The following is a 72,089-nucleotide window of genomic DNA, read 5'->3' as shown; positions in this document are numbered from 1 at the left end:
TGTTGTTGAAGCCAGACTCATTTAAGAAACGGAAAATATTTCATGCACATAGTTGAAAAGCTTTGGATTATCTGGAAGAAAGCTGCTCACATCAGATGCCCAGTCACTGACCTGCTCAATTTATGTGGCTGCTCCATTTAAATCACTGGTCGATAGTGAGCCGCAGATGGGGGATTCAACAAAGATAATGCTGTTGAAAGTCATGGATAGTTGGTTGGACTTCCTCTTGTTGGAAGATAATCATTGTCGAACATTTCAATAGCATGAATGTTGCTAGTCACTTATTAGCCATGCCTGAATATTGCCTGGGTTTTGCTTATGCAGTCATGGATTGCTTTAGGATCTGAGGAGATGTGAAATTCAACATTGCTCAATTAGCGGCAAACATCTCCATTTCTTGACCTTACAATGGAGGGAAGATCAATGTTGAAACAGCTGAAAATGGTAGGGCCTAGGACACTGCCCTGAGGGACTCTGCAGTGATCATTGACCTCTGGGATAATTGACCTCTTACAGCTAGAATCATGTTCCCCTTGACTTGCATGTACCAAGGCTTGATGATGTCATTATTCTCTCTTGAGGGTAATCATTCTATCCTTTTTCCTGGAATTCGGCTCATTTGTCCAAGTAAAGACAAACGGTTTATTGAGGTCTTGAGTCAAATGTGTTTGGCAAAACATAAGGTTATTGTGAATAGGTGCACTTAACATTGATATCAACAGCTTCCATCAGTTTGCTGATGATTCAGAGGAGAGTGATGGGCCAGTAGTTGGCCAGATTGGATTTGTCCTGTTTCTTTGTGAACAGAACATTCCTGGGTAATTTTCCACTTTGTTGTGTAGATGCCAATATTATGATTGTACTAGAATAGCTTGGCTAAAGACAAGTTAATTGTGAAGCTCAAGCCTTTTTCAATACATCTGGATTGTTAATTGGTAATCGTTTCTTTTAGCTGTTTCTTGGTGTTACATGCTGTGAATTGGACTGGCTGAAGTCTGGCCTCTGTGAAGGCTGGTGGACCTCAAAGGAATCAGGAATTAACCATCTACTTGGCACTTCTGGTTGAAGACATTTGCAGGTCCTTTTGCCTTCTCTCTTTGGCATTCACCTGCTGGGCTTTTCCAGTATTGGAGGGTGACCATGTTTTTGGAAACTCTTCCTCCAGTTAGCTGTTTAATTATCAACCGCCAATCGTGAATGAACGTGGTAGGACTACAGCAGCTTGATCTGAGCTGTTGAAGTCATGCTTGGATCTGTCTGTCTATTGCAGGCAATTTTGCCAATAGTCAAGCATATTGTCTTATGTTCCAATTTTGTCAGGTTAGCACCTTATTTTTAGGTACAACTACTGTCTCCCCGGCACGTCTTTCTTTATTCTTCATTGAAACAGGGTTGACCTTATGGTGCGATGGGAATCAAGGAAATGTTGGGTCATGAGGTTATAAAGGTTGATAAGATTGCTGCTGATAGTCCATAATGCCTCATGGATGCCCAGTTTTGAACTGCTTGATGTACATGTAATGTTTGCCACACAATATAATGGTCTGAAGATGAAACTTAGTCTCTACAAGCACTGTGTGGTGGTTACTCCAACCTATACTGCCGTGGGTAGATGTGTCTATAACAGTCTTCTTGATGAAGACAGGATCAAATTTTTTGCATGTTGGTTTGCTCACCGCCTACAGTAGACCAGGTTTTTCTGTCCGGTCATTAAGGCCCACTCATCCTGTGATATTGCTACTAAGGCACTCCAAAAGAAACCTCTTCACCCTCAACCCAGGAAACACTCTGTACCCCTGCCACTGTCAGTTCTTCTTCCAAGTGTTGGTAGTCGCGGAGATATACTCACTCATCCAGCAGCTGAGGGAGGGAAGTAGGTTTGACTCAATGCCACCAAAATTCATGGCGTCAGGAGTCAATGTTGAAGACTTCAAGGGGCATTTTCTGCCTCCCATAAACACAGTTCTACCACCTGTGGTGGAGGAGTCTGAGACATTGGCTGTAAAGTATGTTGGATGTTGCTTGGCTTAGAGTGTGAGACAATGCTCCCAATTTAGACAGCAGTCTCCAGATGTTAATTAGGAGGACAGAAATGTGCTAGGAACAACACTTCTTTTTCTGATTCCAGTGCTTAATTTGATGCTGGGTTGCCCAGTTACTTATATTCTTATCTTATGGCAGTTTTGATACTACTGAATGTCTTGAATCTTACCTGCCCATTTCAGAGGACATTCAAGAGTCAACCATATTACTGTGGGTCTGGAATTGAATACAGACCAGAGTAAGAGCAGGAGATTACCTTCCATAAAAGATGTTGGTGAATCAGCTGGGTTTTTAAGATAATCTAACTTTGCTTCAAAACTCATCCAGATAATTTAATTAGCCGAATTTAAATTCCTCAATGCCAGGGTGAGAGTAGAACTCATATCTGCAGATCATCACTGGTTTGGATTGCCCACACTACTTACACTTTACATTATGCTGACAACACCGATATATATATTTTATTGCAATTCTTGCATTTGTCTACTTCCTGTTCAACTTTTGTTGTGCTAATTAAGATTTGGTATAGTTGATATATGTCAACAGCCAGCATAATCTAAAATACCACTCACCCTGGACATTCTCTCTTCTCCCCTTTCCCATCAGGCAGAAGATACAAAAGCATGTACCACCATCTCAGGACAGCTTCTATCCCACTGTTATAAGACTATTGAACGGTTCCCTAGTATGATAAAATGGACTCTTGATCTCACAATCTACCTCGTTATGACCTTGCACCTTATTATCTACCTGCACTGCACTTTCTCTGTAACTGTTACACTTTATTCTGCATTCTGCTATTCTTTTACCTTGTGCTACCTCAATGCACTGTGTAATGAATTGATCTGTATGAACAGTATGCAAGACAAGTTTTTCACTGTACCTCAGTATATGTGATAATAATAATAATAAACCAATTCCAATATGGTTAGGAGCTGTGGGCATGTTATGTTGGCACCAGAAGCCTGGCGACACTTGCAGTCTGCCCCCAGAACACTCTACGCAAAAGATGTATTTCACTGTGTGTTTCGATGTACATGTGACTACTAAAGATATCTTATCTAATGGAAAAGTCCAATGTTAACACATACTCGACACAAATTCTCCATCTTTTGTCATCTAGTTATCAAGTGATTTTTCATTTCTACAACAGTGCCTACTCTCAAAAAGTAGTTGATTGGCTGTAAACTACTTTGGGATTCCTGGGATTGAGGAGCAGTTATAGCAATGCAGATCTCTTTATCATGTTAGCCTCAGTGGGAACCTGATGGGTGGACTATTTACTTGGGTTCAAATGGTAGTTAACTTGAGATAAACCTCATGAGAAAAATAATAATGAGAATGAAAATTTAGTTTTTTAAGACCATGGACTCTAGTCACCTGGTATGTGAATCCACTTCCCAAGCACCATACTATCTGTTTACAAAATGAAGATCAGTCAGTTTTCTAGAGTAATGGACAAGGTATCAGAATTTGACCTCCAAAGTCAAAGTTATAAAATCTCGCCTTGCTTGGTAATAAAAATATTTACATAATCAATTGCCATACATCAGTAGTCCTCATTTTATGAAAGAGCATTTATTTATATAACTCCTTTGAAATCTCAATATAATCCCAATGTGGCCCACAGTTATTGATGATCTCATTGAAGCACAATTATTTGTAAAATGCACATGAAGATCCCACAAAATGGGAACTATAGACCAGTAAGCCTAACATCTGTATCAGATAAGTTACTAGAGAGGATTCAGTGGGAGAAGATATACAAGCATTTGGAAAGACGGGGGTTGATTAGGGAGAGTTAGCACGGCTTTATGCGTGGGAGATCATGTGTCACGAATTTGATTGAGCTTTTTGAAGGAGCAACCAAGAAGATTGATGAGGGTAGGGCAGTAGATGTGGTCTATATGGACTTCAGTAAGGCCTTTCATAAGGTTCCACATGGTAAACTGCTATGGAAAATCAGATCGTATGGGATCCAGGGAAGGCCCATGAGTAGTGATCTTCCCCAGGGTTGGTTCTAGGCCCATTGCTATTTATCATCTATACCAATAATTTGGATGAGAATGTACAAGGCCTGGTTAGTAAGTTTGCAGATGACACTAAAATAGGTGGTGTCATTGACGCTGAAGATGGTTATCAGGATTTAGAGAGGGATCTTGACCAGCTGGGTAAGTGGGCCGAGGAATGGCAAATGGAATTTAATTTGGATAAGTGCAAGGTGTTGCATTTTGGGAAGACAAATGAGGGTAGAACTTTCACAGTGAACAGCAGGGCCCTGGGGAGTGTTGTAGAACAGAGGGACCTAGGAGTACAAGTACATGGTTCCCTGAAAGTGACGTTGCAGGTAGACAGGGTGGTGAAGAAGGCGTGTGGCGCACTGGCCATCTCATTCTCATCCAAATCATTGGTATAGATGACAAATAGCAACAGAACTAGCAAAACTGAACACAATGTTCCAAATACTGCTTCACCAACGTCATGTGTAACTGCAACATTACATCCCAACTTCTATACTCGATGCCCTGACAGATGAAGGCCACAGGAAAGATGCCATTAAGTTGGAAAGAGTGCAGAGGAGATTTATGAGGATAGTACTGGGACTCGAGGGACTGAGGTGTAGAGAGAGGTTGAACAGGTTGGGACTTTTTTCATTGGAGTGTAGGAGAATGACTAGTGATCTTATGGAGCTGTATAAAATTGTGAGGGCATAGATTGGGTGAATGCACACTGTCTTTTTCCCAGGGTTGGGAATTGAGAACTAGGGGGCATAGGTTTAAGGTGAGAAGGGAAAGATTTAATAAGAAGCTGAGGCAACTTTTTATCACCCAGAGTGGTGTCAGTCTACGGAATGAGCTGCCAGAGGAAGCAGTTGAGACAGGTACATTAACAGCATTTAGAATGTACTTGGACAGGTACAGGGATAGGAAGGGTTTAGAGGGATATGGGCCAAATGCGGGCAAATGGGACAAGCTTAGATGGGCACCTTGGTCGGCATGGACCAATTGGGCTGAAGGGCTTGTTTCCATGCTGCTTGTCGCTATGACTCTATGACTATGACTACTGGGCAGTTAGTTTGTTTTAGTTCTTCTTTACTTCTTTCTCTCTCTACCTGTATTACTGACTGAGGGATAAATGTTAGCAAGATAGAAGGGAGTGAGGGATGGGAAGAAAATAAAGAAGTGGACAAAGTGCTAGGTAGAGGGAAAAAGTAAAGTAGGAGAGGGTATGACATGAGGGAGAACAGGAGGGAGAGGAAGAGGGACGGGGAGAGGGGCACGGGGAAGGAGGGGTCAGGCAGAGAGAGTGGGAAACAAAACATAAAATTGAAATCATTGGTGGTGGATTTTTTTCTGTTGTGACTTGACAATAGAACCATGCAAATCTCAAAAGTTACAATGGCCAGTGTGTGATTAGAATTCATGTCAATTATTCTGTTTCTGTATTTGCCCCTGAGATAACCAGCCTAGTTCAATGGTGAAACCTATAAACTTAGGAATTCCTGCTGCAAATCCATTTTACAAAAGAACAAAATATTTTCTTGGCATAATGAAAATATAAAACAAAAGAGGTTGTATTGTAGCCCTTGAAGTTGTGTTCTTTTTATGGAAATTCAATATTTACACAGTCTTTTATGCTTTGACTGAAGTAAAGAACTTGCTAGGTTATTTGCATAGCTATAAATCCTTGTGGTGAAATTGTATGACGTGCATTACCTGATTGTGCTCCTGATCAATTATGAAGGAAAAGAATTTTCAAGGTCAAATTTAAACAACAGTTTCATGAATTCATATTGATAACAGGAAGCTGTTAAAGTTGGTGAAATTTATAATGTACAGACCTTTACTACACAATTCAAACCCTAGTCAGACTCATTATTTTGCTAAACAAAGAGACTTATTCTACTGGTAAAAGGATACCTTTTGCATAATCTTTTTGATATCAGTTGGCTGAGTGAACTAGAAGTCTTGTTTTAGAACCACCATTATCCATTACTTCCAAGTTTTACATCTGGTCTTTGGAAGAGATAACAGGAAATACGTATGTTTAAAATTAACCTGTTACTGAAAATGTCTGCAGAAGTGTCTGGAGCCTAAGATTGTGTGTGTATTTGGGAGGTGAACTCAACAACTCTTAATCCAGGAGTAGAGGCCATCCAGAAATCTGACCTTTACTTCATGTATGGGGGTGCCGAACTCTACCTGAAAAACCAATCTAACTGACAAGATAATATAAATTATGCCTTTACAATATTAAAGACTGTCTTCTTACACTTAGTGATGTGGATCTGCTTAAATGCCCAAATGTTGCACTTTTTTCATTTATTCATTTTCAGGATATGATGGTCATTGGCAAGACCAGCATTTATTGTCCATCCCTAATTGCCCTTGAAATGTTGGTTATGAGCTGCCTTCTCGGATATATTCCTTATGGTGAATCTATTCTCACAGCACTGTTGAGTTGAGGGTTCCAGGTTTTAGACCCAGTGATGATGAAGGACAAGTGATATACTTAGATCAGGATGGTGTGTGCAACTTGGAGGGTAACCGGCACATGGTTCCCTTGTGTCTACTGTTCTTGTCCCTCTTGGTGGTAGGTGATGTGGATTTGGGAGGTGCTGTCAGAAGACCCCAGATTCCTGTGTAGACATGACACACTGTAGCCACTGTGCACTCGTAGAGGTGACAATGAACATTTAGGGTGATTGATGTGATGCCAGTCAAGCTTCTTGAGAGTTGTTGAGTTGCATTCGTTCAGGCAAGTGAGGAGTATCATTTTCAGCACCAAAACAGGTGATGTATATTAACGTGTTAATAACTTCTTGTTTTTTTTACTTTTTCTGTTTAAGGAATATTTCAGGTTATTTGAGTAAAATTTAAAGAATTTTTCCAGCTTTATATTCTGTTAATTTATGAAAGAGACCAAGGAAAAGCTATTCCCTTTAGATATCTCAAATGCCTTCTGATCCTTCCAGTTCCCTACTAAATTGTCCCCAAGTTCACCTCATGGATTTCACCACCGTGACATTTACAAGTTCATTGTCTACTTCAAGCCTACTCATGTTCTCTTAATTCCATTAAATACCTGACAATTCAGATTCTCTTGCTTAATCATGTTTTAATGAGTAGCAAGTTACTTTGTGTTCTCTTTCAAGATTACCACTGCATGCTCAAAAAAAACCGTGTCCCTGCCATCCTGCTCCCACTGACTTTTTCTTTTATTCCCCCTTCCTCCACAGTCCTTGATAATGTAGTTGTGTCTCATGATAAGCATTTCCACCCCACAACCCACACTGTCACACCCTAGGCATGTGAAACATGTTAACTGAGAATTAGCGGTGCCACTTCTTCCTTCAAGACTAATGAAGGGGGAACTTCAGCTAAAGCTGAGTGGTAAAGAAACTATTCTGAGCATATAATGAAATACTTCTTATCAGGACCCAACAGACCACAATAAACTTTTTCAAAGAACCATACTAGAAAAAGATAGATGAAAAGGAAGAACGAAAGTGAGTTAAGTGGAGCTTTATTATTCAATTTTGTTAAACAAAATCAATTAGTTAAGTATAGCTTTATTACTATTTAATTTTATTAAACATAATCTACTCTATTCCTCATGACGAATTATAATTAGGAACACACCGTCAAAGACAATGTTATTGAGTAAACAGGTGAGTAGGAAGGTGTCGGCTGGCCTCATGGTTAATGCTGCAAGAAGATATTTGACAAGTTGCCTGACCAAAGGTTAAGTCACAAGATGGTGTTGGAGGTAACATTTTGACATAGATAGAGCATTGGCCAATGTCCGGAAGCAGTGCGTAAGGATAAGGGAAAATCGAAAAAATCTGTAGGTGCTGTTAATCTCCAGCAGTTTATTTTGCTCCAGATTCCAGCATATGCAGTCTCTTGTGTCTCCATTAAACCTAAAATGTTTTACAGTGAGAATAGCTTGGGCTCGGTATGCTTGGACAATGTTTCAGTGAGTTCTGTTTGACAAAAATCCATCAATTTCATTGGTGCAACCAGGCTTTAGAGGACCAAACTCTGTAGGGTTCAAGATACTGAGCATTATATTTACCTTTTTCTCATCAGGAATACAGTTGCCACTAACCACTGCTCAAAAGGGCCACTCCTTAGATGCGAATGATCTAAATACTAAACTATACAACTGTTGTTGCTTAAAATGGCAGTGCAATTTAAGCAGTCAGTCTTTGAGTTAATAACCTTGTTTATTCTTGAGTTCCAAAAACCATTGCATTATAAAAGAGTAATCTAGCTGATAATATATGGTATTGCACCAAATTCATGAGAGTTGTTGCAATACAGAAGGATGCCATTTGGCCCATTAAGTCAAGGCCACTTCCTTATGATTCAATCCTGTTAGCCCATTCCATTAATTTTTTTGTAGCCCTGTAAATGAGTCTGTCTCATGTCTATTTAATTCTGTTTTGAAGGCACTTATTGATTCTGCTTCCACCACCCCTTCGGGCAATAAGCTCCAGATCAGAATTACTCTGTGCAAACGTTTTTTCCTTTAAATCTCCCTGTATTTTTTTGCCCAAACATTTAAATTAGAGTCTCTTGGTCCTTTTGTCATTTGTTGTTAGGCACATTTTTCCATTATATTATGGGAGCTTGTTCATATGTAAGGGTGTCTGTTAGCTGGGCATTTGTAACCCAGGAATGGCTTGTAAATGTTGAGCACATCTTGAATTCTGTTACATTTAAGAGTTCCTGGATGTAAGAGTTTCCTTTACATATTCCTTCTTGCTTCAATACTGAGAGCTACCTGAGAGCTACCTGACCAAGGGTCTCCAACCTGACACGTTAATTCTGCTTCTCTTTCCACAGATGCTGCCTGATCAGTCGAGCGTTTCCCCCTTTAGTTTTTATTTCAGATTTCCAGCAGCTGCAGTTTTCTTGTATTTTCATTTACTATGATCCTTTTGTGCTTTCATTTAATTTATAGGTACACTAGTCTCACTGCAAAACAGACAAAATTTCACAGTCGGCATCCCATCCCCGTTGTCAGTCTAGTGACCTGAAGTACAACAAACTCACTTGGACTAAACTTTGAGGGAACACACTCTGTTGTGGCAGTTTCTGCAAATTGAACTGAAGCATGGTACACTTTTTAATTTTGTTGTGATATGGGACACCATTCGACCCAGAATCTCTACAGAGTAATTGCTTCACCTCAACTTATTTCCCTGCAACATACTCCCTTGCACATCCCCAGCAACTCCCCCAGTTCACCTTATGCCCACCTACACTAGCCAATTAACCTACCAAACAGACATAGTGGGATGTGGGAGGAAACTCCTGGAGTCACAGTGAAAATGCAAAATTCCACAGATAGTACTGGAGGTCAAGATTGATCCTGAACAGCTGGAGGCACAAGGCAGCAGCACTAACTGCTAAGTTAACTTAAGGTAACAGTCACACAGCAGCTAGCACAGAAGCCACAAGCACATAACCCATCTCAAAGATTTACTGGAGATTTCTAAGGGCTAAATTATTCTACTTGACAATTAAATTTCTTAGATAAATTGTGAATGGCCAAAGCTACCCCAAGGGCAAAATGAAAGATTGTAAATGAAAAGCATGGATTTATGTCACAATTAACCGCAAAATGCCTCTTTGGCTGTGTCATTTGGGCTTAGAAGCATAGAAACATAGAAAACCTACGGCACAATACAGGCCCTTTGGCCCACAAAGTTGTGCCGAACATGTCTCTACCTTAGAAATTACTAGGCTTACCCATAGCCCTCTATTTTTCTCAGCTCCATGTACCTATCCAAAGTCTTTTAAAAGACCCTATCGTATCCGCCTCCACCACCGTTGCCGGCAGCCCACTCCATGCACTCATCACTCTCTGAGTAAAAAACTTACCCCTGACATCTCCTCTGTACCTACCACGCAGCACCTTAAACCTGTGTCCTCTTGTGGCAACCATTCCAGCCCTGGGAAAAAGCCTCTGACTATCCACATGATCAATGCCTCTTATCATCTTATACACCTCTATCAGGTCACCTCGCATCCTCCGTCACTCCAAGGAGAAAAGGCCGAGTTCACTCAACCTGTTTTCATAAGGCATGCTCCACAATCCAGGCAGCATCCTTGTAAATCTCTTCTGCACCCTTTCTATGGCTTCCACATCCTTCCTGTAGTGAGGTGACCAGAACTGAGCACAGTACTCCAAGTGGGGTCTGACCGGGGTCCTATATAGCTGCAACATTAGCTTCGGCCCCTAAATTCAATTCCCCGATTGATGAAGGACAATACACCACATGCCTTCTTAACCACAGAGTCAAACTGTGCAGCTGCTTTGAGCGTCCTATGGACTTGGACCCCAAGATCCCTCTGATCCTCCACACTGCCAAGAGTTGGCTTATCTGCTCATTCACTTTTTTTGTATATTTTCTCCCTGTATTTAAAATAGAACTGTAAATCGGATTTGTATCTTTAATTCAAAGAGATCAGGAGGCATCAAAAGGGCATAGTCTCTTTGGTGTATACCTCACCCTTAGACTGTCATTGTTTATTTGTTGAGCAATCCCAGATAACCAACTTTTTAAAAAAAAAATCAAAGCTGTAGCTGTCGGAAATGTGAAATAAAACCAGAAAGTGTTGAAAATGCTTGGGTCAGGCAGCATCTGCAGAAAGAAAAATAGAGTTCGCATTTCAGGTCAAGGACTTCGTCAGAAGGGCTTTAACCAAAATGTTGAGTTACTTCTATAGATGCTGCCTAGCCTGCTGAGTATTCCCAGATTCCTTAAGTTTGGGTTCATGTGAACTGCTGGTTCACCCATCATTTATCCATCAAGTAAACAGTTGGCAACATTTTAAATGAAGCTGAATTAATACTTCCTTTTTATTGAAAAAAAACCTGCTTAAAGGATGCAGAGGACACAAAATTACACTTTTCTGAAGCATTGATCGTGTGGATAGTCAGAGGCTTTTTCCCAGGGCTGAGATGGTTGCCACAAGAGGACACAGGTTTAAGGTGCTGGGGAGTAGGTACAGAGGAGATGTCAGGTAAGTTTTTTTACTCAGAGAGTGGTGAGTGCGTGGAATGGGCTGCCAGCAACGGTGGTGGAGGTGGATACGATAGGGTCTTTCAAGAGACTGTTAGATAGGTATATGGAGCTGAGTAAAATAGAGGGCTATGGGTAAGCCTAGTAATTTCTAGGGTAGGGACATGTTTGGCACAACTTTGTGGGCTGAAGGGCCTCTATTGTGCTGTAGGTTTTCTATGTTTCTAGGAAGCAATGTTTTCAGAAAACATGCAATGACTAATTAACACTCAAATGTAACTTTATAATGAGGACCCTTTTAAGGTTTATTGCTGGTCATAAGGTTTAATTTCATTTATTTACAGGTCCTTCTCAGTTTGTAATGTCCTGCCAGTCCAATTTTACAGGACTTAATTAGTATTTCAAATTTGGCACCAGTTTGATTCATATTCAGATAGCAGAATTTAGAAATAGGTTTCATTCCCTAAAATTCAGGGATTGTTTCTGTAATACAGCTGACTATTGACAAGTCATTTAAATGAAAGCCAAAATCATTTGTTATCAAGCCAGCTGCTATTATGATTTTTTGTAGACCTTTGAAAGAGTCTATTAATAAAGGTCTATTGTTATATTGTGGAGGAATGATTACCTTTTGCTGGTCAGAACTTGTCCCACAAATATGGTTTCAAGGAAGAATTCTATTTTATGCAAATATTGCCATTACAACTCAGAGTCATAGATTGGGCAAGCCCAGCCTTAATGTTGTTCTCACCTAATTGTGGGTGAAAATGCTGCAATGGAGTTGAAAACTATCTAGGTGCACCGAAGGAGTTGCAGTGCTGGAGGTTCTGCAACAGTTCTAGCACAGGTTTAAATTCAATATTGATCCCCCCAAAACAACTAAAAGATGAGCTAATCACCTTACTGCATTGCAAGTTAGCTTCTATATCTACAATACATCACAACATTAAAGTGCTCTGAATTACACAAGACCAGATGATAATCAAATAGATGGTATTGTGGACAGTGAAGTTATCAAAAAACCTTACAGGGTGATCTTGATCAGCTAGGTAAGTGGGTTGAAGAATAGCATTCAATTCTGATAAATATGAGGTGTTGTATTTTGGGAAGTCTAACCAGGGTAAGGCCCTGGTGAGTGTTGTAGAACAGAGGGACCTAGGGAGTACAAGCACATAGTTCCCCAAAAGTAGTGTCACAGATAGACAGGGTGTTGAAGGTGGTGTTTGGCACACTGGCCACTGTTAGGGCCCCGAGTATCAGAGTTGGGATGTTACATTGCAGTTGTACAAGATGTTGGTGAGGCTGCACCTTGAGTATTGTGTACAATTTTGGTTACCGTTTATAGGAAAAGCATTAAGCCAGAAAGAGTGCAAAGAAGATTGACGAGAATTGCCAGGACTTAAGGGCCTGAGTTATAGGGAGAATTGGACAGACTAGGATTTTATTCCTTGGACTGTAGGAAACTGAGGGGTGAACTTGAAGGTGTACAAAATCATGAGGGGCATAGATCTGGTGAATGCATAATCTTTCTCTTCCTTCTCCCCACAAAAGGGAATCAAGAACTACAAGGTATAGGTCTAAGGAGAAAGGATTTAAAAAGTGACAGCTTCACACAAAGGGTAGTGTGTACATGGAATGAGCTGCCAGAGTAAGTGGTTGAGGCAAGTACAGTAACATTTGGACAGGTATATGGATAGGAAAAAGTTTAGAAGGTCATGGACCAAATGGGACTAGCTTAAATGGCAATATGGTTGACATGGACAAGTTGGGCTACTTAAACATAGCAGATAGTGCAGAAGTCACTTGTTACCCACAATAAATCAACTTCAGACCTTTCATTGCCATCACTTCATTAGTATTAGTTTCCAGCCTCCTAGTTAGTATGCAACATTTCTTAGCAACATAGCCCCAAATAGTCCCAATATCCCATATGTTATTGTTTGAAACAAATTAGACTTTATTAGTTTATAATTTATTAAAAGATTTCCAAGTACCATGATTTATACAAAATCAACTTCATTGAAAGTTATGCTAAGGTCATAATTATGAATACAAAGACTGATTATCTGATGTTCTATACAAAGCAGAGGCTTTATCCTTTAGAGGATCAATCATCCAGTTCAATAGACAACAAAAGACTAATAGACATTGTCAAGACTATGCACACAACATATTCAAGTTGTAGTCTTGCCCTACCTACAAATTAGGTAGGGCAATAAAAAGAGACAAGTTTACACTGCTGAATACAAATTACCTTTCAGAAAAGTGTATAAAAAATTTCCACGATACTATTTGCAGTTTGTAAAGTGCTGATGTGAATAAGTGTATCAAAATGTGGGCAAAATTAAAAGATTTTAGCCCTTGGTACAGAGGTCAGAAACTTGACTTGGGTATAGCCCATGGTTGCAGCATAAAGGAAAACTACTAATCCTCTCCCTTGCCCTACTAAATCTAAACATGGCAGCCACTGTTTAAATCAAACTGACAAATTCCAAAAGTACAAAAAATTAAAACATTTGTATTCATACCTCATTTCCAGTTCAGAGAAACTTAAGTTATGGGAAAACTGAGGTACTTTCACTTAGTGCAATAAGACAAATGCAATTAATACATTCATGTCAGCAAGGAATATTTTGCCTCTGAAAGGTTCCTGCACATCCATTGTGAACAGATGCTTGGAGGTTGATAAGAATTTACTAGGTGCCAATACAAAGTGCTAAGCTAAGTGTCTGAAGACATTCAACTCCAAGTACCATCAAACAATTGTGCTAGCTTTCATAAATCTGAAGTTTCATCACACTCCCCAGACAACTTAAGGTAGAAATTTGCAATATGTTGGCTCTCATCCGTAAGACTTTCCATCAATCTTGCAGTACAGATACATTGACACTGCCATTGCAGCAATCTGAAAAGAAAAACAGCCCAGCAATAGTTAAGAATGAAAACAGTAAATACAACATCCACCCTCTAAAACTAAACAAGTTCCAGTGCACAAGTTCAAAACCAAGAGGCCAAAAGTTCAAAATGCTTGCTGCTGCAACTTAGATAAAATGGTAGTTACTCCATTCTGCCATACACATTCGTTTGGATCATTGATTATGGAGGTTATAATCTGACAATAGCAACAGTTAGATATTGAGTCCCTGGCATCTCAAATCTCAGCTAATTCTACAGAAAAAAGTGGAGATGTTGATATTTCTTTGTGATTTTGATAAATGACTTGGATGAGGATGTGGAAGTGTGGGTTAGTAAGTTTGCCGATGATACAAAAGGTTGGTGGTGTTGTGGATAGTGTAGAAGGTTGCTGTAGATTACAAAAGGATATTGATAGAATGCAAACCTGGGCTGACAAGTGGCAGATGGAGTTCAACCCAGATAAGTGTGAAGTGATACACTTCGGGAGATTGAATTTGAAGGCAGAATACAAGGTTAAATGGCAGGACTCTTAGCAGTGGGGAGGAACAGAGGGATCTTGGGGTCCACATCCATAGATCCCTCAAGGTTGTCATGCAGATCGATAGGGTGTTAAGGCAGCATATGGTGTGTTGGCCTTCATTAGTTGGGGTACCGAGTTCAACAGCTGCAAGGTGATGTTGCAGCTCTATTGAACTCTGGTTAGACCACACTTGGAGTATTGTGTTCAGTTCTGGTCACCTCATTCTAGGAAGGATGTGGAAGCTTTAGAGAGGGTGCAGAGGAGATTTACCAGGATGCTGCCTGGATTGGAGAGCATGGCTTTGAGGATAGGTTGAGCGAGGTAGGGATTTTCTCTTTGGAGAGAAAGAGGATGAGAGGTGACTTGATAGAGGTGTCCAAGAGGCATAGATCGAGTGGACGGTCAGGAACTTTTTCCCCCAGGGTGACAATGGCTAACATGAGGGGGACATAATTTTAAGGTGATTGGAGGAAGGTATAAGGGGGATGTCAGAGGAAAGTTTTTTTTTTAAACTACACAGAGTGGTGGCTGCATGGAACACACTGTCAGCAGAAGTTGTGCGGGCAGATACATTAGGGACATTTAAGAGACTCTTGGATAGACACACGAATGATAGAGAAATGGGGACTATGTGGGAGGGAAGGGTTAGATAGATATTAGAGCAGGATAAAATGTTGGCACAACATTGTGGGCCAAAGGGCCTGTACTGTGCTGTTATGTTCTATGTTCTTAGAAATTATTCCACAAGGTCAACTCTGTCTAATAGCTTGCTTTGGCAAGACTGAGGTATCAAATCAATTTAGAACAAAAACTCACCTCTAGTGCACAAATTCCTGCAGCAATCCCACCAACAATGTTAGCATTTTCTTTCAGAATGTCGAAGAGTTGTTGGAAACATCCCTACGATGAAAAGATTGGGTATTATAGCTACAGTGAATCAGTGCAGGTTAGAAGATATATTCAGGAATGAAAACAAAGACATACCTGTACTTTGCTGCTAGATGCTGCAGCTTCATTACAAACAGTTGTTGCATTGCAACAGAACTGTGGGTAGGTAGCATTGTTCTTACTGAAGTAATAGGAATCAGAAAAATCTGTGTAGTTGGTAAAGCCACAACACTTCAGCTGCAAAAGTTGGAGGAGGAAGTGTTAAATATTGGAGGTACATTATTCATATCAAGCCTAGTACAGGTGTGAGAAATATTTCAGGGAAATGAGTTATTTGAAATTCAAGTAAGTGGTTTGGGAGTTACTGTTTTCCCTAATCAGTTGGATTTTGGTTACATGACAGCTGTAAGTCAACTCAAACCCATGGAAACAAACAATATTCAAAAATAATTTGCATCAGGACTTGGACATCCCTTGCTCAATTCTTACAAGATCTTCAAATCTATCAACCTCATTTCCAGTGCACTCTTGCTCTTCATAACACCAGGCTCTCCCTCTATCCAAGGAACTAGAGTACTTTCACCATCTACTGTGGTTCCCAGAAACCCAATTCCTCAGCCTCAAGTTCAGTATCTTCTATACTATTTGGTGTTTTGCTATCTTCAAGAGGGAAAGGAAAAGAATTTGATTTTACATTGTAATGGAGTTATGCAATCCAGTAATTCAGGTAATACTACAAATGACTTTGTTCAAATGTCAAAATTTAAGATCAAATTAATGATATGCAGCAAGGTGCCTCAGCAACAGAAATATTCCATGTCACTGAAATGTAGCTCCTGCTACAATTGCAAGATAACCAAAGTACACTGGAGATTTAGCCAACAAACATTCAGGGGTGCTGAAATATTCCAAGGCAATCATTCTACTACTATTGAAATAATGGCCATTCTACCACTTGGTTTTCTCCACACATGCTGCCTGGCCTGCTGAGTTCCTCCAGCATCAGTGTTTTTCATCTAGATTCCAGCATCTGCAGTCCTCTGTTTCTCTATTCTACAGTATTAGTTCAGCTTTGATAGTAGCAAGGTTTTTTTGTCCCCAATTTAGTTACTTAAACAAAAGTGAAAGAATTACTTCACTCATTGTAGTGTTCCAGATTCCAGTCACATCTTTTTGTTTTCCATAGTCATTCTTCAGTATTGGAGTAACCCAGGCACGGAGAAGACTTTCTGCCTACAAAAGTAGAAAATTGTAGGATTAAAATTCAGCTCCCATTTAAAAGTGAATAAAACAATATTTGTAGCAGATAACCACAGAAGTGCAGTGAGGAGCAAGACTTGTTTTTCATAATAGTGCAGACTAAGAAATCCAGGAGTCAGAATTCAATATTCAGGCTCAAGTTGACAAGTCATTTTGTACTTTGCAAAAAATCTAAGAGCTTCAGCTCCTCCCATTACATTCAAGAATGTTGTCATCAAATACCCCAAAATCCCAAGAGTCACTTGATTGGACAAACCACAAATTGATTAAAGTAGAAGATGGGTTTGTAGCAAGCAAACATCTCAATTCTCTGAAGGCTTTACACTATTCACAAAGCACTTGCCTGGATGAGCATCTCCAATACTCAGGCAACTGAAGTTTGTAACAGCATGATCAATGAACTGGGACTGCAGCATGTACCATCTACAAGGGTTCTGTTCTATTACTGCTACCCCTGAAAAGGGAAGCTGAGCAAGTGCATCAAATATTGCTGCTCTGAAACTTGCTCTTCAACAGCATTTTGGGAGTACAAGTAATAAGGTTGCTGTTCTCTGCCACAACGTCTGTGGTGTTGGGGGTGGGCGGGAGGAAATTTAAACCAAAATGGAGAGAAACACTGCAAGTGAATTTTAAAAATCTTACAAATATTAAATGTCCCATTTCCAACACTCTCAAGATGAAAGCATTACTGGTGACACTTCTCAAAAATGCTAGGCAGAATAATTAAGGCAAGTAAAAAACTTCTGTCAGATGACATTTCATAAATGGAAACAAACTTTTACTTACGAAGGAAGAATACACCAGAGCCACAACAGCAGCAGCAACCTCAGCAATAAAGATTATAAGAACAATGACGAAGAACTAGAAAGATGAAAACAAAAACAAACTGTCACTTAGCTCTGATGAGAAAGTTATTGATAAACAATTATTGCCATGTTGACATTTAATGATGGCATGTACTGTCAGAACACAAGTGCCCTCGTGCAAATTTGCTAACCTGTGCAACAATTGGATTTTACTCTATTAGTGGAGAGATAATGGAGATCACAAGCTGCTATGCTAATACAAACCCCCAAAAAAGTTTACGTTAATAGTTCATTTAAAATAACTCAAATTAATGTTGTGTTGTTTAGTGAGAAGGGAAGTCTGTCAATTGTTCAAGGGTTTGGTTTTTCCAGAGCAAGAAGCTGCCAGCAACATTTAAGTGGGTCCAGGAGGACATATTGAAACTTGGTACAGCCACCACAAAAGGCTTTACAAAATAGCTTGGAGCACAAGGCTCTACTTCCATTGCACACCAAGGGACTGAAAATCATGCAAAACCCCCTTTACCCAAAAAAAAGGGAAGTCATGCCAATGGTGCAAATCTTGTGTGAATGGAAAATTCCACAGATGGATAGAGCTTGTTCTGACATTCAACTGGATAGAATGTTGATCTGTAGCATGCAGTCACTATGGTACAAGTCCATATTGCATCTACTCCAAGCTTGAGGGACTGGGTTCCAAGTTTATGAAACCTGATTAAACTTCCAGCATCATTTTGTCAAGGCACACAAACCCAATCCAAGTCCAGCATCATAGATGCTACAAGCAAAATGCTGAAAAACTTCACTTTTGAATTCCAGCCATTTTAGGACTCAGCCAATGCAGAGTTAATTTTTGCTCAACAATTCCTTGTTTTCCACGCCCACAGCTTCCCAGCTCACCAAGCTAGAAATCCTTTATCCAAATTTAGTTTTTCCTCCCCACAAATCATTTCTGCCTACATTATACCTACCAGCATTAACAGGCATTTACTTTCTTTCTGTGCTCCACAACATCCCAGAAATCCAAGGATAACTAAGATAGCACCAACTACGATGCAGAAGTAACCAATGTTGACAAATTGCATTGCTTGAGAAGATATGGAGCCAATTACTTTTACGAAAGAGGTTCCATCCACACTAACCCATATTCCAACACCCAACAAGGCTCCTCCTGCAAGCTGAAAAGGAATGAGAAAACAGCAACTTCAGATATTAGAGATAACTTACAGATGGAGTTCCCCTCCCCCACTCAATCAAAAAGCATACAATTTAATCTGACAAGTCAAATCTGTAAAGATGGAAGATGCTTTAAGAATTGTTAATCACTTTAATAGAACAAAAATATTCAATAACCCTATTTTATTATAACAAGATTGATCTTGAATTCAGCCAGATAAACATCCTTTGTATTCTTTGTCAAATGTTCATTAATCCTCAATGCCTCTAATGCCATTACTATAGTACAGGGGCATCAATTTGGACAGCGCCAGATTTTTTTTCATGATCTGGAGAATTCCCTACTCTTGAGCAACTCTGCAGGATGTTTGCTTCTTGAAGAAAAGCAGATGGAACTTAAACTTAACCAAGCAGTAGAAATGCAAATAAGTGTTCAAACAGCGATAAACCAAATAGTAAAAGCAAAACAAGTGTATGCAATGTGTTGAATGAGTAACAAGTATACTAGGTCACATCCAAAAGCCCACTGTGCTTTAAGCGGTGGGAAGGAAAGATATTGACTGTTTTTACACAGGAACCAAAGAAATACCACTGGATTGAGTGAAATATTTAGGGAAGAGTGACAAGATCAGGATAAGGGGAAAAGGAACAGGACAGGTAACAGAAGTCAAGGAGTGCGATGAATGATTGAATAGCAGGAATAAAAAACTCAGCCAATTATTTCAGAATGTTTCAGGCAAAGAAATTCAAATTAAGCAGGTTGGTTTGCTACGAGGAGAGCAAGTGAAAAATCTGATAGCTCAGAATACAAAGGCTTATCCAGTTGGATGTACACACATTAAACTACTGTCATACACAAAAAACATTCTCCCCTGCTTTGCAAATAACCACTCCATTTCAAACCTACCTTTCCATGCATGTTTCTGCCTCCCAAACTCATGCTCTTTCCGGAAGAGATAAAGATTCTTCCAAATCGGGTTTCTGCCACAAAAGCCAATGCCTTTATCTTTAATCTTGGAGTTAGTTGACTACATCTTACCATTTCTTCATTGTCTGGCTGGGGTTGAATTTTGTTCTTTTTTGCCAAAATTGAATCACCAGCAGTGGGATCTCCAACTTAAGTATTCTATTTTTAAGCCCCCTTATTTCCCCACCACTTGGTAATTTTGAAAGTAGGTTTCCATTGATGATTTACACATCAAAAAGAGTTCTACCGTCTCATTTGTCTAAACTTGTCATACCTTAATCTTTTGCCTTCACTAAAAGTGAAGTAAGGCACCAACCTACTCATTTCCCTACCATCTGTTCAAAACTGGACCAGGTTGTGAACTTTTGTAAGACACCCATTTCCAATTTTAACCTCACCCAGCTTTACCCCTAATTTCGCTCCAAAACTTGCCTTTCTCTTAGCTATTCCCATGGTGTCCATGTTCTCTTAGCTTATTCACCCAGCCCTGCTGTCCATGTTCTAATTTTCAAACTCTGATAATCATTATGTTTGACTTACACCGGTTCCTGACCCAGTACTGTTTCCATCTTAATTCTAATTTACCTTTTCAAATCCTTCTTTGACTCACTTTACTATATCTGCATTCTGCAATTTCTCTTCTCTCAAATCAGAGAGAAAGAAGATTGGGGGGCTATGCCTTTACTGAAGTTCCTTCCATAACCTTTCTTTAAACCCAACCAAGTTCTTGCAGACTGTTGGTTCCACGAGGCCATGATGTCTGATGGTGCTTGGCTTTAGAGTGACTCAATTCTCCCTTTAAAAACCTGGTTCTTGTAAGTTTTAAGAACAAATTCACTGCAGAGATGCTGGGTATGACCATTGTTTTATTAACTCATTACAGCATTATTAAAAGTTGGTAAAGTGTCTGGAGACATTTTGCTACATTAAGGTGGTTGCTAGAAGTTGCTGATATTCAAGACCATCACTTACATACAAAACAGCCTCAATTACCTTATTACTATAGAAAAACCTAGAGCACAGACTTGGAACACTCAAGCTGAGGCAGTTGCCAAGTGTCCATGCATATAGGTCAATATTCATTTAATCATGTTGTATAGCAGCAGTTACTGAAAAGCTTATATACTTACAAAGATGAAGAGGTTGAAAAGAATCATCATAACCTTCACAAATGTAAAGCACCCCATTTTCACTTGAAAAGAGATCTGCAAAACAAATAATCAGGTTAAAACTTGGCATTTGTGAAATAGCATCCAATGAAATTTATAATGCAAGTTTTTCTGGTTGGCTGAATAAGATGACATGCTCTATGGCTTTGTGAAAAGCATCTTAGAATTTAATGATCATCTCCAAGATACTCTTGAGATTTATGGAAGATTCTCAGTTTCTGTTATCTCAGTTGTCACTACAAGAACAGATCAATGCCACAGTTCTGCATGGTTTTCAGTGTTTAAACATTTTGGTGGCATGAATGTTCAACTAAAAGTACCTATTCAGGACTTTCAACTGTTTCAAACTTCATTCTCAGTGGAAAGTTGATAAGTGCCATTCATTCCAAGTGGAAAAAGCATGACATTTTCATTAGCCCAACTGCACTCCCAAATTGCCTCCAATGTTAGTGTTATTTAGGTATGAATATGATTCTGCAAATGTTAAATTTCATGAAGTTTCCAAACAAGTGTTTCTAGACTCCAAGACAAAAGAAGCTTCCTGCTCACCCAGTATGTTATTTAATATTCTCAGTTTAAATTTTAATCCAATTCCTCCTTGACAAGTGCAACAACTTTTTAAGGAATGTGAAATAGGATCAGTAGGCAGCCATCTGGCTCTGCTCCACCATTCATCAAGATCATGTTTGATCTTTTGTCTCCGCACCATTCTCTAGGACTATACCCACGCATTTTGAATTAACTTGATGGCCAAGCCTCAGGGGTAGAGAATTCCACAGGTTCACCATCCTGAATGAAGTAAGTTTGGTCTTAAACAGCTTGCATCTTATTCTGAAACTGTGCCTATTCCATACTCAGCCAGGAGGAGAACTTTGACAAACTCAAGAATACAGTCCTAGTCTAGTCATTCTCTCCACATGAGAAATCACCATCCCTGGAACCAGTCTAGTGAATCTTTGCTGCACGCCCCCTGTAGCCTTTCCTTGGACAAGGAAACCAAAACTGTACATGAAGCTCTGGGTGTGGTCTTATCAAGCCCCCATATGGGGGAGTAAGGCATCTGTGCTTAAATCTTCTCAAAAGGCCAATATACCATTTGCCACCTTAATCATTTGCAGTACATTCATGATAGCCTTTACTGATTTCTTTGCACAAGCATATTTGAACACTATCCATTCTCATTTCTCCCCCAACCAAATGGAAGATATAGATTGTGTAAAGCCACTTCCTCCACCCTTGCAGCATCTAACTAGTCAGCCTGCCAATGATCCATTTCCATGATGCTGTCCAATTACAAATTCTCAAATAAGTTTCATATGTTCTGTTCTTGATCATGTGTAGGGCCTTAGTGAAGCCTTATCCACTTAGGTTCACCTGTTACCAGAGGGCATAGGTTTAAAGGGTTGGAGATTTAGAGGGAAGATTTTTCACCTAAAGGGTGGTTGAAATTTAGATATACTACATGTACTGGTTTACCCCTTGTCAATTCCACTAGCCACAGCCTCAGAGCTCCAGCAGATTAGTCAAACAATTTTCCCTCCATTATTCTGAAGGTGTTTTGTGATGGCATTCTTTAAAGTAGATTCCAGTATTTTACTTACTACTGGTCCAGTTTTCTCCTTTCACTAAATTGCACAAAGTAGACCAAGCTTCTTAACAAGTACAACTCAAACTATTTCTGCCAAGTAATTTGTACAGACAGAAAAATAGTCTTATACCTGGCAATCAATGCAATAAATATTTTGTGGGGTTTTCTGGCAAACACTACCCAGTCCAATGCATTTTGCTTCCATGTTTGAGGTTTTATTTTGCCTAGTTTTAGTTACAAAGATCTTTGAAGTATTACATTATAATATTCAGGTATTAAACAGGAGATACCAATGTTTGGCCTATTGGTAAAGGACTAATGGTAGGCAATCAGGCTGCTCTGGCCACAGGCAAGGTTGCCATATGACTGAAGGAATAACTTAAGTCCAACGTCAGTGGCAGGGAAATCATTGGGACAAAAAAGTCTAAACACAGATTAAATCAGTGATAGCAGGACTTTCAAAGGGCAAATCCTGTCTAATTTGAATTTTTGAGGCAACAATGTGTTAATGAAGATAGTGGTTGATGATATCTACATTAAAGGCTTTGCTGACATCTACAACATCCACATGAGACACTGGTCCAAAAGGGAAGAGCCTGTGAGAAAGTGCAATTTGGATCCCAAATTGGCTTGTTGTAGGAGGCAGAGAGTGATGGCTGAGGATCATTTTTGTGACTGGAAGCTTGTGACCAGTAATGTAGCACAGGGACTGGTGCTAGGACTTGTGTACATCACAAAGATGTAGGAGCTACAAGTTTATGGATAACATGCATGTAGGCATTGTTTTGATAGCAAGGGTAATCTTTGGCTACAGTACAATATTGATTAGATGGCAAGATGGGCTGATGGATTCATAGAGCAATATAGCACATACATGCCCTTCAGCCCAAGGGCATGCTGACCATATTGCCCACCCAGCTAGTCCCAATTTCCTGCATTCAGCCCATATCTAAGCCCCATCATGTACTTATCCAACTGCTTCTTAAATGATACTATTGTATCTGCCTCAACTACTTCCTCTGGCAGCTTATTCCATACACTCACCACCCTGTGTGAAAAAGTTGCTCCTGAGGGGCCTTTTAAAATCTTTCACTTCTCACCCCAAATCTATGCTCCCTAAGTTTTGAACTCCCCTACCCTGGGAATGGACTTGCCATCCACCTTATCTATGCCTCCCAATTTTAAACATTTCTATAAGGTCACCTCCATTCTCCTATGTTCCATGGAATAGAGACCTAGCCTAGCCAACCTCTCCATATAACTCAGCCCCTCTAGTCCTGGCAACATTCTTGCCAATCTTTTCTGCACACTTTTCAGTTTAACTGCATCTTTCCCATCACAGGGTGACCAAAACTGTACAGTTTAAGTGCAGCCTCAAACTACTTGTACAGCTACAATAGGGCAGGTGTAGTAGCATAGTGGTTAGCATAATGCTTTACAGCACCAGTGACCCAGGTTCAAATACGGCCACTGTCTGTAAGGAGTTTGTATGTTCTCCCCATGTCTGTGGGTTTCCTCTGGGTACTCTGGTTTCCTCCCACATTCCAAAGACATGGAGGTTAGGAAGTTATGGGCATACTATGTTGGAACCAGAAGCGTGGTGACACTTGCAGGCTGTCCCCCAAAATCACTACACAAAAGATGTATTTCACTGATTTTGATGTACATGTGACTAATAAAGATCTTATCTAATGTACTAACTCCTATACTCAATGCCCAGACTGATAAAGGCCAGTGTACAAAACACATTTTTCACCATCCCATCTACCAGTGATGCCACTTTCAATGGACTATGCACTTTTACTTCTAGGTCCTTCTGTTCCATTACACTCCCGAGTGCCCTACCATTCATAGTACAACTCCTACGCTGGTTTGGCTTTCCAAAAGTCATCACCTCACTTTACTGTATTGAAATCCATTTGCCACTCCTCAGCCCACTTCCCTAACTGATCAAGATCCCCATTATCTACAATAATCTTCTTCACTATCAACACCTAATTTTGCATCATCCACAAATTTACTGATCAAGCCTTGTGCATTCACATCCAAATCACTTAAATAATGAACAACGAGAGTCCAAACACCAACCCCTGCAGCACACCATTAGTCACAAGCCTCTATGCCAAGAAACAACCTTCAGCCACCACCCTCTGAGCAAACTTTGAATCCACCCAACCCAGATGGAATACAATTCTGAAAAATGTTAGGCAATGCATTTTGGGAGTACTAATATGGGTAGGATATACACAATGAATGGTAGACCCTCAGGAAGTACTAAGGAACTTTGGTGCATGTGTCCAAGGATCCCTGAAGGCAGCAGCACAAGCAGGCAAGATGTAACTGCACTGGAGAGTGTACAGAAGAGATTCACTAGGACATTGATGGAGCATTTCAGTTACTAGAAGACTAGATAGGCTTGGCTCATTTTCCTTGGAGACAGGGGAGGCATACTGAGGTATGAGGGGCAAAGAGGGTAGATAGCAAGAAGTTTTAGGGATGTGCATGTTACCGGAGCACATAGACAATGGGTTGGCGATTCAGAGGGGATTTGAGGAAGAATTTTCACCCAGAGGAAGGTTGAAATCTGCAACACAGCCTGCAGGGTTGATGGCGATGAAACTAAATGCAATAGCCTCGAAAGCTACAAGTCTAGTGCTGAGAAAGTGGAATAGTATAGCTAGATACTTGATGGCCAGGTGGATACTGCGCAGAAGGCATTGTTTCTGCAATGACCGTTGCAGAAAGAACTTTTTTGGTAAACATCCTGATGAGTCACAAGGGCCAGTGTTGATAACCAGGTACTAATTAGTGGGGGAGGGAAGTTCTAGCAGATCGCTTTGATCCGTAAATCATCATCCCATCGGCACAGAATTCAGAAGGAAACAGAGGACTTAATTCGATCTAGTGGGATTGACCACTAGATGTGGTCTCATTTTAAAACACGGGAACCGAAAAAAAACTACCTGTTGGAAATCTGAAAACAAAAGCCAGAAAACGCAAGAGGTCAGGTAGCAGTGTTAAAAAGAGAGGCTGAAGGACCGTTCATCGGAACTTCAAAGAAAGACAATTAAAAATACGAACTCTTGAATACGTCAATAGTGAGAACTCCCCCTCCGTCTCAACCAGAAACCAGTCATTTACATTTCACCCCGGGCAGAAAAGTTGCATTTTCATGACGAAGGAAACCATTTGAAGGACAAGTCGGAGCCAAAAGATTTCCTAAAAATTGGAAGCGACAGATCATTTTTAATTACTCGGAGGGGCTAACGTGTACAGATTCAATTCGTGATGGACTTTGGTTCGTAATATCGAAGCACGTCTCCAAAAGAACACTTTTCCGTTGGCAACAACGCCTCAACTCGGTTTTAAGACAACTCGATTTCACCAAAACAACCAATATGCTGGAGAAGTCTCATCTGCTACAGATGTGGTGATTGTTCTTCCCAAAGAGAGATGTTTCCCCAACCAAAAAATTCAATCCGCGACCCAAGAAGAAATCAAGGATCGTTTACGGAGGAAAAAACCCCAGGCAAGGTTAAATGTAAAAAGAAAATCAGTGGAGTCAAAGTAGCCCACCGAGTTATGCTTGAATTAAAACAGTTTAGTGGATTGCCGGATCAGTTACACACAAATTTAGGGTACCTGCATTTTAAAGGAATTTAAATAAGAGGGTCACAAACGATTGCATCGCATATCCTGAAAATTGAATCTACCATTTAGAACAACCAAGATGCGACTTGTAAACTCAAGAAGAAACAAAACTTTGCAAGAGAAGGTCAGAAAAAAAGTTGTATTTCAGGTCGGAAAAGAGCCACGATAAACAATTTTCGCGCATTTGAAACATACCTTTCAATTGTACAAAAGTTCTTTGGTACTTTATTCCACTTTTTTAAAACAAGGAAATAACTCCTTGGTGATACCTGGTCGAGTGTCTCACCTGTTGCCCGACACTACATTTAAAGGAGGGGTTATGGGGGCCGTGGTTTAGATTGACATCGTGTTTAACCAATCACTCTGGGAGGTGGGTTGGCGTTTATTGCCAGCTTTAGTCACAGACCGAGCCGGGTGCGATGGCGTTTGCGCCCTCTTGCGAGGGAGTGGGCAGAAACATTTTAAACAACAACACCCCCACACTAAACTGACGTTGCATCTTTTGTATGAGTCAGGGAAGAATGTTTAAATGTAGAATCCATTTATTCATCACAACGAACCGTCCAAGTATTGCAGAATTCCTCAAGATTGAGGTCACAGTTTTATCGCTTTTCCCTTGAAGTACAAGCCTCGGGTTGTAGGGTCATCCGCACCACATCCATTGAGCTGGACTTAGTCACTGATGCAAATCACAGGAGGGGAAGCTCCCATTCAAAAGTCTTTTGATACGTAACCCACACAAGTAGCCGTTATGCAACCAATTAACAAGGTTCACCACTTCCTCTTGTGAGAGAGGGTGAGAGATAATTCTAGGATAACTTTATGTCTTACATCGTGCCTGGGAGAGTAGTTCTCTTTCTTCATGTAGTGCTTCCAAAGTCCAAGAAGGCCAGCAATCTTCATTAAATCCATCCCTTTCAAATAGGATGTCTCTATTTGTAGTTATCCATCTAACCCACAATCCTTTTTCCTTACTGAGGCATCCTTTCTCTTTATTAAAAAAAAAGTGTGTTAATTGACTATTAACAGCTTCACCTGGGTGCAAGAATAGAGAGGATTTATTACTGATACCATCACAAAGTTAATGAGGATATGTTCAGAGAGGGGGAGACTATTTGGTTGTTTAGTTTATCCTACCACTTTGAATATTGTAATAGGATAACCTAAGCAGTCAAAGTTTTCTCTAGCTTTAAACTTTTAGATTTTGCCCTCTATTGGACCACTGTTAACATCAACTACAGAAGGGGCCATGTGGTCTACCACAGGATCATGGAATCAGAAAAAAAACTTACTGCAGAGAAAGAGGTCATCATCTCTTTGTGTCTGTGCTGGTTGGTAAAGGTCTACCCAGCCTAATCCCATCCTCACCCTGCAGGTCATCACTTCTTAAAAACTTTTTAATTGTGATAACTGTTTCTGCCTTTACCTGTTTTTCAGCCAGACCTTACCACCCTCTGGGTGATAGTTTATGCCTTCCTCTATTATCTTATGCATTTTAAGATTTAAGGTCCCCTAATTTTTGACTCCCTTGTTAAGGAGAATAGGTGTTCCCATTTACACAAGCAAAGCTCCTTGTAGTTTTGTGTCCTCCAGTTAATTCTCCCTTCAGCTATTTCTGTTCCAAAGAAGACAACCCTAGTTTTTTTCAAACTTTCCCTATAACTACACTTTTCCAGTCCTAGCAATAAACTAGAAAATTCCTTCTATGCCCTCACTTCTTTCCTGTAACATGATGATCAGGACCATAAGCAGTGCTGAAGCTAGGGTCTACCTGCTGTTATGTACGTTTCTAGTACAACCTTCCCTCTCCTACATTCTGTGCTTTGGCTAATGAAGGAAAATATACCAGAACTAAATGCACCTCCAGCTGAATCTCTACAGTTACAACACTGATATCCACTCAGGAATGTGAAAAATTACTCAGGTATATCCTATTCACAAAAAGCATGATAAATCTATCAACCGGATGACATTATCAGCAGTTTATCGCCACAACATATCTGGCTCCACTCTACCAGAAATATTCCCTTTGTCCTATCCATCACTCTGCACCTTAAAAATAAATTGCTTTCTCTCCTTCCCAGTTCCGATGAAAGGTCTTTGACTTGAAACCCTAACTCTGTGTCTCCTCTCTACCTGACCTGCTGAGTGTTTCCAGCACCTTTTGTTTTTATTGTGATAGAATATATGATTATTTTCTCTGTATGTCTGGCGCAGGTCAGTGACATGGTTATTTAGACCCCAAAGTGTTTTAAACTTTTTTTTGTCCAAAGTGGATGACCTCACATATATCCAGACTGATACTAATTGCCTTCGGCTTTATAAGATATCTTTATTAGTCACATGTACATCGAAACACAAGTGAAATGCACCTTTTTGCGTAGAGTGTTCTGGGGGAAGCCCGCAAATGTCGCCATGCTTCCGGCGCCAACATAACATGCCCACAACTTCCTAACCCGTATGTCTTTGGAATGTGGGAGGAAACTGCAACACCTGGAGGAAACCCACGTAGACACGGGGAGAACGTACAGACTCCTTACAGACAGTGGCCGGAATTGAACCCGGGTCGCCGGCGCTGTAATAGCATTACGCTAACCGCTACACATTTGTATAGTCATTTATTATTATCATCATATCATATTTATTATCACCTTATAATTTAATGCTTTCGTCTGCACGCTGCCTTTCTTTGTAAATTTGGATATGTAGCTCTTTACAACTTCTATTCACTTTGCATTAATCTAAAATTAATTTCATCTGCTTTTTGCCTAATTACAATATCATTTCATGCCTTTGTGAAACTCCTTGGCTGAGCAGTCAAAAGTGGTTAACTGCACTTTTGATTCTCTTGACTCTTTTCATTTGTATCAGAATCAAAATTAGACCTGAAACCATGTCATTTATGCAGATAAAAGTCCATGCACACGCCCAGTCTGACATAGTTCCCCAATCTCCTTGCGCACTTTGGCTAAGTTCTCAGTACTTCCTAGCTCTATGTCTAAACATCTGTAGTTGCATTTTATGTTTTTTATGTGCTCAAGCTAAACCTTGAATACAATTAAACATTGAGTGATGCTTTCCCCTCAAAAAATACACCTTACTGCAGGGAACCACAAAGTTATAAAATAACACAATTGCTTCACAGCTGTCATATTATTCTGGCACTGATCACATTTGATCTCTAATGTGAAGTTCGTTACTGTCTCATGGTGCTTACCCCCAGCCTCAGCTGGTCAGGCAGCATCTGTGAAGCCAGAGGGATAATTGACATTTTGGGTTGAGACCCTGCATCAGGACTGACTGTGTAGAGGGGAGATAACCACTATGAAGAGGTGAAAGGGAGGGGTAGGGCAGGAGCTGGCAGGCAATGGGTGGAACCAGGTGAGGAGGAGGATGATGAACTGATGGATCCGGGGAGGGGAGGGTGAAAGTAGAGACAGAAAATATAGAGGCTGGAAAATGATGTGGAATCAGATAAGGGAAGGGTAATGGGCAGTTGGAACCAGTGGGGGAAGGGACAGGAGACCCAATGGGTAAAGTGTGTCAGTGATGGGCAGTTGGAACCATGTAGGGGAAGAGGAAAGAAATGAGGTGATGGGGGCCGGGGGATTTGGAAAGGGGTGGAGTGGGAGAACCTGGTGGTTCATAAGGAGAACACAGGGAAGAACACAAGCTTTATATGACCATTCTCTAGGATCCCCCTTTATGTGAGAGATTGACATAGACTGAAATACATGAGAAAAACGTTTTTGTGAAGCTACTGCTTTTGCAGGAAAGTGAAAGTGTGACGATACAAATGGCAATTGTGAGCTCAGTGAAACATTGTGCTTCAACTGCTAAAAGTTCATCAGTGGAACACCTATATGTACCTTGAAATGATCATTTGGTGCAATGGCTTAAGGAGGTCTTCATAAAGAGTATGATGAAATATCTCTCATTGGTCAATGATTGTGTACTTTATTGTCTTGAAATGTTATATCTTACTGAATCTCACTACCCAGTGAATGCCAATCTGTTCAATGTGTTATGTGCATTACTCCCAGCTACTGCAGTTATAATGCTGACTAACCATAGTGGGAAACAATCCAGAGGGTTCAAGATTTTGTAAATGTTTAGATCTACAGAGTGGAACTGATCTGTGGAAGGTGTATTTTGTGCAGAAGTTGAGTTTCTTTAAAGTGGATGCCACTCATTGGGAAAGACCAAGATTTTGTGGCCTTTCATTTAAATTATAACAACAGAGAATCATTGATTGACGTGTTACACTCAGCATGGATGTGAGGGGATTTTATGCATCATCTTGTCTCTTTTGGCTAATTATTGGCATACCATGTTGTTAAGGATTGTACGGTGCAGAGGGTCACTCGGTTAACCTTGTGGATTGAGACAACAGGCTCCTTATGAAAGCTCTCTGTAGGGGAGCTTCTAATAACTGAGGGACAATACTTCCCTTTTCCTCTCTATTGGGAGATGAGGCTGTTGATGTTCTCCTGGGACATTTCCTGCTGGCCTTCCTTTTACCATTTTTTTGTCTTGCTCCTGCTACTCTTCAGACTGAGCTTCACAGGCTGTAGATCAACATGTTCCTCCTGTTGGTGGTGCTTCTGAACTTAGCTAAATTGTGCAGCATGGAGCACACCACAGTGAAATCTCGGCACTTGGTTAGTGTACTCTGCAGGACATCCCTGCACTGATGCAGGCAATGCAATCTCATTTTTAAAAGATGATAATGTCTGGCACTTGTGCGGTTCTCATTGTATTGAACTAGGTTGCTGTGGTAAGAGTGTGACCTTGTGCAAAGAATCAGGAGAGGTAGAAGCTCACCTTCTCCCTCAGGATGCATCCCTCCAGGCAGTGCAAACCTCCTGAAGATGAAGGAATGGGCTCCTGGGTGCAGTCATTAGCAGTTGGCACTGGTGGGGAATCAGCCATGCTGGTAATCCCAGTGCCCAAAATGCCACCTCACTAAAATCAAATGGGTGAAATAATTCCATTGTGTACATAGTACCTTGACCTCTCTGAAGTAGAAATGAATTGGGAGATCTGGCAGAGGCTTACTACAACCACTTGGATAGATCCTGTGGTGAAGAATTTGAGAATCATTATGATCTTGATCTCTACAGGGAGAAAAGTTTTAGAAAAGATAGAGAGGGAGGTAAAAGGGGGTGGGGAGTCGCACTACTAATCAGGGACAATATCACAGCTGCACTCAGAGGGGATATAATGGCGGGCTCGTCCACTGAGTCTATATGGGTAAAACTCAAAAATAAGAAAGGTGCAATCACTCTGATGGGATTATAGTACAGAGCCCCCAGTAGCCACCAGGACATTGAGGAACAGATGTGCAGGCAGATTAGGGAAAGGTGTAAAACCAGTAGGGTTGTTGTCGTGGGGGACATCAACTTCCCTAATATAAACTGGGACCTCCTTAGTGCAAGAGGTTTAGATGGGGCAGGCTTTGTTAGGTGCATCCAGGAGGGCTTCTGAAATCAATATGTAGATAGTTCAATGAGAGGAGGGGCTGTACTGGACCTGGTGTTGGATAATGAGCCTGGTCAGGAGACTAACCTTTCAGTGGGAGAACAGGTAGGAAACAGCGATCACAACTCCTTGAGTTTTAAGATAGCTATAGATAAGGAAAAGCATGGATCTTGTGGGAGAGTATTAAATTGGAGCAGGACAAATTACGAGAGCATTAGGCAGGAACTGGGGAGAGTTAATTGAGAACAGCTGTTTTTGGGCAAGTGCACACCTGACATGTGGAGGGTGTTTAAAGGCCAACTGCACGGAATGCAGGACAGGTACGTTCCAGTAAGAAGGAAGGACCAGGATAGCAAGGTAAGGGAACCTTGGATGTCAAGAGCCATGGTGAATTTAGTCAAGAAGGAAAAGGAAATGTATGTAAAGCTTAGGAAGCTATGATCAAACAGAGCACTTCAGGATTATAAAGAAGCCAGAGAACAACTCAAGAAGGGAATTAGGAAAGCCAGGAGGGGCTATGAAAAGTCCTTGGCAAGTAGGATTAAAGAGAATCCCAAGGCATTCTATACATACATCAAGAGCAAGAAGATAACTTGGATGAGGGTAGGAACACTCAAGGATGAAGGAGGGAACATGAGCTTGGAAGCAGAAGATGTGGGTGAGGTCCTAAATGAGTCCTTTGTGTCAGTATTTACCAAGAAGAAGGACATGGAGGATAGGGAGATCAGTGTGGAGCGTGCTAGTATGCTAGGGCATTTTGAGATAAAGGAGGAGGTAGTGTTGGGTCTCTTATAGAACACTAAGGTGGATAAGTCCCCAGGGCCCGATGGGATATACCCCAGGTTATTGAGACAAGCAAGAGATGAGATTGCTGGGGCCTTGACCAATATCTTCGTGTCCTCTCTAGCCACAGGCAATGTCCCAGAGGACTGGTGAGTAGCTATTGTTGTCCCATTATTCGAGAAGGGAAACAGGGATAATCCTGGTGACTATAGACCGGTGAGTCTCACATCAGTGGTAGGGAAGCTGCTGGAGAGGATTCTTTGGGATAGGATTTATGAGCATTTGGAAAACCATAGCCTAATTAGGGATAGTCAGCATGGCTTTGTGCGGGGCAAGTTGTGTCTTACTAACTTGATTGAGTTTTTTGAGGAGGTAATGAGGGTGATTGATGAAGGTAGATCTGTGGATGTTGTCTACATGGATTTTAGCATGGCGTTTGACAAGGTCCCTCATGGGAGGTTCATCCGGAAGATTAAGATGCATGGGATCCACGGTGACTTGGCCGTTGGATTCAGAATTGGCTTGCCCATAGAAGACAGAGGGTAGTGGCCAATGGGACTTATTCTGGCTGGAGATCTGTGACTAGTGGCGTTCCTCAGGGATCTGTACTGGGACCTCTGCTGTTTGTGAAGTATATAAATGACCTGGGTGAACATGTAGATGGTTGGGTTAGTAAGTTTGCAGATGATACAAAGGTTGGTGGTGTTGTGGATAGTGTAGAAGACTGGCAGAGGATACAGCTGCATGTGGATCAGTTGCAGATATGGGCAGGGAAATGGCAGATGGAGTTCAACCCAGCCATATGTGAAGTGCTGCACCTTGGGAGATCAAATGTAAAGAGACAGTAGACTGTTAATGGCAAGTGTTGATTAACTTAACAGTGTTGATTTTCTGAGGGATCTTGGGGTCCAAGTTCATAGCTCCCTGAAAATGGCTACACAGGTTGATAGGGTGGTAAAGAAGTTATATTTATATGGCATGCTTGCCTTTATTAGTCGAGACATTGAGTTCAGGAGTCAGGAAGTTATGCTGCAGCTTTATGAAACTCTGGTTAGACCACATCTATACTATTGCATTCAGTTCTGGTCGCCCCATTATAGGAAGAATGTGAAAGCTTTGGAGAGGGTGCAGAAGAGATTTACCAGGATGCTGCCTGGATTAGAGGGCATGTGTTATAAGGAGAAGTTGGACAAACTTGGGTTGTTTTCTCTGGAGCGGCAGAGGCTGAGAGGAGATTTGATAGAGGTTTATATGATTACGAAAGGCATAGATGGAGTAGACAGCCAGTATCTTTTTCCCAGGGTTGAATGTCTGATACCAGAGGACATGCATTTAAGGTGATAAAGGGTAAGTTCAAAGGAAATGTGCGGGGCAAGTTCTTTACACTGAAAGTGGTGGGTCCCTGGAATATGCTGCCTGGGGTGGTGATGGAGGCACATATGATAGAGGTGTTCAAGAGACCCTTAGATAGGCACATGAATATGCAGTAAATATAAGGATATGGATATTTAGGCGGAAGGGATTAGTTTAGTTGGGCATTTGATTACTAATTTAGTTAGATTGGCACAACATTGTGGGCCGAAGGGCCTGTTCCATGCTGTACTGATCTGCGTTCTATGTTAACAACTCAGGCATGAGAGCCTGGCAAAGATTGACCCACACCATTACAAATGCCTGCCTTAGAAAAGCTGAAGACATGAGTACATTGTTCATCGGACAGATCCCGGTAACAGATGGTGCTTCTGAAGACTCTCTGGGAGTAGGCATGAGTCACTTCCTGCATGGAGGACCCCTATCTACTGAGGCATTGCCATAATGACACTTTCAATATTGGAGTGTTTCCAGAATGAAATGAGTTTCATAGTAGCCAAATTCTAGAGAAGATTTATATCTTTAGCATAATAACGTGAAGGTGTTTGGGAAAACTGCATTCAATTGTGAACCTTCCCAGTCGGATCTTGCAATGGTAGCAGAGATTCTCCTTAAAATGAAAGGAACACAATAAATTAATGTAATGTTCTCCTAGACTGTTCCATGATGACTCCTTCCATTAAGTCAATTTTGTATCCAACTGCCTAGCTCACCCTGGATCCCATGTGATTCACCTTCTAGACCAGTCTACCACGTTAGGTTCACTGGCCTGTAGTTTCCTGGCTTGTCCTTGCAGTCCTTCTTAAATAAAGGCACAGCATTAGCCATCTTCCAGTCTTCCAGGACCTCACATACAAAACTCATACAAAAATCTCTGCCAGGACCCCAGCAATTTCTTGTTTTCCACAGTGTTCGAGGACACACTTGGTCAGGTCCTGGGGATTTATTCCCAGTAGTTTTCACCCACTAATAGAGAATGTGAGCTGGGTTTAGACCGTCATGAGACAGGTTAGTTTTACCCTACTGATGATGTGTTGTTGCATAGTAATTCTGCTCAATACGAGAGGAACCTGCTCAATACGAGAGGAACTGGTGTATGTGCTTGGCTGAGGAGCCAATGGTGTGAAGCTACCATCCATGGGATTGTGTCTGAACCTCTCTAAATCAGAATCCTGCCTAAATGGAATGATACCCTAGTGCCACGGCTTGCTGGTTGGCCTGGGATAACCAGCCACCACCGAAGTGGCGGTTGGCGTGAAGTACCACTGCTACTGGCCAGGAGTGCAGACAGGTGGGCGGCCCCTTGGAACCTGTTTAGCACACCGTATGTTCGTGGGGCACCCAGTGCTGAAATATTCGCAGACGACCTAATTCTGGCTCAGGGTTTCGTAAGTAGCAGAGCAGCTACCTCGCTGCGATCTACTGAAAGCCATTTTTTTTTAACAAAATATACTTTATTCATAATAAAGGAAACTATATACAATAATAAAACAGTTCAAACCTTTACATTCGTGTACAGTTCCATTCTTAGTGTTACCTTTTTATATTAAAAAAAAACACAGCACCAATGCCACACGTGTGGCTCCCAGGGGTGATACCCTAATCCCATATTTACAATATTTGAGGGGCTTCCTCGCCTGACCCCGCCCCTCCCCCTCCTGTGGCAGAAGAATCCTAAACTGTCATCCTTCCCCACCGAGCCCTTGCTCTGGCTGCGCCCAGTTTCAGTGCGTCCCTCAGCACGTACTCCTGCAGCCTGGAATGTGCCAGTCGGCAGCATTCCCCTACGGACATCTCGCAGTGCTGGGAGACTAACAATTTTCCGGCAGACCAAAGGGCGTCTTTCACCGAGTTGATGACCTACCAGCAGCAGTTGATGTCCGTCTGTGTGTGTGTCCCCGGGAACAGCCCGTAGATCAGAGAATCCTCTGTTATGCAGCTACTGGGGATGAAACATGACAAGGACCCCTGCATCTTTCGCCACACCCTCCTCGCAAACCCACAGCCCGCAAAGAGGTGGGCGACCGTCTCGTCCCCAGCGCAGTCCTCCTGGGGGCAGCGCATGCTGGGGGTGATGCCCCAACCATGCAGGACGGATCTGACTGGGAGGGCCCCTCTCACCGCCAGCCAAGATAGGTCTTGGTGCTTGTTGGTGAGTTCTGGCGATGAGGCATTCTGCCAGATGGTCTGGACAGTCTGCTCCAGGAACTACCCCACAGTGTCCATCGAGTCCTTCTCCTGCAGTGTCTGCAGGATGTTCCGTGCTGACCGCTTCCTGATGGACTTATGGTCCAAGGGATTGGTCCGGAAGAACTTTCCACGAAGGACAGGTAGTGCAGCAACGTCCAGCTAACTGGGACGCCATGTGGCCACGGGCCCAGGCCCATCCTTTGCAACAGCCGGGACAGGTAGAACCTCGGCACGTAGTGACACTTGGTGTCCACGTACTTGGGTTCCATGCATAGCCTGATGCAACCACAGACGAAGGTGGTCATCAGAATGAGGGCGACATTGAGGACACCTTTACCCCCGTTGTCCAGGGTCTTGTGCATGGTTGCCCGTCGGACCCGCTCCATCTTGGATCCCCAGATGAACCGGAAAATGGCACAGGTGATTTCCAAGCCGGCAGAGCGTGGGACGGGCCACACCTGTGCCAAGTACAGCAGCCCTGAGAGCACCTCACACCTGATGAGCAAGTTCTTCCCAGTTATCGATAGGGAGCACCGTTCCCACAGTCCCAGTTTCTGCTTCACCTTCCCAATCCGCTCCTGCCAATTTTTGTTGCACGGCCTGGCCCCCCTGAACCAGATCCTCAGCACCTTCAGATAGTCAGGTCTGACAGTGAAGGGGACGTTGGATCGGTCGGGCCACTTGCCAAAGAGCATGGCCTCGGTCTTCGTGCGGTTAACTCTGGCCCCTGATGCCAACTCAAACTGGTTGCAGATGCTGATCAATCTGTGAACTGACCTCGGGTCTGAGCAGAAGATGGCGACGTCGTCCATGTACAGGGAGGTTTTCACTTGGGTGACCTCACTGCCTGGCAACATCACCCCTCTGATGCTCTCGTCCTTCCTGATGGACTCGGCAAAGGGTTCTATACAGCACACGAACAAGACAGGGGAGAGAGGGCAGCCCTGCCTGACTCCAGACATGATGGGGAAGCTGTCTGTTTCCCACCCCTTGATTTGGACTACGCTACGGATATCTGCGTAGAGCAGTTGGATCCAATTCCTGATTCCCTCCCCAAAGCCCATTTTGGAGAGCACATCCAACATGTACGTGTGTGATATCCCTTCGAAGGCCTTCTCCTGGTCCAAGCTGACCAGGCAGGTGTCCACCCCTCTGTCCTGCATGTAGGCGATCGTATCTCTGAGCAGCACAAGGCTGTCAAAGATCTTCCTGCCAGGTGCAGCACAGGTTTGGTCCGGGTGGATCACCAGTCCCAGAGCAGACTTGACCCTGTTGGCAATGGCCTTGGACAGGATCTTATAATCCACATTCAACAGTGAGATGGATCTCCAATTTCTGATGCCCTCCCTCTCCCCCTTCTGCTTGTAGATGAGGGTAATGGTACCCTTACTCATGGATTCTGCCATGCTGCCAGCCCGAAGAATAGCGTTGTACACTTCCAGCAGGTCCGGGCCCATCCAGTCCCACAGAGCCGAGTACAACTCCACTGGTAAGCCGTTGCTTCCGGGAGTTTTATTCGACTCAAGGGAACGGATGGAGCCAGTCAGCTCCTCCAGGGTCAGTGGTTGGTCCAGACTCTCCTGCTTGCTGTCACCTAAGACCTTAGTGATAGAGGACAGGAAGTTCTGGGAGGCTGTGCTGTCTGTGGCCTTTGTGTCATACAGACCGGCACAGAAGGATCTACAGATCCTTGATATGTCTGTCTGCGAGGATGTTACTGAGCCGTCCTCTTCTTTAAGGCTGTGGATCACAGAGCTCCCTCTCTGCACCTTTTGGAAGAAGAAACGTGAGCACATCTCATCCTGCTCCACGGACCGGAGCCTGGATTGGAAGGTAATCTTGGAGGATTCAGAGGCGTGGAGCTTGGCTTGCCGGATCTTCGTCTCTCAGAGTTCCTCCCTCACATCCACCCCCCTTGACTGTAGAAGGAGGAGTTGCTGCAAGCCTGTCTGGAGTTGGCACAGTTCCCTCTGACTCTGTCTTGCTTTCTGGACCCTCCTGCGGATGAAGAACCTCTTGATGTTCTCCTTTGTCACTTCCCACCAGTGCACAGGAGAGTCAGAGAAGGGTTTCACAGTTCTCCAACCTGCGTAATCCCTCGTTAGTTCCTCAACGCTCAAGCCAAACTTCTGTAAAAAAATAGGGGCAGGCTCGGTAGTGCAGGGGCAGGCCCGGTAGTGTAGTGGTTAGCGTAACGCCATTACAGCGCCAGTGACCCAGGTTCAATTCCGGCAATTGTCTGTAAGGAGTTTGTACGTCCTCCCTGTGTCTGCGTGGGTTTCCTCCGGGTGCTCCGGTTTCCTCCCACATTCCAAAGACGTACAGGTTAGGAAGTTGCGGGCATGCTATGTTGGCGCCGGAAATGTGGCGACACTCGTGGGCTGCCCCCAGAACACTCTACGCAAAAAGATGCATTTCACTGTGTGTTTCGATGTACACGTGACTAATAAAGATATCTTATGCACCTCAAGACAGACAACACTTCCTTCCATAATGTTGATGTGTTTCAGGACATCACTGTTTTCTTCCCTGAATTCTGTACAGAAGAGAAGTATTCATTTAAGACTTCACCCATCTCTCATGGCTCAGAAACAGACAACCACACTGATCCTTAAGGAGACCTATTCTCACCTTAGTTACCCATTTGCTCTTAATATACGTGTAGAATCTCTTCAGATTCTCCTTTATCTGCCAAGGCTATCTCATGTCCACTTTTTGCCCTCCTGATTTCCTCAAGTGTACTCCTACATCCCTTATGCTTCTTAAGGGACTTACTTGATCCCAGCTGCTTAAACCTGACATATGCCTCCTTCTTTTTCCTGACTACCGCCTCAAAATCTCTCGTCAGCCAGGTTTCCCTAATCCTGCCTGCCTTACCCTTCACTTTAAGAGGAACATATTGACCCTGAATTCTCCCTGGCAGATGTCCATTTTACCTGCAAGCAGCGTCTCCCAAACAAACTTTGCAAGTTCTTGTCAAATGCTATCAAAATTAGCCTTGTCCCTAGTTAGGGCTTTAACTTGTGGAGCAGTTCTAGCTCTTTCCATAACTATTTAAAATCTTATAGAATTATGGTTACTGAGTTGAAAGTGATCCACTTCAGCCACTTACCCAGCATCATTTCCCAAGGGGAGGTCAAGTGTTGCCCCCTCTATGGTGGGGCCATCTACATTTTGCTTAAGAATACTTTCCTGAACAAACTTAGCAAATTCTGCCCCATCTAATCCCTTAGCACTGTGGCAGTGCCAGTCAGTACTGGGGAAGTTAAAATCACCTGCCAATTCAACTCTATTTTTCCTCTAATTCCTGCTGACTGTTGGGGGGCCTGTAGTATAAACCCATCAAAGTGGTCACCCTCTTCTTATTGAAAAACACTATGAATCTGGAGGAACTCTGCAGGCCAGACAGCATCCATGGAGAAAAGCAGGCGGTCAATGTTTCGCACCAGGACCCTACTTCGCGACCCGCACCATCACTGACCTCATCACGTCGGGACGTCTCCTCCCCACAGCTACCAGCATCATAGTGTTTTTCATCTAGATTCCAGCATCTGCAGTCCTTTGTTTCTCTAGTAATACCCTCTTCTTATTCCTAAATTCTGTTCTACTCATATAGCCTCACTGGACGTTCTCCCAGGAATATCCTCTCTATGTATTGCTGTGTTGTTCTCCCTAACCAAAAAAAACCCCTCCTCCTCTCTTACCTCCACCTCTATCATTCCTGTAGCATCTGTACCTCAGAACATTGAGTTGCCAGTCCTGCCCATCCTCAATAATGTTTCTGTAAATAGCTGTAATATCACCCCCTCTACTTTTCCTGGTGGTCACCCAACTACCAGATGCCTATACCTTCGGCACGACTCCTTCGCTGCTCCTTAGTGAAATGTCCAGAAGTAGCATCAGACTGGAAAATGCATCATTTTCACATGGATTTTTAGATTAACATCAAGGTTTAAGCATTTACTCATAACTGAGGTTAGAGTAACATCATTCATAGAAAACCTGAAGAGAAATTAAACAATTGACAGCATTGAAGCTGTTTGCTTGTAATGAAGTTCAACATCTCCTTGAAAGCCGAGCTGTAGTTGTTTTCTCAACGACTATAATACTTTAGTTCCTCTCTACTGATGTGTAGTTAATTTAACCTGAAATGCTAAACCAGTTGCACGGGAATGATGGGTCATGTTTCATTCCTCTTGATTGTTACAATGCCTCATGCTATGCTTCTCTGCACTTCACTTAGATTTCTGCTCTGAAGCCAAATGACATTTTAACTCGTCAATCTGTCCAAGCAGATACGCAGAAACAGTTTCCAATAAATGACTGCAAAAGCTGTTGATTGCATCTAGACAGATATTACCCTGGCTTCAACCACCTCACCTTTAAGCTCTGGAATTCTCTCCTTAAACTTCTCTACCTCTGCATTTCACTTTCCTGTTTTAAGATGCCCCTCAAAATTTACCTCTTTGGCTGTCCTGATGTAAAATTTTGCTTGAAAATGCCCACGTAAAGTGCTGTGGAGATTTTCCTTTGTTAAAAGTACTATATGAATGTAAATTGGAACTGAATGTAGTTGGAATACAGAGAAGAGGAAATTACCCTTTGCTTTGGTAAACCCAGTCAAGATTATAATCTTCTGCTGAGGACACCACACTCTTTGAAGGATATTTTGGTGCTGAAGGAAGTAAAATTACCCTTGAGCTTAAAGTATTACGTGGACAGTACAGTGACACAGCTAGTAGAGCTGCTTGATTTGATCCTAACCCCCAGTACTGTCTTGGCGGAATTCACCCTGTGACTGTGTAGGTTTCCACCAAGCTCTCTGGATTCCTCCCGCAATCCAAAGACATGAAGGTTGGTAGGGTAATTGGCCACTGTAAATTGCCCCGAGTGTGCAGTTGAGTGGTAGAATCTGGGGCGAGTTGATGGGAATGTGGGGGAATAAAATGGGATGGGTGAAAATGGGTGCTTGATGGTTGGCACAGAATTGGTGTGCCAAAGGACCTACTTCCATGCTGCATGACTCTATAATTATGCAAATATTCCTTCAACATCACGGTAGTGTAGCAGTTAGCAGAATGCTACTACAGCGCCAGCAACACAGGTTCAATTCTGCCGCTGTATGTAAGGAGTTTGTACGTTCTCCCCATGTCTGTGTGGGTTTCCTCCGGGTGCTCCGGTTTCCTCCCACATTCCAAAGACCTGCAGGTTAGGGAATTGTGGGCATGCTATGTTGGCACCGGAAGTGTGGTGACACTTGCGGGCTGCCCCCCAGGACACTCGAAGCAAAAGATGCATTTCACTGTGTGTTTTGATGTACACATGACTAATAAAGATATCTTGTCTTATCTTATCTAAGTTTCCCCCTGTAACTCTGGCAGGAAGGATCCATCAGAGGTGGCTGCACAGTGTGATACAGGCAGAATTGGAATTGGAATTGGTTTAATATTGTCACATATACCGAGGTACAGCAAAAAAATACCATTCATACAGATCAATTCATTACACAGTGCATTGAGGTAGCACAAGGTAAAACAATAACAGAATGCAGAATAAAGTGTAATAGCTACAGAGAAAGCGCAGTGCAGGTAGACAATAAGGTGCAAGGTCATAACAAGGTAGATTGTGAGGTCAAGAGTCCATTTTATTGTACTAGGGAACCATTCAATAGTCTTATAACAGTGAGGTAGAAACTGCCCTTGAGCCTGGTGGTATGTGCTTTTAGGACTTTGTATCTTCTGCCCAAAGGGAAAGGGGACAAGAAAAAATGTCCAGGGTGGGTGGGGTCTTTGATTGTGCTGGCTGCTTTACCGAGGCAGCAAGAAGAATAGACAGAGTCCATGGAGGGGAGGCTGGTTTCTGTGATGTGCTGAGCTGTGTTCTCAACTCTCTGCAGTTTCTTGCAGTCACGGACAGAGCAGTTGTCATACCAAGCCATGATGCATCCGTGTAGGATACTTTCTATGGGCATCGATAACAATTGGTGAGGGTTGATGGGGACATGCCGAATTTCTTTAGCTTCCTGAGGAAGTAGAGGCACTGGTGAGCTTTCTTGGCTGTGGTGTCTACATGGTTGGACCAGGACAGACTATTGGTGATGTTCATTCCTGGGAATTTGAAGTTCTCAACCCTCTTGACCTCAGCGGTTGATGTAGACAAGTGCATGTACACCGCCCCCCTTCCTGGAGTCAATGACCAGCTCTTTTGCTGACATTGAGGGAAAGGTTGTTGTCATGATACATGTTACTAAGCTCTCTATCTCCTTCCTATACTCTGATACATTGTTATTTGAGATACGGTCCACTACGGTGGTATCATCTGCAAACTTGTAGATAGAGTTAGAGCAGAATCTGGCCACGCAGTCATGATTGTATAGGGAGTAGAGTAGAGGGCTGAAGGTGCATCTTTATGGGGCATCAGTGTTGAGAATAATTGTGGTGGGGGTGCTGCTGCCTATCCTCATTGATTGTGGTCTGTTGGTCAGGAAGTTAAGGATCCAATTGCAAAGGGAGGTGTTGAGTCCCAGGTTTAGGAGTTTGGTGATGAGTTTGCTTAGAATTATAGTACTGAAGGCGGAGCTGTAGCCAATAAACAATAGTCTAACGTAGGTGTCCTTACTGTCCAGGTGCTCCAGAGATGAGTGTAGGGCCAGGGAGATGGCATCCACGTAGACTTGATTAGGCGGTAGGTGAATTGCATTGGGTCCAGGTTGTCTGGGAGAATGGAGTTGATGTGTGCCATGATCAGCCTCTCGAAGCCCTTCATGATGGTGGATGTCAGAGCCACCGGCCAGTGGTCATTAAGGCATGTTACTTTGTTTTTCTCAGGTACCGGGATGATAGTGGTCTTCTTAAAACAGGTGAGAACCTCACATTGAAGCAGGGAGAGGTTAAAAATGTCTGCAAATACCCCTGCCAGCTGATCTACACCAGGGACACCATCCAGGCCAGAGGCATTCCGTGGGTTCACTCTCTGGAAGACTGATCTTACCGTGATTATGGGTTCAGGTGCATTGGAGGCTGTCAGAGTGGCTGGTGAAGTACCGATCCCCTTCTGTTCAAAACATGCATAGAATGCGTTAAGCTCATCGGGAAGGGATGCGCTGTTGTCGGCGATGCTGCCCGACTTCGTTTTGTAGCCCGTTATAGCACGTAAGCCCTGCCACAACTGATGGCTGGTCTGGGACAGGTATTGCCTCTTGGCATCTCTGATAGCTTTACGAAGGTTGTACCTCAATTTCTTGTACAGGTCAGGGTCACCTGATTTGAATGCTGCAGTCCTGGACTTCAGTAGGGAGTGGATCTCCCGGTTCATCCATGGTTTCTGGTTTGGGGACACCCAATTATCCTCTCTGGTATACAGTCCTCAACACACTTGCCGATAAAGTCCATGATAGTGATGACATACTCAACCAGGCTGGCAGCTGAGTCTTTGAACATGGACCAGTCCACCGACTCAAAGCTGTCACGTAGAAGCTCATCTATTTCCTCAGACTAGAACTACACGACTTTCTGTACTGGCTCCTCTCATTTCAGCTTCTGTTTATATGCAGGGAGAAGGTGCACAGCCTGCTGGTCTGATTTACCAAAGTGAAGGTAGGGGGTGCCTCAGAAGGCATCTTTGGTGATTGTATAGCAATGGTCAAGGGTGTTTGGGCCCCTGGACAGACTGGAGATGTGCTTGTAGTATTTTGGTAACACTCTTGAAGTTGGCCTGGTTGAAGTTACCTGCAATGATGAAGAGGGTCTCAGGGTAACTGGTTTCAAGGCTGTTGCCCACAGACTATAGTTTATTGAGTACAGGCTTCATGTCCGTCTGGGGTGGGATGTAGACTGTCATCAGGATAGCGGAAGTGAACCCCCGTGGCAGGTAGTATGGGCGACACTTCACCGTTAAATATTCCAAACTGGGTGAGCAGGAACTCGCCAGGACCGTCACGTCTGAGCACTATGAGGTGTTGATTAAGAAGCAGACCCCTCCGCCTCTCACTTTGCTCGAAGACATCGTACGGTCCATCCAGTGAATTGAGAAGCCCTCAGGTTGTATGGTGCAGTCAGGTGAAGCAGGCGTAAGCCATGTTTCGGTGAGACATAGCACACAACAGTCCCTCAGTTCTCTTTGGTAAGCCAGTCTTGTCCTTAGTTCATCAATTTTGTTCTCAATGGCTTGGATGTTACCTAGTAGTATGCTGGGGAAGGGGGTCTTGAACCCACACTATTTCAGTCTCACCTGCAGCCTAGCCCTCTTACCATGCTTCCGAGGTAAGTGGCTGCATCTGGTTGGTCCTGGAAGTCCTGGAGTGGAGCCACCTGGACTGGAGGGTAAGTGACTGTTTAAGGACAGACCTGGAATACCTGGAGTGGATTGAGCTGGCCTGTGAGGTAAGTTGGTGTTTCCATACAGGTCTGAAGGTCCTGAAGAGGAGTGGGCTGCCCCAGCAGGTAAGTGGGGGCACCTAGGGAAGCCTCGGCTTCGGGACTTAGCCCTGGGTTTCCAATTTAGAGGGGCCCCAGCATCGGGCCTTGACGTTGGGTCGGGCCTGGGGCCCCAGCCCCTGCTGCATCCATGGGTCGGGCCTCAGGACTCAGCACCTGCTGCCTCCGATAATCGGGCCTCCGGGTAGGTCGGGCCTCAGAGGTTGGCGTCGGGCATTTCTGCTGGTCGAGTCTTCACTCTAGTAGGTCATCGGCATTGGGTCTTGGCATTGGGCACTCCAGTAGGGTCCAGGAATTGGATCTTGATGGTGGGTTCTCCATGGGGTTGGCTCTTCACCCTGTGCAGGCTTCCATGTGGACGGGCCCATCCTGGGCCTCTCTGGTCATTCCCATGTGGGACTGGGAGTTGGGTCAGTAGATCAGTCGCTCCTGGAGGTCGGAAGATCGCCAGACATGTAAGAAGACTTAAAAGAACATTATTTGTAATTCTTGGAGACAGAATTTAGATTTAAAAGAGTAGAACCATTATTATAGAAATAATGAGTGAATGTGCAGAGAGCAGCTTGCAACGAGTCACCATGCACACCATCTTGATTGAAGGAGTGGCATTGGGAGGTCTCAACATTGATTAAAAATCCCAAGAAGTTTAACAGCGGCAGTTTAGACGTGGGAAGAGAACCTCTTGCTGCTTACCACTTCTCACTTTTCACCAGCTGATGAATCAGTACTCCTCCATGTTGAACACCATTTGGTCAAAGATTGTACGGTCGCAGAATGTGCTCTGGGTGGGCATTCAATGCTCATCACCATGAGTGACTTGGCATCTTCACAGGAGATTGAGTAGGCCAAGTGACGAAGGATGAAGTTACCAGACAGGGTCTACAGCACACAGGTGGTATTTGCTGTTCGCTCAGCTTTAATCGGCAAAACTTCCTTGTTCCATCTTGTAGCTAATCTTGACCTTTTTGTTCTGGAAATGAGAGCAGATTTCTAGCAGACAACCAATTAAATTGAACACTTTGGTGTTTAGTTTCTTAGATTGCAAGCAGGAGGAGGGAATATGTCTGAGTTTCTCACCAAAATGTAACAAAACAGTAATGCTGCAATGCCACTTGGTGGAGCTGTGTCCACATCTCACAACTGCAGTGAACACTGCTAAACAACCAGGCCTAGAAAGTCTAATGTGCCTAGAAATGTGCTACAATGCTTCTGCACCGGGGACCTGCTCCATTTTCTTCTGGGACCACAGGGGAGGGTTTTCGTAGAGCAGGAGCTGTGAAAGATGTGGGAATCCTGGATCTTCAGCGCGGTTAGGCAAGGTAACCACATTTAATATCAAAAGCAAATACAGTCTTTTGTTGGTCCTGGAGCTGTTAGAGCAGTGGTTTTCTGTGTAACCCAAGCTTCACGAAGTGGGCCTGACCCAGTTATAATTATGGCGTCATCAGAGCATTGAATGGAGATCAAGAAACTGGGAGAAGGGATAGAGTCCTTCCAGTTTTGTAATTTGTGTCCCAGAGATCAAATGAAGCAGATTTGTGTTCCAAAGTGCCATTGTAAATGGGTATATATCAGAGCACATGAATACTAGGTCTCAGAACTGACTGACCCATAATGTGTGTGTGCTGCTTTATGTTCGAGGTTTGAGGTGTAATGGTGGATATGGCATTTGATGATGCATTGCCTGATCTTGACCAAGCATGTGACATCATTGAACGCTTTTGGCACTGAAGCCAAATTCCTTGTGTTCACTTCCATATTTGAATCATAACAATGAGTAGGCAGGTTGTATAGTACAGGATGTAAAGTATGGGGTGTACTATGTGCACCAGCTTGTATGGATGAGGTTAAGTGCACGTCCCAGTCCCCATGCCCATTTACCAGCTTTGTCCAATTTAGATAAAGCTGCAAGAGGAGCAAGTGTTTAGCAGCAACGTGAAGGAAAAGAGCAAAAAAGTGGGAGGTCTATATCTGGTGTAGATTGTCATGATCCAAACAAACCAAAATAAAAAATCTGAAATAAAAACAGTAGATACAAAGCAGTTCAGCGGCCTCTGTGGAGGAAAACAATTAATGTTTTTGCTCAGTGACTAAGACTGCCATGTAATAGAGAGGAAAAAAATAAAAAAAATAGAAAAAGCTGAAAATGCCCAGCAGAGCAGGTTGCGCAGCAAATGTGGAGTGAGAAGCAGAATTAATGTTTCAGGCCAATGACCCTTCATCAGAATGTTCTTGTTGATTCTCAATTTCTGTAGTGAAGTATTTACTGACATGAGCCTGATACCCATACTTGACATCTTTGCTCCCCATTCCAGAATTTACTATTACCAAATTCAGAAAGCTGATCTTGCTTGCCCAAGGGTACTTGGACACGGAGCCTTGAATGATGTAATGGAGTTATGTGAGCAGACCAGAATAAGCCCCACCAGAAAACTCCTCTGAAAGCCTGTGATGGCCACCAAAGACATGCCCCTGCTCAGCTGGTTGTAGAAGTGATCAAGGTCACTCACATTCAGAAATATTTAAAGTTTTTCAAAAATGAAATAAATAATGACATTTAAAAGTATATTTGGAAAAAAAATCATTTGAAACACTTTTAAAAACATGAAACAAACCCCTATTTTTCCCTTAAATGTGCATGACCCAATAATCCACATTCAGTTGAAAGGTCTCACCAAGAGATGAAGGCTAAGGTCAGCTGGTGAGTTTGGAACTTATACCAAGAAATGCCAGTAGCTCCATGTGGAATGGCTGACAAAATCCAGCAAAATACAGACTATAATGTGTTAAAACCACTTTTGGTATACCTCTGTGACAAAAAACCAAGAAATTTGACCTGACGGGGGTCATGTAGCCAGTTACCTGTTAAATATATGAATTCTTCAGGTCAACAGATACTAGGAGATTGTGTCCCCACAGGCTAGCTGGCTAAGTCATCCACTGATTCAAACCTTGCATCCTTATTTAAAAAAGAACTTTTTTTGTTTTATGGCTAATATCATCAGGATTATGGAAAGATTTTCTGCTGCTCCTTTGAAATCCTTATTTCTATTAAATCCAGCCGTGAAAAGAAATACTGATGCTAATTCTTTGTATTTCTAAACTTTGATATGATCCTGTAGAAGGGTAATCTTGTTTCATTTTTATTTTCTCAATTTATTATCTAGAAATTTCACAACTTTAGCAGTTCATTAATATTTTGTACTTTGGAAGTGAATTACAGAATTGCTAATACTATGACATGGGAAGGGCAAAATAATGTTTCTTTTCCCCCAACAGATTGAATGGAAAAGCATTTAATTATCATTGCAATGTACTTTGTTCCATGCTATAGGCAGCATTGCCCAAATGCAGTCCAATTAACCTTCAAGTCCTTCACCTTTTAATGGATCATATACCAGATGAGCTCATTAGAAAGTCCACTAAATCTAATGGTGTGATAAGAGATCAAATTGCAGTCACTCTGGCTTCGGTCACAATTTTTGTTAATCACAATCATATTCATAACACAAAGGGCAACCAATCTGCATTGTCTTTGCTCGAGTATGGAACAATTAGCACTGGATGATTTTTAGATGCAGTTGCTCGGTTTTCCTTTCCTTCTAATAATCATTCATCTCTGCTTGCTTCATAACAGCTGAGAGTAAAGGTAAATGGTCCACTGGCTTCTGTAATATATGTTTATGGGAACCCACACTACTCTCTGCTAAAGCCAGTGGCAGATGTGTGTTTTATTTCCCAATGGCTGGAAAGGCAGTACCTGAGATCGCTTGTAGTTATTTTTTAGATAATATTCAAAGTCAATAGATTTAGTCATAAATCGAGGTTCATGCAAATTTCTTTTTGCTAACTTGGTAACTAAAGATGCTTTTCTGCTTATTTTCAGAGGTCATTGAATAAAAATTCTAGGTTCTATTTACATAAGATTATATAATAATCCTTCAAACTCTAGCCTCCAGTTCTAATTTGGCTCATAATTTCATGGACACCATAAGAATAATCAGTCACAGTGAAGGTGCCCTGCTTAGCTGACAGGAGCCATTAATTGCTCTGACGCTGCTGCTGGCAGTCATTTTATCAGTATAATCCAGTTGGTTTTGAGAAGTATCTGAATTCAGAGAGGTTCACAAACTAATCCCTTTTAGTATATGTTAGGTCCACTTAGATTGGGGTTTACTTTTCTACTCGTAAGAGGCTGAACCCAATCAACAAAGGAAACTTTCCTGCTGTTTGGTTTGGCAAATATTATATTGCTTAAGGTCATTTCTATTTTCCATTTTACTTAAAAAAACATTTTGTATGAATGCTCTTAATTAAAAAAAAGATTTTGACTGTTTGATGTATCATGATCCAATGGGGATGATTTGCAAGGAGATTCTCTAAAAATCTTATATAACTTCCTTTTATTGCTTGGATAAAGATACTGAAATAATGGAGAAATTATCCTCTTGTACATCAAAATTGTGATGGAGGCCTTCAAAATTTGCTTGACTACTGCACCTTGGGCAATTGTAAAAGGATTTATTTGTTCAATTGGTTGCTTAAACAAGGGAAACCAACAATACCCTTTAGCAGCAGTTTGGTGCACAATGATATACTTTATCTGCCTAATTCATACCTTTACAATGATTTATTCATGTGATCAGTTAAAATTAATTATTTTAATATACTGTGGCAGCCCGCACATGCGGGAGTCGAACCGCCATCGGGAGCCGCAGGTGGGCGCGCGGTAGCGCGTTTTGAACTACCCATTCGGGGCAGACCTTCCGGGAACAGATGGACGTCACGTCCGCCCCGTGGGTCGCAGTTGCCGATGGGTAGAGTGTTTTGCGCGCTTTTCTGTTCTTGGAGTAAAGAGTCTTGAGTTCAGCATCCTCTGCCCCCGTGCGTTTCTTCAGTAGTGCGTTGCGTTCGGCTACATTGGTGACCCCGACGTTCCAGATGGCATCTGGAACCGGCGACTCAGCGACCAGACATGAGTTCGAGTAACTCGCACAGCGCGGTCTCTCTGAAGCTCCCGACTTTCTGAGCCACTCAGCCCCACGTTTGGTTCAAGCAGGCTGAGGCCCAGTTCAATATCAGAGACATTACAGCCGACGCCAGGCAGTACTACTATGTGGTCAGTGTGCTTGACCAGGACACGGCAGGCCGGATCATCGACTTCCTACTACTGCAGCCACCAATGGAGGACAGGTACACTAAGATTAAGGCACTCCTGATCCGTACCTTCGGACTCTCCCGCCACGAACTGGCCACGCGGCTTCTACACATGGACGGTCTGGGCGACCGCACGCCATCCAAGCTCATGAACGATATGCTGGCGCTCATGGACGGCCATAAACTGTGCCTTTTATTTGAGCAGTTGTTCCTTGAGCAAATGCCAGAGGACATTCGCTTCCTCCTCACGAGTGAGGATTTCAGCGACCCATGGAGGGTCGCAGCTAAATCAGACGTCCTTTGGCAGAGTAAACAACGTGGAGCAGCCTCTATCGGCCTAGCCACGACTGCGCAGCCCAAAACCCGGTGCCCCACATCCAGAACTTCACGGCGAACCTGCACAGAGCGACCATCTTCTCGAAAATCGACCTGGTCAGGGGATACCATCAGATTCCAGGGCACCCCAACGACGTGCCCAAGACAGCCCTCATCATCCCGTTCGGCTTGTTCAAATTCCTGAGGATGCCTTTCGGTCTCAAGAATGCCGCCCAAGCTTTCCAAAGGCTCATGGACTTGGTGGGACGCGGCCTGGATTTCGTTTTCATTTACTTGGACAATATCCTGGTGGCCAGCAGTTCACACCAAGAACACGTGGCACATTTGCGCCAGCTCTGCTAATGCCTGAGCGACCACGGACTGGCAATCAACCCAGCGAAGTGCCAATTCGGGCTGATGGAGATTGACTTCTTGGGCCACAGAGTCAACCGACATGACGCAGTTCCCCTACCGGACAAGGTCCAGGCCATCCGCCAGTTCCCCAGGCCCAGCATGGTCAAGGGCCTGCAGGAGTTCGTAGGGATGGTCAACTTTTATCATTGGTTCGTACAGGCGGTGGCACGCATCATGAGACCCTTGTTCAGACCCTAATGACCGGCAAGGCCAAAGAGGTGGCATGGGGCCTGGAGTCCACAGAGGCCTTCGAGCAGGCCAAGGAGGTGCTGGCAAAGGTGACCCTCCTAGTACACCCGAGAGTCGATGTATCCACGGCACTCACAGTCGACGCTTCCGACACGGTGGTCGACGGAGTCCTGGAGCAGCTCGTCAAGGGCCAGTGGTGATCACTCCCTTTCTTCAGCCGGCACCTACGGCCACCAGAGGTGAAGTACAGCGCTTTTGACAGAGAGTTGCTAGTGCTGTACCTGGCTGTCTGGCATTTCCAGTGTTTCCTTGAGGAAAGGGAGTTCACTGTGTATACGAACCACAAGCCCCTCACTTTCGCACTAGCCAAGGTATCGGACCCATGGTCGGCTTGGCAGCAGAGGCACCTGTCCTTTATTTCAGAGTTCACCACGGACGTCCGCCACATTGCAGGGAAGAACAACGTCGTCGCCGACACACTGTCTCGCCCCTGCCTCCACTCAGCGGGAATATCGTCCTCAGGAATAGACTACGCAGCACCTGCAGAAGCACAACAGTCGGACACTGAGATCCTGGCTTACCACACCGCTGTTTCAGGGCTCCAGTTGGAGGACATCCCCATCGGCCCGGCAGCGATTCGACTCCTGTGCGTCGTGTCTACCGGTAGACCCCGACCCGTGGTTCCAGCAGCATGGAGGTGCCAGGTGTTCGACACGTTGCACGACCTGGCCAACCCGTCCATCTGGGTGTCCATCAAGCTAGTAGCGGACAGATTCGTCTGGCACGGTTTGTGCAAACAGGTCAGACACTGGGCCAGGACCTGCGTACACTGCCAGACCGCCAAAGTCCAGCTGCACGTGAAGGCTCCCCTCCAGCAGTTCCAGCCGATGCTCGGGAGGTTCCAACACATCCACGTGGATATCGTCGGCCCCCTGCCTGTCTCCTGGGGCGCCAGGTATATCTTTACCATGGTAGACAGATTCACCAGATGGCTGGAAGCCATACCGCTCGCAGATATGTCCACTGAGTCCTGCGCCAGGACGCTCATCGCAAACTGGATAGCCGGGTTCGGTCTCGCAACGGACATCACCTCTGACAGAGGAGCGCAGTTCACGTCTGGTTTGTGGACAGCACTGGCGCAGCTCCTGGGCACCCAGCTGCATCACACCACAACGTACCATCCCCAGTCCAACGGTTTGGTCAAGGGATTCCACCAGCATCTCAAGTCGGCCTTGATGGAGCACCTCTGGGGCCTCAACGGGACAGATGAGCTTCCCTGGGTCCTTTGCTCTTAATATACTTACCGAATTTCTTTGGATTCTCCTTCACTTTATCTGTCAAGCATATCTCATATCTACTTTTTGCCCCCCTCCTGATTTCCTTGATTGTACTCCTACATCCCTCATGCTCCTCAAGGGACTCGTTTGATTCCAGCTGCATAAACCTGACATACGCCTCCTTCTTTTTCCTGATTAGTACCTCAATATCCCTCATCAGCCAGGTTTCCTTAATCCTGCCAGCCTTACCCTTCACTCTAACATGAACACGTTGACCCTGAATTCTCCCTATATCACTTTTAAGAACCTCCCACTTGCTAGACCCCAATTTACCTGCAAACAACAGCCTCTTCCAATCAACCTTTGCAAGTTCCTGTCTAATGCCAGCTGCACTTCCTCCAGCTCTCCATCTCCTAGCTCTTACCGTCTTTTGTCTGTGTTCTCTCTCTCTCCCTCTATCTCAAATTACCCTCATTTCACAGCCTTTATTCTCCTTTGTTCATGTTTACTCTCTATAATTCCTTCCTAATAAACCAGATCAACCAGATGACTTCATCAACAGCTTATCCCCAAGGCAACTATGGCCTCACCCTATCAAAGACATTCCCTTTGTTCTATCCATTTCTTCCCTGCCCTCTCTGGAACTTAAAACTAACCTGTTTTCTCTCTTTTCCAATTCTGATGAAGAGTCTCTAACCTGAAAAGATAACTTGGTTTCTCTTTCCACAGATGTGGCCTGACCTGCTGAGTGTTTCCTGGATTTTCTATTTTATTTCAGATTTCCAGCATCTGCAGTTTTTCAAATTGGTCTCCCAACGGACATCACCTCCGACAGAGGAGCGCAGTTCACATCTGGTTTGTGAACAGCACTGGCACAGCTCCTAGGCGCCCAGCTGCATCACACCACAGCATACCATCCCCAGTCCAATGGTTTGGTCGAGTGATCCCCCGGCATCTCAAGTCGGCCTTGATGGCGCGCCTCTGGGGTCCCAAAGATATTTGGACAGGTTCATGGATAGGAAAGGTTTAGAGGGATATGGACCAGATGCAGGTAACTGAGACTAGCTCAGGATGGCACCGAGGTAGGTATGGACAAGTTGGGCTGAAGGGCCTGTTTCCATGCTGTATAACTCTATGACTCTATCTGTCACATTCAACAGATGTCTGACACATCCAACCTGATGCCACCATCAGAAACTTGCTCTCCATTTCCCTTTCAGCATTCCAAAGGAATAATTCCCTCTGGGACAGTCTGGTTCACTCTTCCATCTCTTGCAATATCCAATCCCCTTTTCACAGTGCCTTCACATGCAACACCAGGAGATGTAACACCTGCCTTTTTACCTCCTCCCTTCCTGCCATCCAGGGACTCAAGCACTTGTTCCAGGTGAAGCAGCAATCCATTGTACTTCTGTTAGTTCTGTGCACTGCCTCTGGTGCTCCTTATGTGGCCTCCTCAGGGAAACCAAAAACAGATTGAGTGACCACTTTGCAGAACAAGGGTGACTTTGAGTTCACAGTTGTCTGTCCCTTTAAATCCCCATCCCATTTCCACTCTAACCTCTCTGTCATTGGCCTCTAACACTGTTCGAATGAAGCTCAATTTAATCTTGAGGAATAACATCTCATCTTCTGATTTGGCACGTTGCAACCTTCCAGGCATAGCAACGAGTTCAGTGCACTTGTGACATTTAGCCTTCCTGGTCTTCACTCAATCCCACATCTTCACTTTTATTCTTTCTGCTTCCTCCCCAACCAGCACTTGCTCATCATGCCCGTTCCTCCCTGCCATTGACAACTGCAATTTAGGACTTGTTTTATTTCTGACTTTACACAGTTTTGATGAAAGGTCAGTTTCTCCCTCTACAGATGCTACCTGAACTACTGAGTGTTTCTGGCATTTCATGTTTCTAAGTAAAATTGTAAACTGATTTTGGTCACTAGCATCAAGTAACTTATTTGTTAACCTACATTTCTCTGTTAAATACAGATCATATGGGGAAACAAGTAAAACAAAAATATGTCCTGAAGAAGGGTCCTGACCCGAAATGTTGACCGCCTGCTTTTCTCCATGGATGCTGTCTGGCCTGCTGAGCTCCTCCAGCATCATTGTGTTTTTCATCTAGATTCCAGCATCTGCAGTCCTTTGTTTCTATAACAAAAATACATACCTTGTATTTCCATTTTTTCAGCTAGTCACCATAAGAAAGCAAAGGCATCTTAGAGATATTAAAGATTAGGTACCTTAATATTTTGAACGGGAATATGCTGAAGATGTTTAGAAACAGATGGAAACTGTTACAAAATGTGATGGCAGTTTAATTTATTAACAGTAGCGATACAACATGATTCCCATTAAAGTGAGCATATTTTCCCTTTTAATAAAAATGGTCATAATTGGATCCAGATTACATTCCAAATTTCACAGCATTCATTATCTTGAAAGAGTAACTTGTAAAAAGCCGTAATGACAATTTCTTCATTTGGTGAAGTTATTGTAGTAAATCATTTGTTCTGGTCTTGATAAAGAATGTCTTGTATCAAATGTTCTTTAAATCAACTTTTCATTCATTATAAATCTGGTGCAAAAAGATGTTCTCTTAGATTCCTTAGGATTCCAAGGGGGTTGGTTTGTGGTTCTGTAACAACTTTCATGTGTTTAATGAATAGAAGCAACATGAAATGCTTCAAATAACCCTTTTATCTGATGATGCCCAAAATCAGAAATGATCATCCTTTACTGACAGAGTTCCCAATCAACATACCAGATCACAAAGATGTCAGTGCTAGGGCACAAACCCTTCCCATTTTTGGCACGAGGTACATTAAGCATGTCCAGGGAAAGTACAGCATTCCCAGATGCAAAATATAGCTTCGACTGTTTTAACCCAGCAGCGTAACTTGTCCTTCAAAACAAAACTTCTAAATCTGCAGTAACTTGTCCTTCAAAACAAAACTTCTAAATCTGCAATCATCATAAAGCAGCAAAGTGCAGATGCTGTACATCTGAAATAATAATGAAGAATGCTAGAAATGCTCAGCACACCAGGCAGCATCTGTGGAAATGAAACAAGGTTAATAAATTAGGAATGATGAAAGACCTTGGCCTGAAATGATAACCACGTGGCCTGATCTGCTGACAATTTCTTGGACTCTGTTTTATTTCTAAAGTTCCATTTTCCGCATCAGCCAACCGTTTTAGTGTTAAGTATCCTAAGTTATAGCAATTTGTTCTGTGGACTCATGACTATTTGTAATTAGTGTCTGAGGCAGAAGCACACTATTCTGTTGTTGAAGCACGCAGAGATTTAAATAGGTCTAAAAAGCAGAAACTACACATTTTGTATTCTATACTTGTTCAGCTTTTATTTTAGAACTCCCACTCCTTGCTGTGCTTTTTTCCCCTCTTTTTCAGACTTTCACTTGAGCAACAAAGTGGATCTGTGGTCAGTCTGCTGTCAATCTTGTATTTGAATGGCCAATGAGACTGGCTGGGTGATCTGATATGCTGTTTCCATCTTCCCCCTTTTGCAGGAGTTTTGAATCCATTCACAGATTCCTTCCTCCAAGCTTGACAGACAATGGCTGCACATAGTGCTGAGAAACCACAGTCCTGAAGACAAATATTAACACCCTTATGTTGCAGATGGTGCCAGCTGTGAAATGTTCCTGAAGGCATAATATGCTTTAAAGATGATTTTTTAAAACATCTGCTGCCCTTTGATTGACTTCAATTACTGCTCTTATTTTGGCAGCTATATCTTTCCACACAGCAGTCTTTATTGCATCGGTAATGGTACTGGGAAGTTTCCCGTTAATTGGCTTGTGAACTGTGCATTCACTTGGAAGAAAATCTAATCCTTCCTAAGCAAATTTAAGTGCAGTTTCCTCATATTGTTCATCTTATTTTCTGCACAGATACTATACTGAAACATGGAGGTCAATGATTCACAGGCAACACCAATAATGCACAGATTTCATAAGACAAAATTTTGCTTCACCACTCTCAATTAATTCTTTGAAGTATGGCTGAGAGAATGGGGTACTCTAGTATATGTGATTCATCTAGACTTCCAAAAGTCCTTTGTTAAGGTGTAACATTATTAAATACATGATGTCAAAACCTGGAGTCAGGAAACAAGTAGCAGAACAGATAGCTGGCTGGTTGGCTGCAGATAGAGCAGAAAGTCAGGTTTAACAATAGCTACTCAGAATGGCAGAAGGTGAGAAGTGGGGCCCCATAAGTATTAGTGCTGTGACTAAAGTTGTCTTCAATTTATAGTAATCATTCAGAATTAGAAACTAAAAGCATAATTTCTAAATTTGTTGATGACAACAAATCAGTGGGGCTGGGAGAGGGGAGGTGCTCCAGGGAAGGGGGTTGATAGTCTATATGAACAAGAACGGGAAGAAATGATGAGGACATTAATAAACCTGCAGAATGAGCATATCATGGGAAATTAATTTAAAAACAGATGGATGTTAGATTTTATACTTCTTCAGGAAGCATGAGGTCACATATTGCTTGGAAAAATAAGAAGGTAAATTAGGTGGAGGAGCAAAGGAATCTCTTGCACAAATCAGCAAGAGCAATGACACAGTTAATTAAGGCCAAAACAAAGCAAGCCAAGCATAAGTGTTTTTCTAGAGAGAGAGAAAGTTGAAACAGCAAGAGTTATGCTAAACTTGTACTGAACCCTCTTTGATTACACTTGGTGTGCTCTGCACGGTCCTTGTTGCCATATTATAAAAAGTATACAGAGGCACCTGAAGGGTTGGAAAACAGATTAGCAGGAATAATACCAAAAACACAACGCAATACCTGATCGAAAAGGATGAACGAACAGGCTTGTTTTCTCCTGAACAGCAAAAGCTGAAGAGTGACCTTATGAACTTGCTTTAAAATTCAGTTCTTGGGATGCAACTAGCCACCAGCTTCTCACGGGTAACTAGAATTTGGAAATAAATGCTGGCTTCAGTAGCAATACTCATATCCTGAAAAATGAATGAGTAAAATAAGAGTATTGTCCATTTCTAAATGCCCCTGAGAAGGTGGTGGTGAACCACTTCCTTGAACCATTGCAGACCTGGTAAAGGTGTTCCCACAGCTGTGTTGGGTAGTGAGTTTCAAGACTTAGACCCAGCGACAATGAAGGAATGGGGATATATTTCCAAATCAGGATGGTGTGTTAGTTGGAAGCAAACCCAATGTTTTGATAGAATACACTTTAGAGAGATTGTTTCCACTCATGGGATAAACAAAACTGGAGATCATTAATGTAAGGAATCAAAAAAGGAATTTAAGGAATGGTGAGGCAGTGGAATTCATTTGCACAGGGAGCTGTGGAAGTGAATGGTATGGGTGTGTTTAAGAAGAATCCAGGTTAGAGTGTGAGGTGGACTGCAATAGTGGGTTAGATAAAGTATGTGAGAGGTTCAAACGGAACATAAATGCTCACATGATCTGGTTGGCTGAATACCTGTTTCCCTGTTCAATGTTTTATGTAAATCTCTGAGTTTCAACATGTATAACTTTAAATTAAGACATGGTTTATAGCCATGGCTTCTGACATGACTATTTCTCAATGCCAGCCATATCACTTAGCAGAGGTCTGATCTTTTTACCATAAGCATCAGAGCCAATTCAGGCCTGTCTTATACAGCTTAGAGAGCTGTAGGAGGTGATAGAGCAGATCACTTCCTACTGTTTAAACTGCAACAGGGTGAGAGTGGAAGAAAGAGAAATATTCTACAGCTGATCTAATGAAAGGAAGTGATTACAGCAGCTTTGCAAAGTGAAATTCCTATGTGCAGGTGAATGTTTAGTAAGTCTTAATTTTCTCACACAATTATGTCAGGAATTTAATGTTAAGGTGATTACAAGTTAAGGTATATGAGGCATATTCATTTAGTGCCATTGATATATTAGATAACATGTTGCCAATTTGCCATTTTATCCACTGGGATTGAACCCTTGGGTCCTTGTTAAACTGTCTGCCTTTGTTCTTGCTGAATAGGTAAAATGGCATGGCTAATGAAACGGAATAGAATTCAGACTTCTGTGAAATTTAATTGAGAATGTCAGCCAAATAATATACGAAAGAACAAAGGACCCTATTTATTCGATCCATTTGTATATGCAGTTGAAATATTTGAATAAATTAATAGAGTTATAAATGTAACAGAAATGACTTTTTTCATTTCTCTCTTTTAAATTAAATCTTCAATGGGGCTCATTTAGAAGTCAAAAGCACCAATGGCTCTTCTGATGTGGAAACCATGGTGGTTTTCATAATAAGATGAATTGCTCTGGATGTGTCTAGCTGGAAGCTTCAATGCAACAGATGCTTTTGCTATCCAGCAGGGAGTAACATTTTCAAAGAATGCATCTTGGGCAGATTGGGAGGCTAGATAAGCCTCTGGGATGGAATGCAGTAGTGGGTTAGCTAAAGGGAACAAAATTTTCAACTGGAGCTTGTACTGCAGAACAGTCACCCAATCTGGATTTGGTTTCTCCAATATAGAGAAAACAGTATTGTGAGTGTCAAATGCAGTGCACTTAATTAGGAAAAATAGAAGTGAATACACAGCTGAATAAATATTAAACCAAAATTTTGCAAGGGATCAAGTGGATGTAAGAGATCCCACGGCAGAATTTGAAGAATGGCAGGGGAGACCAGGATCAGCCCAATAACTTGAGCAACATTTAACCTTTAAGCAAAATCACTAAATGGGAAATTATTTGGTCATTTATCTCAGTTTTGATATGGGACCTTTGGACAATCTGTCTCACTATATTACAAAAATTCTGGATGGTAATTCATTGATTATGAAAATCTTTGGCATATCCTAATTTCGGGAGAGGTGCAATTATACATCTTTCCTTCCCACGATAATGCCACAATCTGCAATTCTGGACAGAAAAGCTTATGTAATTTATTTCAGTTTAAAAATATTACTACCATATCCAGGTCAGAAAATTATGCTGACATAAGATGTTAAATACTGCAAAAAGAGTATAACAAAGTGAGAAGATTTTTCCTGTATATCACAACATAATTTGTTTTAAATAACTAATGCAATCCTTTATTATTCACAAATGTGGTTGCCGGGATTTAATGGCCTAGCTTTTATTTCCAGTGAGAAGGTGGTTATAGGCTGCTTTTTTTAACCATTGCATTTCCTGTGATGAAGCTTTAAGTAAGATGTTTCAGGATTTTGACTTGGTAACTATGAACAGATCACAGAATCATGGAAATTTACAGTGCAGAAGGAAGATACTTGGTTTATCATGTTTGTGCCAAAAATAATGTGGGTACATTACTCCCATTTCCCAGGTCTTGGTCTGTAGCTTGTAGGATAGGCAAGTGCTTATCCAGGTGCGTTTTAAATGTGATAGGGATCTCTGTGATAGGGCAGAGAATGGGAGGGACTGAATGACACAAGAAGATGGCAGTTCCAGCTGAGAGGGTGGTGGGGGTTTGTTAATGAAAGAAGATCTACTTGGAGGAGATATAAGCAGAGACAGATGACTGAAAACTGTGAAGCATAGAGTAAATAAAGGAAAATAAAAGTGTTGAATTGTTAGGAATGCACTGGTGATGCTGACAACCTGAAATAAAAATATAGGATGCTGGGGTTATTCAGCAGGTAGTATAAAGAAAGAATCAGAGTTAATGTTTCTGGCTGATGACCTACAATCAGAACTGGTCAGTTCTGACACAACCTGGAAAGGCAGTTTGCCTGAAATTTTTGATTTCAATGATAAGGGGTCAAGTCTGAAGATGAGCTGTTGTTTCTTAAGCTTTCATTGGGCTTTGTTGAAACTGTGTAGTAGGAACGAAGACTGAAGAATCAGTGGTGTTGCAGATAGCACAGCTGTTTCACAGTTCCAGTGACCCAGTGGTCTCTGGCCCAGTGAGGCAGTGGCTCTGCTAGATGCGCTATTGTGCCGCTCTGAATCACAAGAAGGGAAGAAGTAATGAAGGGAACTGCAATTGTCATGGGAGATTTCAATCTACATATAGATTGGACAAACCAAACTGGCAAGGGTATCATAGGAGAAGAATTTGTGAAGTGTGTCAGGGATTGCTTTGTAAAACAGTATGTTATAGAACCTACCCAGGAACAGGCTATTTTAGATTTGGCCATGATTAATGAGGAAGGATTAATAAGAGTTCTTGTGTTTAAAGATCTCCGAGGAGGTAGTGATCACAATATGATAGAGTTCCAGATGCAGTATGAGAGTGAACACCACAGGACCAAAACCACTGTCTTCAACTTAAAATAAGAGCAATTTTAATAGTATTAAGGTGGACTTGTCTAAGGTGGATTGGGAAAGAGACAGGTCAATAGATGAACAATTGCAGACAATCAAACAGCTGGTCCATAATGTTCAGCAAGAATTTACCACAATTACCAAAGCAGATACAATGAAGCAGAATGAGGGATGACACCTCATTAACAATATGCCAGGCTTCTTTCACCGTGTCTATAGCCAAAGAGGACACAAAAACAATAGCCAGAGCCTGTGCTATTTCCTCCTCTTTTTCCTTTAAGAGGTCCAGTTATGACTTGTCCAGGCTTTGGTGATTTATCCACATAAGGATTTAAAGATGCCAGACCTCTTTATATATTCCTCTATCTATGTTTATCATTTCCAATAGCATTCTTTCTCCTTTGTGTCAATGCCTACATCATATTCCTCTGTAACGGCTGGCACAAAGTGTTCAATTAGAACCGTGCACGTATCTTCCAGCTCCATGTTCAGCTTACCACCTGTCTCTAACAGCACCTGCTCTTTTCGTTATTATTTTTCTTTCCTCCATATATTTATCAAGGACTTTAAGGCCTTTCTGATAATATTTCTTCTTGTACCATCATTGCCTTCCTAATTTTATAATTTCATGCCTGTATATTCTCTACTTTTCCAGTTTCTTTGCCGTGTTGAACTCTAGGAGGGTTCGCCTCACGTTCTGCTACGTTCGTTCTTTTGCAGGTTTGGGAGGTGCAGTTGAAGAAGCCTTGATGAGTTGTACTGTTGAACTTTGCAGATGGTACACACATTGGCTATGGAGGTAGTGCATGTTTAGGATGATAGATGGGGCGTGAATCAAAGGGTTGCTTTGTCCTGGATGTTGTCAGACTTCTTGAGTGCTGTTAGAACTGCATTGATCCAGGCAGATGGAAGATATTCTGAAGTGAACAGAAAGATTTAGAGAAGTCAGGATATTTATTCACAGCAGGTTACCCATCCTCTGATCTGCTCTTGAATACCTGTGGCTGGGCACTGATGATCCCTGGGACTGACAATTGAAGGTGCAGATGGTTAGACCCTCCCTCACTGGAATTGATCATTGCCTTGCACTTGTGTGGTGCACCAGTTACTTGCTGCTTACCAGCCCATAGCTGAATATTGTCATAATTTGCTTCACGGAGACATTGCCTGATTAACAAAGCACATAATTTTTCTTCTTTAATTTGGACCTGAACCTGACCTGTTTGGGTGGAAAGGCAGGTGAAGGGTAGCTTATTGCCATCTTGCCTTTTAGCTGGAAATGTGGTATTCGTGAAGCAAATTTTGGTCTGGGATCAAAAAGATCAGTAGAATTTAGTCCTTGGGTCTTATCCAGGTAATTGGTCTGAGCTGCCAGCACTGATTGAGCCTGGGAAAGGATTTTGAAGCTGGTTATGTGTGAGGTGAGAGCACACAGGATGGATAATTTTTAAAATTTAGATTTCTCAAACTGACCTCTCATTAGTGACTGCAGTGCAAGAATTCTTGCTGGGGCATACCCAGCACTTGCTGCTCTTTGGAAACTAATTGTGAAAAATATATTCAAATGGCCTGCTGGTGACTTCAGGCAACCACATTGCCCATCTAAAAGAATGGGCCCCACAGACTTAGCAGTGGGACCAATGCCAACATCAGTAGATGAGTCATCCTTTCACAGAGTGCAACATTTGATCGCAAGTAAATCAGGGGAGCTAGCATCTTTTAAAAGGTCAGTACAGCATATATTTTTCTTTTAAAACTCTTACGTGGTTGCCACAAGCAATTATATTTTCTTTGATGCTGTTACAAGAAAAGTACTTTCTTTTGGCTTGTCCACTGATATTTCACATCTGGTGCCTTCATTCTGGGGTGGATTTTGCTGAGTGCAGCACAGTGATTGAACAGCTCTCTAAAAGAACAGACCACAGATCCAGATCACACCAGTTTCTCTAAAGCAATTGCCAAAAGTTATGTCAAAAGTTAGCTCGTTTTCATTTATTTCTGTTTCATGCTTTCATTTTTATACAGTGAAACTTTCACTTCAAAGTCAATTTGCTTCAGATCTCCTGATTTATATTTATATAAAAATGACAAATATATATAGGCACAATTTCAAATTCTTATGGGTTAACTATTTTAGGATTTGAAAAGCCAAGTTGGAAAATGTGCTCAGGGAGTAGGTGTGAAAATTGTGCCAACTTAGTCAATGTATCTTTCATATTAGCAATCTTTTACTTTGGTTGCAGTAAGAGATTACAACTAGCTCTTCACACAAGTGATATCCAATGGATAATCCATTAGTGATAGCTGTAAATCAGTAAAAATTCAGTTGTTTGATAATGAGAGTTCCTACTATTTGAGTAAAGTATAAATTTTGATTGCTGTTTAAAGATAAAGGAAGAGATCACAAGATATGAATGCATAAGCCAGTGACATTTACTAAAACTAAAGGAATTAGCATGGTCTGCAAACCAATCCTCTAGCCCAAAGGACAGACGTTCTTGTACTATTTTGTGTGCATAGGTTGATAGTTTTATAAAATCATTGAAAGGACCCAGTTTCTTTGTCTGTGATGGTTGCAATTGGACTCAGTTACCCAGGCCTGATACATATTTTAAGGACAATTAACTTGGAGGAAAATCTGAGAGGCATATGGCAGGAAACATCTCTGAACACACTTCTGATAAAGAAGGATTATTGCTGTCCCAAATTACAAAATGGCCCTTAGCCTGAAGGTCCTTTATGCCTTTAACTTAAACAGGATCTTCACTCTGTTGATAGAAAACAGGGATGCTTCTGCAGAATAATTTTCAATGGTTTCTCAGCAATTGTATTAATATTACTTTTGTGCTTGATCAGTTAGGTTCAGTGAGCTTGATTATAAAGTGCTCAATTTCAGTTCCACTGTTTGAAGAGAAATTTTATGTATGGCATTTAATGTATTCTGGAGTTTGTTTGGAAGAAGGTGGAGCACAATGAGCCAAGGCTGTCCCTGTACTGCTCACCTGCTATCACGTTGGTCAATGTGATGTTTCACGAAGACATTACCTTCCTTGCTAATGGGGGAAGGAATCCTCCTAGCAATGTAAAATAGGCCCTGCTGGAATTTGTCACAGAAGTGATCAGCAGAGGATGGTTTCCTGCTCCTGGATTTGGCAACATCAGCACTTTAATAACCTCATCAGATCAGGAAAGATGAGCAAAATGGCACATGCACATACATGTTGATGGAAGAATTACACCAAGGCCCCCAATCTCCTCTGTTATGTCTACTCCTCATAGCAACTCACTTTGCAGTTATACCCATCCCTCCCTGACTCTATCTTTCCTCACATCTTCATCTATCCAGCCATCACTGATGTTCAACCCCAGCCTAATGCAATATAAATATTCTCCCTCATTGTCAACATCACTGCTTGTCTTCAATCATGCTTTCAACACTCTCCATTATTCTTGAGGATACAATGGAAGAGCATGTTGTGATGAGGATATTGTGATGCTGCAATGAGATATAGATATAGATAGATTGGGCAAAAACTCGGCAAGCGGAGTTTAATGCAGGAAAATGTGAGGTCATGCACTTTGGTAAGAGGAATCAAAAAGTGGATTATTATCAGAATGGAGAGAGACAGCAAATGAGTGATCTTCAGAGGGATCTAGGTGTCCTAGTGCATGAATCACAAAATGTTAGCAGGCAGATCTAACACGTAGTTAAGAAGCATTTTGGCCTTTATTGCGAAGCTGTTGGAGTTTAGAAATAGGGAGGTTTTGTTACAAAGGTATAGTATTTAAGTGAGGCCATACTTTGTGTACTGCACACAGTTTTGGTCCCCTTACCTAAAAAAAGGATATATTAGCATTGGAGACAGTTCAAAGAAGATTTACCAGGCTAATTCCTGGGATGAGAGGGTTGTCCTTAGAGGCTAAACAGTTTGGGTCTATATTCCTGGGAGTTACCTTATTCAAACACGTAAGATCCAAAGGGGGCATGACAGGGTAGACGTTGAGATGCTTTCACTAGTGGCAGGGTCTCAAACAAGGGGGTATACCTACAAAATTAGCAGCCAGTCATTTAAAACTGAGGTACATAGAATTGCAGGGGGTTGCGATTCACTGGAATTCTCTGGTCATAGTGTGATGGAGGCCAGATCATGAAATATATTTCAGGTAAACACAGGTAAATGTTTGAAAGATTGAGGAAATGAGGGTGATAGGGAACAGGCACAGAAGAGGAGTGGAGGCCAGCATAGATCAGCTATGATGATATTGAATGACTTGGCCGGTTTGTGGGGCCTGCTATTTTATTATGTTCTTGTATTCTCTGCTATACATTTCTTCTTTCCCACCTTGGAGAAGAGATTAGCATGGAGAGACAGAGTGAGCTGATGAGTGGCCCTTCTGATATATTAGCTCTTTCACCCACAGAGAAGGAAGCCCTGCAGATAAATGGGAACACTGAATGCATGCCAGTTGGGCAAGCAGAGACGGGAGCTTCCCAGCTACCTGATGACAGAAATCAATGCTCAGCCATGGCACCTAAACACTCTGTCACATGGATGAAGTTGGCAGTGTGAGGAAGGATCGAGCACGATGAAAAGCTTAAATTGCCTTACATTAGGTCCATTTCCTCCCCCCAGGCCATTCTCCAGTTCCTCAGGCTTATAGTTGACAAAGAGTCATGTGGGCATCCTCTGTGCTACACGTCTGCACTTTCATACCGTCACCAGGAAAGCTAAGATAGCTATGAGCCACGGGAGTCAAGCCATCAATCTCCTGCCATGAGGATTCATGTTCCAGCGTCCACCAGATCCTGAAAATGTCTCCGTCTGTCCTGAACTGGTCCTGAGACAAAGAGGGTGAGAACAGTAATGACCTTGGCAGCTTGATAAAGCAGGGTTGTGTGTTGCAGTGGGGAACAAGTCGCAGACCATCGAGCTGGAGATGTCACCTGTTATAAGAGCCTGAGTTTCCTGAGGAACTGAGGCATGCAACAGGGAGCTCGGGATGACCACTGTGGACAGATTGCAAGTTTCCCTGCGAGATTTTGGGGGAGGGGTGGTCAAAGAGAATCTTTGATAGGGTGAAGGACATAATGTAAGGCAGTTTACGTTTTTCATTGTGCTCGATCCTTCCTCACATTACCAAAATCATGGCTGAGCATTGATTTCTGCTACCAGGTAGCTGGGAAGCTCCCAAATCTGCCTGTCCAACTGGCATGCATTCAGTATTCCCATTTATCTACAGGGCCTCCTTCTCTGTGGATGGAAGGGCTGATATATCTGAAGGGCCATTCGTCAGCTGGCTCCGTCTCTCCATGCAAATGAGTCGGGCCTCATTGAAACAGTGCAGGAGGCCACAGACAGAAAGGTCAGAGTGGGAGTGGAGTGGTGGATTAAAGGTAACCAGAGGCACAGGATTGTCCCTGTGGACTGAACTTGGATGCTCTGCAAAGCGGTCATCCAATCTGCGTTTGGTTTCTCCAGTGTAGAGGAGACCATTCTGTGAGCACCAAATGCAGTACACTGGATTGGAAGAAGTGCAAGTGAATCGCTGCTGCACCTGGACAGACTATTTTAGTCCCTGGATGATGGGAAGGGAAGAGGTGAAAGGACAGGTGTTGCACTTCTGTGGTTGCAAGGCGAAGTGTCATAAGATGGGGAATGGTAGGTAAGGACAGGAGAGCGGGCCAGGGAGTATCCCTTCAAAATGTTGAAGGGGGATGGGAGGGGATATGTCTTTGGTGGTGAAATCTTTTTGCACCTGGCAGAAATTGCGCAGGATGATCAATTGATTGCAGAGGCTAATGAGGTGGATGGTAAAGTCCTGGCAGCATCTGTGGAAAGAGAAACAGTTAATATTCATCAGATGAGCTCTGATGAAGAGGGCTCAAACCTGAAACATTAACTGTTTCTCTTTCCACAGATGATGACTCACCTGCTGAGTTTTCCGAGCATTTTCTATTTTATTTCAGATTAGTAGCATTAGCAATCTTTTGATACTCATTTTCTGTGGGAGTCTGTGAGCTTGGATGTTCGTGTCTGGCCCGTCCTCTGAGATCCAGAAAAGTGAGAGAAGAATCAGAGATGGAGTATGTGAAGGTGAGTGCAGGAAGCTGTCCTGGGGAGGCTTGTCCTCTGCCTGTTCACCCTCTGTACAGGCTCCTGCAAGGCCCACTTCCCCACTGAATGCTGGAGGAACTCAGCAGGTCAGGCAGCATCTATGGAGGGAAATAAACAGTCGACATTTCGGGTCAAGATCCTTCATCAGGACTGGAAATGAAGGGGGCAGAAGCTAGAATAATAAGGTCGGGGGAGGGGGAGGAGCACATGCAGGCAGGGGATAGATGAGTCCAGGTGAGGGGGAAGGCAGGTGAGCGGGGGAGGGGGGATGAAAGGGAGTGATGTAAGAAGCTGAGAGGTGATGGGTAGAAGAGACAAAGGGCTGAAGAAGAAAGAATCCGGTAGAAGAGGACAGGAGACCATGGAATATAGTGAAGGAATGGATGGGCATATCATGAGAGCGGGGGAGGGGAAAGAGAAGGGGTGAGGGGGCCACAAGAATGAGGAAAAACAAAGGGAAGGGGAGAAAAAGGAGGGGGTGGAGAGAGGAGGGGTTACCGGAGGTCTTGACCGTCAACTGTTTCTTTCCCTCCATAGATGCTGCCTGACCTGCTGAGTTCCTCCAGCATTTTGTGTGTGTTGCTCCAGATTCCAGCATCTGCAGAATCTTTTGTGTCTCCACTTCCCCACTGATCTCCCTCATGTATGGTAGTGTAGCGGTCAGCATAACGCTATTACGGCGCCAGAGACCCGGGTTCAATTCCGGCCGCTGTCTGTAAGGAGTTTGTACGCTCTCCCCGTGTCTGCGTGGGTTTCCTCCGGGTGCTCTGGTTTCCTCCCACATTCCAAAGATGTAGGGGTTAGGAAGATGTGGGCATGCTATGTTAGTGCTGGAAGCGTGGCGACACTTGCGGGCTGCCCCCAGAACACTCTACGCAAAAGATGCATTTCACTGTGTGTTTCGATGTACATGTGACTAATAAAGATATCTTATCTTGTCTTATCTTATAGCTGGAAGTAGGTGAGTATCAAGCTGCTGGTGTTGACCTTGGTCTTCCTTTGTCACAAGAATTCCAGTATAAGTGCACTCTCCTGAGGGGCTCTGGCAGATACAAGGTGTCATTAGCAAGTTGTTACCTCCAAAAATGGAATTTGAACTGCAACATTTATGAACTTAGCTCCAATTTTTACAAAATCTGCTCCAAATCTTTCCAGGCATCTTCCCCCTGCACGAACATGAGAGCCTCTCACAGTCAGTTATGGATGTAGAAGTGAGGTTGCTGTACTTGTTGATTGATTTGACTGTCAGGTTGACTGCCCATTTGATGCCAGTGTGTCATTGCCCTGCTTTCACTGGCGAGTTCCCCTGCACAATTATCTACAACGTAGACCTCCAGTTAGTGTCACTCCTAATGAGATATTAGCAAATTGAAATCGGCAACTAGCCTCTCCCAAAGGGGTTGCTCTCCCATAACCTGACATGCCCAGGTTAACTGTATAAATCAGTGAGTATCGGCTGATTTCTCATGTGCTGTCACTTCCAGTACATTTAACCTTTAACTTGCTCACAAACTCACCCATGCACAGAAGTTAAAATCTAGGCCAACTTTTCTGTATAAATTGAATTTTGATCTTCAGCAGTCTTAGTTATGAGAGCCAGCTAGCCAATCTTTCAATCATAACTCAAGTCATGCATGTGTTTCCCGTCTCACATTCTGGGGTCTTTGAAACATGCAGTTTAAAATAAATCGGATCTCAAAGCCAAAACCTTAAAGCCACTACTGCCTGCATTATGGATACATTCAGGCTCAAAAGGTGCATTATTTTATCTGGAATGTACTTTTCTGACAGGTGATTCATGCAGAGTGAGTTTTATTCAATAAATCTATGGATCAAATATCAGTAAAAGCACAATATTATTAGGTCCTGGAAGCAAAACTGGCTTAAGAAAAACATGGCAGTAGAGAATTCTAGTGTGTTTTCTCAGTACACTTAATCCTCTGTGTTGTACAGATGGCAGACATCCACACTGGCTTAATAAACAGAACCTTCATTCTAACGGGCTTTTGTACACTTACTCCAAGTGCAGCTGCATATTTCTTTTGAAGCTCCTGGGCATTTGGAAATTGCTGAGTATTCTCAATGGGTTTAGGTTGTCACCCAAGTATGCCAATGGTACCATAGAGCACTCCAGATCAAACCACTGCATCATAAACAGTATGTCCAAAAACTGGAAGTTCAGAGAGTGATGTTTAGTGCAGGGTTATTTTAATTTTTATTGATTTTCTCACATATTTATGTTGCTTGTAATTGTTTTTATAGTAAACATCAAGAACAAAAATTGCAGATATTTCTCCAATGACTACTAATCTGTAATTTCTTTTCTTCAATGTGCTAGCAAATGGAGGAATTAAAGTATTTGCATTAGTACAATAATAATAATAATAATCCATTCATCCCTTCACAATAATTGATCAAATTTAACAGAAAATATGTACACTATGAACCATGCCATATAAGGAGATCTTAAACTCTGACAGCATAACTGAGGTACAAAGAGTTCAGCAGAATATGGACTATCAATCTTTTAAATGTAGTGTACTAATGTAGCTAGGCTATTTTCAGAATGATTATTCAGCTAGGTACTTATATGTATGATCACAATGCCTTGCTTTATTGTCCACATATCACATAAAATCTCTTTGTGCAGTTTTCAAAGTGTAGTTATTTATATCAGAAAGAAGTGGCAAAATGAGACAAAGGCGATTGTTGCAGGAATAGGTGAACTGAATAATTTGCATTTCACAATGATGAGGATGCTCTGGTTAGCAATGCATACATTCATTAAATCTTCTGCACAAGTGTTAGTTTTCTCTCTTGTCATTAAACCTGTAGAAGACTAGATCTTCCAATAATGTTGACAGCTATATTGGTAAATTGGCTTATTACATGTACCAAAGTACAGTGAAAAACTTGTCTTGCATGCCGTCCATACAGAACAATACATTACAACAGTGGATTGAGGTAGTACAAGGTAAAACAATAACAGAGTGCAGAATAAAGTGTTACAGTATAGAGAAAGTGCAGTGCAGGTAGACAGTAATGTGCAAGGTCACAATGAAGTGAGGTTAGGTATCCATCTTATCATACTAGGGAACTATTCAATAGTCTTATAACAACAGGATAGAAGCTGTCCTTGAGCCTGGCGGTATGTGCTTTCAGGCTTTTGTATCTTCTGCCCGATGGGAGGGGGTAGAAGAGAGAATGTCTGGGGTGGGTGGGATCTTTGATTATACTGGCTGCTTCACCGAGGCAGCGAGAAGTGTAGACAGACTCCATGGAGGGGAGGCTGGTTTCAGTGAGGTGCTGAGCTGTGTCCGCACTCTCTGCAGTTTCTTGCAGTCACAGGCAGAGCAGTTGCCATACCAAGCCATGATGCATCCGGATAGGATGCTTTCTATGGTGCATTGATAAAATTTGGTGAGTCTCCAAGGGGATATGCCAAATTTCTTTAGCCTCCTGAGGAAGTAGAGGCGTTGGTGAGCTTTCTTGGCTGTGGCATCAACAGGGTTGGACCAGGACAGGCTATTGGTGATGTTCACTCCTAGGAACTTGAAACTCTCAAACTTCAATAAAATATCTCAATAAAGTTCAGAACTCACCCAAAGGGCTGTAAGAAACTTACGTAAGAAACTTGCCTCATGTGGGGTAGGGTACGAATAACAATTGTGGGCAATTCAGTCACTAAATGCTTGACAGAAAAATTAAAAGGGTGGGATCATTTAAATATTCGTGAGCAAAAATGAACTTGTCTAAAATCTCAGAATGTAATTAGAAGTGTAAGCAGTTTTTGCAGGGACCATTTTGGGAGGTAGGGGAAAAGTGTAGAGAAATCTATTGCAGAAACACAACACAGTCTGTGGGCAGGTGGCTGAATGGAGCAACATTTAATAGTCAAGCATTTGAATGGTCATTTTTTTACATCAATTGAAGTTGAGGGTGGCTGCCCTATTTAGGATAGTAGTGCATGTGTTGTGGGAGACAATGTTAACTCTGTGTAGCTTGCCTTTATGACCTGGGAACGAGTGTAAGAAGTCAGCACAGCTCTTTCATTGCAACTCTTGTACCCAGCAGGGGAGACATTCAAGCTGCAACCTATATGTTAAACCTTTGCAACACTTGTACTTACAAGAGTTTCACACTGTATGACACCACAGTAGCAACTTACTGACATACTCAATAAAAGAAAGAAGGAACTTACTTTTATCTTGCACCATTCATGTTTCCAAAATACCAAACACAGCCATTATTCTCCACAAAAAAATATTTTGTTATGTGGACATCTGGATGGAATCAGCTCTGCTTGGTTCCATTCTTAACTCTCAAGTTGTAGCCAGGGAATCAGCTGCAGTCATTTCTTCTCCTGCTCCTGGACCATTACTGTTGGTGTTCCCCAAGGATCTATTGTTAACCTCCTATTTTTCTTTGGTCTATTACTTCTTGGTGATGTCAGGCAAACATTAAAGATCAGGTTCCACATGTACACCGACCACACTCAATGTTGTCTTGCCACCACCAAAGGAAGTTCTAGAACTGTGGTGATTGCTTGCTTACTATCATATGTGACTCCTAATGCTGAAAGGTTCGGTTTTCCCCTTATTTCTAATGACCTCTTTTTTTTTAGGGGGCGACCAGGATTTGTAGGCATACCCAGCCAACCATTGGCTTAAAAAAAGATTTTCATGTATATTGCAGAAAACTGGTTTAATCATTGACTGTCAGATTTGGCTTGGCCATATGAAACGTAATTGGCTCCTTCACTCAATGGTTATATCCACATGCTACTCCAGGAACATCTTGGAAAGCCAAGATTTGTCTTCATTTCTACACTGCAAATATTCTTCCTAAATCCCACCCCCCCCACCCCCCCGTCTCTTCCACGCACAACCCGAGGTGCAAGGAGTTCCAGGGCTTTGTCACCAAAACTGGAACCATCCTATTGGTTCAATTCTACATCCTATTCCCATACTGACATGTCTATCCATGGCCTTCTCTGCCGGCACATTGAGGCCAGATGCAGATTGGAGGAACAACACTTCATTTTCCGCCTTGGTAGTCTCCCACCTGATGGCCTCAACATCGATTTCTCTAAGTTCCGGTAACCCCTCCCCTCTTCTCCCCCCCATTCCCCCCCTTTTTTCCCCTCCCTTTTACCCCCTCCTTTGTCTTCCTTAATTCCTGTGGTCCTCTCCCCCCTTTTCTTTCCTCTTCCCCTGTCCTCATGACCTGCTCATCTATTCCCCATCTCCTCTTTATTCCATGGTCCACCGCCCTCTCCTACCAGATCCCTTCTTCTTCAGCCCTTTGCCTCCTCTACCTATCACCTCTCATCTCTCAGCTTCTTACTTCTCCCCCTTCCCCCACCCACCTATCTTCCCCCCTCACCTGAACTCACTAATCACCTGCCTGCGTGTGCTCCTCCGCCTCCCCCGCCCTTCTTATTCTGGCTCCTGCCCTTTTCCTTCCCAGTCCTGGTGAAGGGCCTCGACCCGAAACGTCGACGGTTTATCTTCCTCCATAGACGCTGCCTGACCTGCTGAGTTCCTCTGGCACTCTTTGTGTGTGTTGCTCCAGATTCCAGCATCTGCAGAATCTCTTGTGTATCCTATCAGTTGTCTCTGCTGCTTTCTTCCCACCGTCCACTCCAGCAGCCCAAATATCCTCCCTGAGGTTTCCCCCACCCTAAGCCTGAACTTGCATCCTTCTCTAACTCCCTCATGCCCTCATATTGTCCACGGGACCCATCCCTTACTGCCTCAACCCCTGTTGCACTAAACTGTCGCTGGTTCTCATTTCTCAGGTGCCTTCAGATCTGTTGTTATTCCTTCAGATGTGCAACCCAGACACCTTGAAAGCTACAGCTCCCACCTCTCACCTCACCACGCTTTCACCTCCAGTGCTTGAACAAACTGCAGCCTCCCAGATCTCCGACCAACTTGGCAGGAACTGAATTTTAAACCATTTCACTCAAACTTCAGCCCCAGTTACAGCAGTGCTACAAAGTCACAAATGACATCCTAAATGAGTGTGGCAGTGGAAAACAATTCTTCCTCATTCTTCTT

The 72,089-nt window shown here is 42.7% G+C and overlaps 1 protein-coding gene across 1 annotated transcript; it reads right to left on the bottom strand.

The window, feature by feature from the left end:
• Positions 1 to 13,036: 13,036 nt before the first annotated feature.
• Positions 13,037 to 26,994, bottom strand: LOC127568312 (tetraspanin-1). Its single transcript, XM_052011924.1, has 8 exons — positions 26,217 to 26,994; positions 20,744 to 20,818; positions 18,442 to 18,648; positions 17,451 to 17,525; positions 16,539 to 16,637; positions 15,501 to 15,641; positions 15,333 to 15,416; positions 13,037 to 13,985 (listed from the first exon to the last, which is right to left on the bottom strand). Exons 2-8 carry the CDS (start codon positions 20,798 to 20,800, stop codon positions 13,923 to 13,925), a joined length of 726 nt encoding a protein of 241 aa, XP_051867884.1. The 5' UTR covers positions 20,801 to 20,818; positions 26,217 to 26,994; the 3' UTR covers positions 13,037 to 13,922.
• Between the last annotated feature and the right edge of the window lie 45,095 nt (positions 26,995 to 72,089).

Source organism: Pristis pectinata, chromosome 3, assembly GCF_009764475.1.
Source record: "Pristis pectinata isolate sPriPec2 chromosome 3, sPriPec2.1.pri, whole genome shotgun sequence".
Lineage (NCBI taxonomy): Eukaryota > Metazoa > Chordata > Chondrichthyes > Rhinopristiformes > Pristidae > Pristis > Pristis pectinata.
Note: the sequence above shows the minus strand (reverse complement) of the source record. Positions and strands in the feature narration are given on the sequence as shown.

Coding starts and splice junctions, on each gene's coding strand:
- LOC127568312 (XM_052011924.1), bottom strand. CDS start 20,800: ATGGGGTGCTTTACATTTGTGAAGGTTATGATGATTCTTTTCAACCTC. Junction 18,649..20,743: donor TTTTCAACCTCTTCATCTTT/GTAAGTATATAA, acceptor ATTCCTTTTCAG/CTTGCAGGAGGAGCCTTGTT. Junction 13,986..15,332: donor CAGGAATTTGTGCACTAGAG/GTGAGTTTTTGT, acceptor TTTTCTTTTCAG/ATTGCTGCAATGGCAGTGTC.